This window comes from Protobothrops mucrosquamatus, unplaced genomic scaffold (genome assembly GCF_001527695.2).
Source record: "Protobothrops mucrosquamatus isolate PMUCROS unplaced genomic scaffold, P.Mucros_1.0 scaffold640, whole genome shotgun sequence".
In the NCBI taxonomy this organism is placed as follows: domain Eukaryota; kingdom Metazoa; phylum Chordata; class Lepidosauria; order Squamata; family Viperidae; genus Protobothrops; species Protobothrops mucrosquamatus.
Window position 1 is genome coordinate 515687 of NW_015386932.1, and position 59734 is coordinate 575420.

Sequence of the window (59734 nt, forward strand, 5' to 3'; positions counted from 1 at the left end):
GTGTGTCCTGTTTGATGCCATAACATTTCCCCCTCCCTTGTCCCCTCCTTGCTTGGGCTGGCAAGCACCCGTCTTTTCCTGCGCTGCTGCTGCTGCTGTTAAAGAGTTTCGTCTGTTTTCTTTCTGTGAAGGAGGTTCAGCAGCCCCACCTCAGGGTTGCTGCTGGAGGGCTCTGTAAGGGAGGTGGGGGGCGCTGGGCCAGAAACCCCAGGTTCTGCTGAAGTCTTCACACTAACAGCACGGGAGGCAGGCAACGTGGGGGCTGCGATGCCAGCCTGGGAGAGAAGAGGGGCTGCTGTGCAGAACTGTCCCCGGCGGAGGATGCTCCGGAGACCTTTGTGCATTGAGCCTAGGAGAACGATCTATTGAGTTGGGGGGGTGGTGGTGTTTGTCTCTTCCCTGCCTTCGTGCCCATATTTAGCAAAGAATTGTATTCATATTGGCTGTTGTTTCCAATGCCTGAAGGTCAACCTTAGCCTGTCCTCGGTCCTCAAAGCCAGAGGGCCAGGTATTACAAAGCATGGATATTTCGGAGGCAGGGAGGCTGTTGGGGGGAGCCATTCTCAGCTCTTGGCCCTGTTAAGTCAGGGGTGTCCAATCTTACCCAGTTTAGGACTTTTGCGTGTGTGAAGCAGAACACCTAACGGTGCTTCTCAACCTCGGCTGCATGAAGATGCGTGGACTTCAACTCCCCAAATTCTGGCTGGCTGAGGAATTCTGGGAGTTGAAGTCCACACAACCTCAAGTGGCCGTGGTTGAGAGCATTGTCCTGACATCGCTGGCAGGTCCTGAAATAGCCCGATCAGCAGCTTATAGCCGGTGTAGGATTTGGTATCTCGGAATACGTTCGGCTGTTTCTGCTTTGCTGTTTGCAGAGAGTGGCCAGTTTGGAGTTTTGACTAAGCCAAGACGGGCAGTTCGGCCTTCCGGTGTTTTGAACCTCCCACGGGGGCTTTAACAAAAGTGGCCGTTGTGTGTCTTTGTGCAGCAGGGAATCCCAGGACCTTGAGCAAAAGCAAAATCTCTCCTGAGTTTTTCCTTCCATCTGGGGATGGCTTGCTTGGTGGGAAGGTTGGCTGCACCTGTGTCCCGTTTTTAGTTTTTAGTGTTTGGCTGGAGAGTTTCTCACAGCCAGGGCAAGGTCAGCTGGTGCCAGCCTTTGCTGAGAAAGCAGAAGGAGCCTGTCAGCTAGCCTGCTGCTTTATTTTTATTCGATTTTATTTTATTTATTTCTGCCTCCCCCTGAAGCCTTTCCTGCCAGGAGGGAAAGAAAATGCGTAGGCTGCTTTTCCAAGCATCTGGGGGACTGTGATAGATCCGTGGCCTTATCTGGTTCTTGCACCTGTTTCAGTGCTGGTTGCATCTCTCCGGGAACTGCACCAACACCGGAGTGTCCGACATCTGCGTCCCCCAAGGCTTGGTATTCTTGGAACAGCATGCAGAGAGTTGAACAGGAGAGGGTCTCTACAAATGCTCTTTCCTGTCCCTATAGTTCTCCCCCCCCCTTTGTTGGTGGACTTGGTTGTAAGAGGCAGGCTGATGGTTTAAGGGAACACTCCATTGTGTGAGTTTGGAAGACCTTCGAAGGAGAACCGAAATCCTTGTTTCAGTGCTGTTAGTGTGAGGTTTAAGAGGGGTCTTGCTTAGCCTATCAATCAGACCCAAATTGTTCTGAAACCTGGAATTGGCACAACTGGGGTCTCTCTTCCAGCAGATGAGCTGGCTCAGCTTTTCCCAGGGGTGTTGAAGAATCTGCATCAGGAGGCAAGAGTTTTTATTTGCTTTAAAATGCACCTGGGTTTTCTCTCCTTGCACCACCCATTTCCTTCCAAGCACACACTTTAAAATAACGTTCTGGCTGACTTTTTGTGTTTTTTAAATAAATAAAAAAAAATCTAATTGTTTTGTTACAAATAAAATAAGTGGCAATATTTTTTTCGGTAATTTTTCATAGGAAAAAGTGTGATTTGTAAACAAATTGTACAGTTCTGAAGTTTGGGATACATAAAATAACTGTACTGAGTGGCACGCTGTAAATGGGGTGGGGGGGGAGAGATTATTTTCCGTACAGTGTATATGGGGAGAAATCTTTTAATTCGGGTTGATTTAGGAAGAAATACAGTTCCCTGTCAAGGGTTTGAATTTTTTTTTTCTTGTATAGAATGCTGCATTTAACTAAATAAAAGCTGAAAAGCACCACTTGATTGAGTTCGGGGTTTGGATCAGTGTGTTGTTTTTTTCTTTAAACTTTGTGCAGTGCTAGTTTATGCCTTGTTTATGCCTTGAAAGGTTTAGATGTGTTTCCTATTATTAACTATAATCCTTAATTACAATAGTAAAAAGTAATACAAACTGCGAAAAGGAGAATGGAAAGAAAGAATGAAAAGTGGAAAAAAGAGTATGATAAAGGAAAAGAAATATATATAAGGAAGTGACTTCCAACCTTCATCACAAGAAGTATAAACAAATTTAATAACTCTTTACCTCCTGTAAGGTTAAACAGATATCGCTTCATCCCATATCCTGTCCCTCATCTACAAGCGAATCTGTAAAACAAGTTTTCAATCCTGGAGTCAGCAAAAAGTCCGTAAAGGGTTTCCAAAACATCCTACAAAAAATGTTTTCTTTTAATCTTGATCAAGTAAGCCAATTTTATACTCCTTCCTTTTACTTCTAACAGTTCTCATTCTTTAATTCAATCAAATATTCTTCTAGGACTTGATTTCTCTCTTTTTTTTTCTTGGAGAAGCATAGATCTCTTCAAGGTTTATAACAAGCCTCTTTGTAGATCCGACTAGAACAGTGGTTCTCAACCTTTTTAATGCCGCGACCCCAACCGGTCGTAAGTCGAGGACTAAACCGGTCGTAAGTCGAGGACTACCCAACCGGTCGTAAGTCGAGGACTACCCAACCGGTCGTAAGTCGCGGACTTTCCCTGCCCGGGAGCGCCGCGCATACGTGGTTCCGCCCCCTGCGCCGGCCGAGGCGTAGCTGGCAAGCGGCAGAGACAGAGCAGGCCGACCACCAGCTGGCCCAGCCCAAGGGAGGTAAGGCACCCGCCGGAAAAGGGGGAAAAAAATGGCGGACAAAAAAAATGGCGGACAGCCTTGCTTGGTGACCCCCGTGAAATGGTCGATCGACCCCAAATGGGGTCCCGACCCACAGGTTGAGAACCACTGGACTAGAAGAACATTTTCCAGGGTCATCCTCTTGGCTTATCATATTCCCCCTTTTAAGATTTAAAACTTCAGCCAGTTTCCTTATATATATCTAGTAAAGTGTCCTTCTGAATCCTTCTCTTGGCCTGCCAGTTGAAGTTTCGCTTTCTGTAATTTCTCTGCCGTGTCAAATAAAAACTTCCTAGCCCTCCTGATTTTGCAACGAGCACCAAAGCAGTTTCTCTTTCTTGAAGTCTGGAACCGAACGGCCCATCCGTCTTCCATTTTTGCATTCTTCTCTTAACCCACAAGGTGGTGCAGGATGCCAAGCGAAAGGCTGGAAAGAAAGCCACGAGTGCGGCTGCAACCATATTGGTGCAGATCAAGGAGAGAAGAAATTTAGGGGCATTTTGGCTTTGTACACCCAGCTCTTCACTTACACGTGAAACGTGTAAGGGGGAAAGCAAATGCTTTTTCTCCAATAGTGCCAGACTCTTGGGGAGGGGGAAACCTGGCATCCCACAGTGGCCGAACCAAACAACTGAACGGGGAGCAGATGGGCGTCCTGCCCCTGTGACTAATACAATTCATTCTGCAGGAAAAGTGAAGCCAGTGCTATATTTAACTTGCCAAGGAAAGTTTATTTACATAACTATTTCTCTTCTTTTATGCCTTTGGCCCCCAAACAGACGTCCTTTTTATCTTTATCTCTTGTTTGGTGAGAGTACAGTATACCAATATTTCACAACCCAGTCCCTTCGATGGTGCTGGCAGAAATCATAATAAAAAAAAAAACGGTTTAAAATTTTAATCTGGGCAGGCAAAGCCTGTCCTTAAATTCACAGAGTGCCAGTTTACTGCCTCTGTTCACCCTTTCCTGGCAGACTCTCTGAAAAAAAAGGCAACTCGCTCATGCAGGTGCCTTCCCCACCTGGTCGTCTGCCAACGTGACCTCTCTCCAAATTAGGTCTTGAAGGTGTCTGGCTATTAGGGCTGAGGTGGGTCTCCTTGGAGTAAGGCCACACGTGAATGGAGGGGAGCTGTTCTTTTCAACGGGAGGCCCACTACTTTTCTCAGGCTGGCCCCCCTCTCCCCATTTTGCCCTGCTTACGCCAGGCACCCGGGCCCTAGGGAATCTTTGCCATCCACACCAGAGGAGCACAGAGGGGCGATTGTCACCCAGCATCTCCCAGCTGCAGAGGAACAAACGTCGCTTTGACACGTGCAGCTGAAGCTATCGAGGCAGAGCCAAACAGACTGGACCTGCAAGCCCCCTCGGCGCAGTATCGTTGGGTGGGAGTTTGCCCCCTATGTAAGGGTCCATCTCCCACTGTATCCCTGCAGCCGCCACTTGTGAAGCACAATAAGCCTGCGGTCCCTAGTTCTAATCCAGAGGTGTCTATCCTTGTCAACTTTAAGACCTGTGGACGTTCAAAGTTACAACCGCACTGAAAAAGTGACTTATGGCCGGTCCTCGTACTTACAACCGTCGCAGCATCCTCACCCACACGTCAGAATTTGGGCGCTTGGTAACAGGTCTGGATTTACAGCGGTTGTGGCATCCAGGGGACATCTATCATCATTTGTGATTCTTTTCCCAATTAAGCACATCTTCTGCTCACCAATATCCTCTCTAGTGCTGTTCTCTTTCTTTCTAGCTTGTTTATCTCCTGGTAATGGCTTTACCTCTCTAGAAACGGCTACCCTGAGGTAGACTGCTTGGGGACAGGGAGGCTTCATTCCAGTGCATCAGCTAGCCTTCTACCTCAAGAGGTCTGCAAATTTGCAGCTGGATTCTCTTGCTTTGTGCCAGGAGTCTCAGCTGGGGTTCTTGATGCCTTGATGTGCTCCTAGCAGTGGCACCCCGGTTTTCTCCCGCCACCCCCTCTCCCCAATCTCATCCTCAGTCAAAAGCTATCAGCACCAGCCCTTCACGGCAGGTCACTGTCCTCATGACACACACACTCTGGGCCGTTTGTTCCCCTCTGCGATGACTTCAATGCGGTGTTGACATCCTCCTAACTGTTGGCAGAGAACCACATGGCACTGAATCACATGCAAGAGGCTTGTTTTGTACCCAGAACTGCACATCTGGGTGGGAGGTGGGTTCAAGAAAGAAAAAATAGTCGTAAGCAAACGTTGGCCAGGGAGAAAAGACAAACCTGGGTAACCTTGGTAAGGCCACACTTGGAATACGCATCCAGTTTTGGTCACCACGATGTAAAAAAGATGTTGAGACTCTAGAAAGAGTGCAGAGAAGAGCAACAGAGATGATCAGGGGACTGGAGGCTAAAACATACCAGGAACGGTTGCTGGAATTGGGTATGTCTAGTTTAATGAAGACAAGGATGAGAGGTGACAGGATAGCAGTCTTCCAGTATCTCAGGGGCTGCCCCAAAGAAGAGGGAGTCAAGCTATTCTCCAAGGCGCCTGAAGGCAGGACAAGAAGCAACGGGTGGAAACTGATCAAGGAGAGAAGCAACCTGGAACTAAGGAGAAATTTCCTGACAGTTAGAACAATTAACCAGTGGAACAACCTGCCTCCAGAAGCGGTGAATGCTCCAACACTGGAAGTTTTTAAGAAGAGACTGGACAGCCATTTGTCTGAAATGGTATAAGGTTTCTTGCCTGAGCAGGGGGTTGGACTAGATGACCTCCAAGGTTCCTTCCAACTTTATTATTATCATTATCTAGGCGCTGGAAGCAGACCCAGGCCAGGTGGCAATCTGCCAGTGCTGCAATAGGGTGAAAATCTGGAACAATGCAGGCTTGCTTTGACATCTGTAGCATCTTCTCTGCCTTTTAAATGCACTATTTTAGGGGTGCAGATGTGTTGGCTGCTCGTTCCACCTTTGCCTGACACACACACACCCCAGCAAAGTGGGTTGTATCATTGAGCGAAAAGGGCCAAAGACAGACACACAAACAAACACAACCAGCTTTAAAAACTCCTGCGCTTTCTGCTTCCTTGCCTCGCATCCCCGGTGGTCCCCTCCATCTTTTTCCGAGGCACGGCTTCTGGCTTCTCGCACTCCAGACGAGGGTTCCAAGATGGCCTTGTCTGGTTGCGCAACAGGCAGCCGTCTGGATCTCCAGCTGAAGTATGTTGTTGTTGTCGTCAAACTGGTTGCCTGTAAATCTGGCCGGGTGAATGAATCATCCCTTCCCCAGCTCGTTAGCTGCTCGGTTAATTGCAAACAGCCCTTGTTTTTGATGGGCCTTGGGGAGGGGGATTCGGAAGAGATCCCAGGGAAAAGGGAGCCTTATTTGAGGAGTGGACAACGATGTCAACTTTAGGACCCCGTGGACTTCAACTCCCAGAATTCCTGAGCCAGCCATGCTGGCTCAGGGATTCTGGGAGTTGAAGTCCACAGGTTGTACAGTTGACATTGTTGCTCAACCCTGCCTTATATAGTATCCCAGGTCCCCCGTTTCCCCTGTTAAAATCCTGGGTCTTTGGGTGCAAAAGGGAAGCCCAAGACCAGAACAACAAACCACACCCCACAGCACAAAACCACATATCCACCTCTTCCTTTTCCAGCCTGTCAAATAAAACCAAGCTGGCTTATCTTAAATATCAAATAAACAGCCCAACTCATGTCCTTGGCAAGGCCTCCTTAACCCGGAGGGGACAGAAGGTAACGACTTTAGTGATCCAGATTTTGTGTGTGTGTGTGTGTGTGTTTCCAGGCACCATACACACACAAAAACTGCCCATTAATGAATCCACAACTTGCCAAGCCATTCTTTGACCACAGTTTATTGAACCCAGCACAGTTGGCAGGATTCACACATCCTGCTAAGCCTGAAGTAAACCTGGTTGGAAGTTCAGGGTGTTGTGTGAACCCAGCCCTAAAGGTGGGATGGTTTACTTGGGCTGCTGCAGAAATCAAAGAAGACAAATGATAGTTTGGTGTTTGGTGCTTCCTACTTATTTCATAGTGTTGGTTTGCAGCCAGCCAGCCAGTCTCTCTGCACGTGTGAAAGAGTTCTCCCTAGTTTACGGGCAATCACAGCCTTCCTAGAAAGCCAAGACACTCTCCTGTTCTAGACCTTTGACTACAATAACTTCTACTGCTCACGAAGTGAACCCCAGAAAGAGCATCCCTTTTATTCCTAAGCCTCCCCTGTAATTTACTAGACTTACAAAGAGATGATTTACACCAGGTGTAAATGTGGCCTGTTGGGAAGCAGCAGATGCTCCTTTGTCTGCAAAGGCAAATGTTCCTAATTATACTTTCTCCACTGCAAGGCAATTTAAATTCCTTCCCTTGGAAGGGTAGCTCTGCTGATGCTGAGGTCCTGGAGGAGGAAGCCACAGCAATGTTTGGAAAAGCAGAGACGCATCCTTGGTTTAGTGAATCCAGGATGGAAGGTGGCCAGTAGAAGAGGCTGAAAGAATGTAGAAATATGTTGGGAACAACAAGAAGAAATCTGGTTCGACAGATGTGCAACGTGACAGCATCTGGAAAGTGGTGGCAGATCAGATGAACTTTAACAGGAGTAGATTAAAAGTTTGGAAACCTGAGTAGCGGGTATATTTGCAAATGACCCAATATTCCAGCATTTCACAAATAGATTGTGTGATGTGCTCATCTTATATTCTGGGTCTTATCGAGTTTGGCCAAAGTCTGAAGCTGTGATGGCCACTTGGAAAACCGGTCCTCTAATTTGTTATTTATATTTCATATTTCTAAATGACCCACCTCCCTCAAAGAGGGGCTCTTTAAATTAGGCACTCATATGCCTAATTCCTCCATATTTGCTCCTTTTCAGACCCTTAAAAGCACGAAGAAACAGATGTTTAATAAAACCTGCCACTTGTAATCAGAAAGAAAAAGAAAAAAGGATCATCGGTGTTTGCAATCACAGATCACATGGGAAGGAAATGAAATGCCTACAGGTTTTGTGGGGAAAGAAAATCAGCTGGTGCCAAGGCGTGGGGGATTAATCAAAGGAAATTGCCCCTGGATGAACCTGTTTTCCACTTGTGGCCGAGATCCTTTAAAGGTAAACTCTGGTTTGAAGGAAAACTGGCTTGCCCAGCCAAAAAATGAATCCAGCTAGTTAAATGAAGACAACTATGGACAGCTGCCAATTCATTACGCTGATGTGTTTCCTCTGGAAAGCTAAAGCAGAATTTTTCTGCCATCCATGTTGGCTAATCCAACATGAAATCTGGCCAGCCAGGAATGGCCAATGCCCTCATCCTCCTTTTTCACCCTCCAGAAACAGACTGGATCAGGACCAGTTTAACCCTCAGGCCCGTAAACATCCACGTGTTGGAATAAACGAGGTTGAATCCTGCGGATTTCATTCTGGCTGGGTGTTTTTCGAATGCTTCTCCAGTGAGCAAAACGCCACTCTGACTTGCTCGGTTGACGGAAGACGTGCGCTGTGGGGCCAGAACGAAACCAGCCCATATTATGACTAAGTGCTCTGTGGGAATCGGAGGACGGAGGCTGCAGCCGTGTTTGAGATGCTCTTGGAAGGCCCGGTACATTCTTTGCTCCCACAGAAAAGCGTTTTGCTTTTGCCACATTCCTTTTTTCTTACAGCGGGATGATGCTCGCAGTACTTGTAAATAGGCGCTGGGATCTTCAGCGGGGAGGGAGGGATTACCGGCTGGGAAATAAAAAGGGATTTCAGAACAGCAATGTTTCTCAACTTTGGTGACTTTAAGATAGGTAGAACGCAAATCCCAGAATTCCCCAGCCAGCCATGCATGGGGAATTCTGGTAGTTGAAGTCCACCCTTCTTAAAGTTGTCAAGGTTGGGAAACTCTGTACTAGAGCTTTAATATCTGGGGTGGAGTTACCCCCCCAAAAAGAAATGCATGTCCCATCTTTCACTTAACACACACAAACGTTTGCTCTCTGTGGTCCCTTCCAGCCCTGGGGGTTCTGTGTTCCAAAGGACATGCCTGCCTGAGGAATTCTGGGAGTTGAAGTCCACAAGTCATAAAAGGGCCAAGTTGGAAGACCCCCGGTCTAGCATGATGTTCCCTAGTTGGGGCCATGAAACGTCTGCTAGGCAACCCCCAAGCCCAGAAAGCACCAAGGACCCCACAATCCTCCTCCTCCTCCTCCTCCTCTTCTACTCTGCAAACCCCCCTCCCTTCTAGCACTGATGATGTTCCCTAGTTGGGTCACGAAACGTCTGCAAGCAAACCCCTCCCAAATCGAGAGAGCGTCAAGGGCCCCTCAGTTCAACCCGGCGCTACAACGATTCTCCTTGAAAGACTACATTTCCCGGCAGGCGGCGGGAGGCAGCGCAAGACACAGCTGGAAAGGAGGGGAGGGGCGGGGCGGGAGCACCTCCCCCCTTCCCTCCTCCTCCTCCCCGCCCGTCTGCCTGCTCCGGCGGGGCGCGCGCTCGGNGCCGCCGCCGCCGCCGCTCCTTTTTCTGCGGCTCCCGCGACCGGGGCGCATCTGCGCTCCTGGCCCTGCTGGATGCGGAGGGCGCCGCCGCCGCTGCATGGGGGAAGCGCCGCCGCCCCCCCCGCCTGGCCGCCTCGCCCCTCGCCCGCGCCCCTCGGCAAGATGATGAAGTTTCGCTTCCGCCGCCAGGGCCACGACCCCCAGCGGGAGAAGCTCAAGCAGGACATCTACGCCTTCAACAAGGTGGGGGCCCGGCCCGGGCTAGGACGCCCTACCCCTCATCCCCGGCCCGGGGCCCCTGAGCCGAAGGGGCGCCGCTCCTCGGCCCCAGCATCCCCTGCCGGTCCCGCACATCTGGGGGCGCCTGGTTGAAGCAGGCAGGCAGGCAGGCAGGCAGAGGAAGGGGAACGGGGGAGCGTCTGGGGGGGGCAGGTTCCTTTCGGCTATTGCTCTCTTTTAGGGGTCCTTGTTCTTGAATTGGGGGCGGGGGCGGCGGGAGGTGGGATACGGTCCAGCTCGGGCTGTTTCCCTCGCCCTTCGCGGCTTCGGAAAAATGGGGAGGGGGCGAGAGAAGCCGTGCCTTTTTTTTCTTGGCGGTGGGAATCGCCCTGTTTGGCGCGAGGGGCTTGGACTTGTTCCGAATTGGGGGGGGGGCGAGAGGACAGAGCTGAACTAGCCCCCCCTTCCCAAAAAGGGGGGAGGCCACTTGGAGAAGGAGAGTTAAATTCTGCGTCCCCGGGAAGAAAGGGGTGCTGGGGGGGGGATCCCGAGCTGCCCCGGTTGTATTTGCTTGTCCACCCCACCCCACCCACCCACCCATTTTTCGCCTCTGGGGCCGCCCCTCCCTCTTGCAGGGTTAAGCCCGACGGAGGGGGCGCCGAGACAGGGTCCTTTCAGGGGGGGAGGGGGGATTAAAAGGAAGGGAAAGGAGAGCAGGGCAGGCACCGGACCTCTGGCCGGGGGGGGGGAGAGCAAGAGCCCGAGGCAGTGGCCGCTGCTCCCCTTGTGCAGGAGTAGCTCCCCCAGCCCAGCCGAGGTTGGCTCTGCTCCTGGGTTGCCCCGTCAAAAAGCTTCGGAGCGCCTCCAGTGTGTGCGCGTTATGTGTGTGTGTGCAACCTGCCTTTTTTATTTTCCTTTTCCAATTCCCTCCCTTCCCACGCTCGCTCCCAGCAAAGGTGTCTCTCTCTCTCTCTCCTCCGGGGAGGGGTTGCGAGAAGCTCCCGGGGGTTTTTCACGCCTCCTCGGCGCTCCGTAGGCAACTTTCGCCGGGGATGTTGTTCGTCGGAGCCCCCAGCCGGCTCCCTTTCCCCAAACCTCGGCCTCCATCTGGCTCCGGACTGAGAAAGGAACAGACCCAGCATCTTCCCCACCGCCCCAGCCCCGCCCCCTTCGCGCGTACACACACACACACACACACACACAAACGCCACTCTTGCTCCTTTCCAAGCTGGCTGCTCTGGTGCGTCCCTCCTCCTCCTTGCAGCCCGTTTGGTCCAGAGGGGGGGGAGGCTGGGTGTCCATTGTGAGGCTGTGGAGTTCTCCCCCTGCCTCCCCCCTTTCCTGGGCCATCTGCAGCCCTCCCCCCCTCCCCCCTCCCTCCTTTTCAGCTCCTTCCCCCTTTGAGGGAATGGAAGCAATAAAAAAAAAATCTGCAACTGTAGATCCGGGAAGGCTGGCTGGCCCTGGACAAGAATGAAGAGGGTTCTCCTTTGGGTAAAAAAACGCCCAGCGGGCTGCAAGGGTGTTTGGGCAGGGTGGGGAGAGGCTCCTCTGCCCCCTCAAATAGCTCATTCCTCCTCCAAAGAGTTTTAAGGCATTTTGGGGGGATATGAGATGATGGTGGTGTTTTCCGCTTATTTATATGCAAACCAGCTGGGCTGTTACTGGTGACACTTGGAAATGTTGGAAAAAGTCATATCAAGGAAAGCAGCTCCTGTTCACACACACACACACACACACACACACACACACACACACACACACACACACACTAGTTTGGCCACTTTGTCCAGAATTTAGGAGCAGTTTGGGGGAGGGTGGGCTGGAAAGCATCCCCCTCCTTTCCAACTCCATCCTGTTTGCAGAGTAGCCTCTGTTTTGAATGCTCAAGAGCTGGGTCAAACCTTGCTGGAGGTTTAGGGGAGCCCCCTCCCCTAATTGTGGTGGGCTTCAGAGTCCCTGGAGAGCACCTTGTTGGGGTTGCTGATTTGGGCAGAGCTAGTTCTTATTTTCAGGAGGCTAACAGCCCAGGTCGACACCTTCGGAATCGGCCGGGATTCCTGGTTTGTTTCTTGAGCAGCTCCTCTTGTTTAAAGAGAAAAAGGCAAACTGTCTGGGCCAAGATTTCATTGGGGGGAGGACATTAGATAATAACACTGCCTGGGCTGGGTTCAAACTTGATAGCCAAAAAGATTTATTTCGATTGCTTGCAGGTTTTTTCTCTCTCTCCAGAATAGTTCCACCCCTTTTACAGCCTTTCTTTTTTCATTCTTTACTTTTATGTTCTTTCTTGCTCTGCCTGCTACATTCTGGTAACCTCTTAAATTGAACCCTTGTGTTGCTGGAGGGGGTGGGGGGGGCTGGAGCTAATGAAATCCGAACTGTCTCTTGGATACATCGGCTGCTGTATTTGCTCCAGACAAACAGCTTTGGGTCAAAATCGGGGCTGACCCAAAATATGGACTGCATTAAGCCCAGATCTCCCTGGGACTCGTAGGCTGGCTTTCCTCCTTTCCAGCCCAACCCCAGTAGTGTTGCTTGAGGAATGTTGTGATTTAATCTCTCCTTCCTTTGATAGGGCAGGGACCAAGTTAGGAATAAGCCTGAAATGGCTTGCGTGCAGGGCAGGAAACTCAAAACTGATGATGTTTGTTGGTTACCCACCCGTCTGGGAGCCGGTTCCCTCCTTCCCTCATTTCTCCTGCAATTTCTTTCTTAGAGTCGGTGCAGGATGACACCCTGTGGGTCAGAATTAACTTCAGACAGTTGGGCTTACGCTCAGCTGTGCATTTCATTTCTTCCTCATTGCATTTTAATCCTGTCCTTTTTCCTGCTGTGCGCTGTGGGGTTTGTCTTCTTCCTTTCTCTCCCTCTGTCGGGAATCCTCACAACATCCCTGCGGGGCAGGCTGTGGCAGCAGTTGTTCCAAGATCACCCATCCAGAGTTGCTTCAACAGAGAAATAGGCAGCGTATAAATTTAATAAATAATAAACAATGAATGAGGGGCTTAGGTCTTGACCTTATGTCTTGCCCTGTGTCACCTCACCTGGAATGGATAATTGTGGGGGGGGGGGAGATTCCAGATATATTTGAACCCCAAGACAGCCATGTATGATGCAATCTCAAGGGAAGCTGGGGTGCTTGTGCCCTCCAGGCAAAAAAAATGAACTGCTGGCTGAGTTTTCCACCTTGCAGCCATCCTCTGTCCTCAAGGCCCCCCCCCCATTCGCAAGAACAGCCTCTTCCGCTGTCTCAGCCTGGCGTGTTGCAACACGGAAGGGGTGGAAAGGATTTGCTCCCCGTTCGGGATGAGCTTTGCCCGGGAGCCAGTGCCTGAGAGCAGCACAGCCAGTACCAAGAATTGGGGGGGGGCAGCAGCGGCCTGATTGATCCCCTTTCTTGGTATTCTGGTTTTGAACTTTGCCGAACGGCCTGTTGATCTTGGCCTCGCCGGCTCTGCGTTGCCACCGGTAGCACGTGGGGCTTCAGCAAACACGGCAGGCAGCCGAGGGCCCCTTCCCGGGTCACCAAAGGCCGGCCTTTGGCGCTTTGCTGTGGCCCACTCGCCCGGGACAAGAGTTAGCCAGACATCAAAGAAATGGTGGGACGGAACCGTTAAAGAAAGGATTGCAAAAGGAGGGACAGGGTGAAACGTGATTGACAAAAATTAAGACAATTTTTTATTTGTTTTAAGTCATTGTATTAAATTGTCCCATGGCAAGCTGGCTGTGGTGAGGTGTCCCATTTGGACCAAAGGCTCCTTTGGCGCCTCCAGCATGGCCCCGGATGAGGCCTGGCAAAGGTGAGGGCACTGCTGCCCGCAAACCTGCCCAGGGTGCCTAGTAGACGCATTTCCCTGGTTGGGTTCAGCAACCCATGGTTCCCGGCTGAACCAGGACTGGGCGATTTGGGGTTCAGCAGGGGACGGGAAACCCAGGCAGCCTTAAAGCACTACAGGCAGTCCTTGATTTACGACTCAGGGCCACAATCATTTCGGTTGCTATTCCGCAGAATTGCGCCCCATTTTACAACCTTTTTTTTCCATGGTGTTAAGCAAATTGTTGCCATTGTTAAGCAAATCCAGCTTCCCCTGTTGACTGTTGTTGGTTGGGCGGGAAAGCCGCAAATGGCCATTGCGTGAACCGAGACATCGCAACCAGGGCAAATGAATTGTGATCATGGACGGGAGGCCGTGACGTTATAAGAGCGAGAAAAGATGGCCAGTCACTTTTTTCAGTGCTTTTGTAACCTCAAATGGTTGCTAAACAGATCTTTGTAAGTTGAGGACTACCTGTATAGTGTTTTCTTTTTCTTTTTTAAAGGGCAGTAAGTTGTATAGACTGAGGACTTTGGAGCTGTTGACCTGGGATTAGTTCATTTCACGATGCCAGACATCGGCTAACCGGATTCCCCCGTCGTGAGACGGTCCTGTTTGACTTTATTCAGAAGCCAATTGACCACTTTTAGCAGATCGGTTTTAAAATGATGTTTGTCCCCTCCTTCGGCAGAAAATCCAGACACAGACTTCTGGGGAATCAAGCCCCTAGTCCTCATGGTTATCAAAAAAGCAACGATGGCCCACCAGTTCCCTCTTTCTTTCCTCTCTGAACTTAAAGTTGAAAATTGAGCAACTACTAGACGGCCACAGCGGTGCTGAGCAGATGGCGAACGTGAGACGCCTTCCCTCCGCTGTGCTGTTCTCGTGTATCCATGGAGTTCATAGCAGAAGAGAGACGTCAGACTTTTAATCGCTCGCCGGTTCAGAAGACAATCCAAAGGTTTCTCCTGGATGCAGGAGCGGCTGCCAAGCGTGTGAGGCCTCGGGTAGGATTAGCAAGGAGACGCAGTGCTATTCACAGTCTCCGTGGGAAGATCTGGGAGTAACTTTTTGGGGGGGGGGGTTATTTAAGTCAGGGATACCCAACTGTCCACTGGACGCAGCTAATAAAGTTTGGGACTCCGTGTCTGCTTGAAGAGAGGCTGGAGAAGAACAGAGTCTTTTTCCCCCATTCCAGTTTTCCTTTAAAAAAAGAAAAAAAAGTCTTTGGGAATTAATATTCCAGAATAAGAATGTTCCCCCCTCTCCATTTCTCAATACTTTAAATCAGGGTTTCCCAAACTTGGTGACTTTTAACACAAGAGGATTTCAATTCTCAGAATCCCCTAACCATTTAAGATGGGTGGACTTCAGCTCCCAGAATCCTCTAGCTAGCTGAAATTGAGCGGGGGGGGGGCATTCCGAATGCAAGGTGGTGATGTAGCCCTGGGAGAAAGGGCCAACCTACCTCAGCCTGAGCTTTTGCAGAACCCTCAGGCCTTGCTTTTGGGGAGGTGGAGCAGTGTTATTAGCTAGGTTGCCCCAATATTTGGCCTTCCAGAGATGCAATGAGAGAATCGGTGCCACTGTTTTCTTGCGGTGAATTCCTTCCTTCCTTCCTTCCTTCCTTCCTTCCTTCCTTCCTTCCTTCCTTCCTTCCTTCCTTCCTTCCTTCCTGCAAAGTGTTTTCGGACATGGGTCTGCCCCCCTCCCCCAGCAGATCGACTGAAAAAGCAGGTGTCTGTTTTGCAGGTGGCTGAGTGCGGGCAGCATGCCAGGCAGAGGGCAGATGCATGGCAAGGAGGGGGCAGAGCTCGGCTGCTGTCAATTGTGGGTTTGTGTATGTGCCGGAGGCTGTCTTGAGCTCTCCCGCAGAGCCCTTGGCAAGATGTCTCTCCTCTTTGAGGTTTGAGGATCTCTCTCTGCACTTCGTGGGGAGGATAGAAGCGTTTTGGTCTCCCTGTTGCTTGAGGACCAGATGCTCTTTTCTCTAATGGGTCTTTGATGCTGGACTGGCTGTGTGCGACTTTCCAGATGTTGCTCCATCGCCACTCCCTGCCTTCCTTTCCATGGGGGCTGTTGGTGGGAACTGCAGATCCAGAACATCTGGAGATGTCCAGATTCAGCCGGGGTGGCCCCTTTCTGGCCTTTTCCTGCAGGCTGTGCAAGGGCCGAGGGGCAAATCTCTCCTTTCCTTTGCAAGGGGGGGGGGGCGAGGCCTGGACTCGGGCAAGCTTGGCTTGCGGGGAGCCCAGCAGCAGGAAGTTTATCTGGCTGTTTGGAGATTGGAAGGGCACCACCAGAACACGCCCTCCAAGGGTGGCGGATCCGAGTGTGTCAGAAACTTACAAGGACATCTTTTCTGAAACGAGTCAGCCAGTCAGTCAGGGCAGCATCTCCTTCTGAACTGGGCCAGTCTTACAGGTCAGCACGGAAGTCGCTCGTCACCAGTTCTGGAGGCGGCGAAGGTCCTCCTAAGATCTTATCCACAGAGCCATCTTCCCTGCTCATCTCCAGGGCGGGATCTGGAAGGGAAATATGCACCGGGGTTGACTCTGACTCAACCCACCTTTGACTGGCATGTTCTCGGGGTGCATGGTAGGTAGGCTTATCTCCGGTGGGGCCACGAGAGTGGACATGACTTCTCTAGCTGGCCTTTGCCCTCCATTTGGCTGCCTCTTTGCTAAGGCGGGATCCCAAATTCTGAAGCTGGCTTGGCCCCTGCAGAGACCTGCATGGATGCTTCTCCTGGCGTATTTCCTTGCCTTTCCCCCGTTTTCCATCCATGTTTCCTACAACTGCTCTTCTGCATCCTAGCAAGGACCGTCTCTTTTTCCTGCTGGTGGAGTCTTCTTCCTGGAGCAGAGTCTGTTGGCACAATCTGGACTGCAGGAAGCACCTTAGCCAGCTACGGTCCTCTCCCCACCTTTGCAGGAAATGCAGCGCACCTTTACCTTATCGCAAGGTGATTTAATGTGCGCTGCATTCAATCCCGTCTCCTCGCACTTCTCTCCTGCAGGGACCAAAACACAGATAGGATAAACCTGATATAGAGCAAAGGGTTTTGATTGTCTTCCTAGTAGATCTGCTTCTGAAAAGACCAGGTTGCAAGGACGAGGAAAGAAAGCAGAACTTCTTTCTGGTTGTTGGTGTTTTTTTTTTTTGCGGTTTTTGACAACCATCCCTTGGCTCGGCTCCTTTTTCAAATTCACCTGCACAAGGATCAGAATGCAGCCCATAAGATGGAATTCTTAATTCATTCTCGGTTAGACCTTTGCCTCAGAAGCCTGGAACCAGGCCAGTCTGAGGTTTCTGGAGCCCTCTTGCTACTTCAAGGGCTGGTGTTGTGCACTGGATACAGAATGCCATGGGAAATGTGCCGTTCTTGGAGAAGGGCTGGAAGGAAGGAGCAGGGCTGGTTTGATCAAGGCTTGGAGCAGGAAGAAGAGAGAGGGAGAGAGGGAAGGAAGGAAGGTCCTAGATCTTAGGTGTATACAGAGCAGACTTCCTCAACTGGAAGTCTCACCTCGCCCAGCCTGGATTCCTAAATGTTCCTATTCTCCTTTTAAACTAAGGGATGCTCCAAGACTGGTCCTGGTTCCAGATCTTCTCCTCCTCCTCCTCCTCCTCCTCCTCCTCCTCCTCCTCCTCCTCCTCCTCCTCCTCCTCACAACCATGCACAGCAACCCTGTCATCTGGGGAGGTTGGGCGTGCTTTACTTCCAACCTGCCGGTGATGGGGGTGGGTGGGTTTCCCCGTTCTGCTGCTCCTCCAGGGGGCTGGACCCCTATGTCTACTGTGTGGTCTCCTGAGGTGGGGAGAAACGGGGCTGGGGCTGACCAGGGAGAGGAAGTGGGAAGCTTTTTCTGGAGATCCCTTTAAGGGCTGCCTCTCTTTCACTCGCAGTGACCCTGCTGTGCCTGGGAGAAGCGAAGTTGGAATTGGCTGAAAAGCTTCATTTGTCTGTCCACTCCTGCGGGGCTGGGCTGAATGGATTCTGGGAGGGAGGGGGGAGAGAGAAGGGAGGGATCTTGGAAGTTGCTCTGGGCTGGCTCTTTAGTAATCCTTTCTTTCCGATGGCGTGGGTTGCCTTGGCTTCCTTAACTCAGTAGCAGAGGTGGTGGTCAGTCTGAAAGACCACCAGCGTCTTTGGACCGGTTCAGAGAACATCGGACCGAGTCCGGCCCTTACAGGAGGTGGCAACCCATCCCAGCTCAGCCCCCCTGACCTTTTAGCCAGCTGTGCAGAAATAAAAAAAGATCAAGGTTTTTTTTCCTCCATCGCTTTATTTCCAAGCCCGGAAAAGTTTCAGCAATTGCATTTTTGTCTCTGTGGCTTGATAGAAACTAAGTTATTGGCCTTCTCGATGCCTTTGAGTCAGGAAAACAAAACACTCGGCGACTTGGAAGAGAATGAATCTCTCTTCCAAAGTTCTTCTTCCTCTCTAAAATTGGTACATTCTGCAAACGGTCTAAAAATGGCCCAGGCCTGAGGCTGGTTGTCTGAAAGGGCAAAGAGAACAAAATCGACGTATCTAAACCAGCATTATCCAACCCAAGTTGGGAATAGCAACTCTCTGGCGTCCCTAAATTGCAGCTGCAGGTTCAGAGGAGGGAGAATGAAGCAGCCAAAGTTTCACTGGGGTTTTGGCAGCCTCCTGAAATCCAGGACTGGGAGCCTCTGAGATGTTCCTCCTGCGTGGAGGAAAAGGGCATGCTCCAGATTACGGCCTTCTTTCGCCCTCTGCAAGCCAATAACAACATTGTTATGTTGCAAGCCAACATAACAATCTCTGCTCTGTTGAGTGGCAGCTGGACTGGAGGGTTGGAGAACAAGGGTAAGCTTTGGCTAAGATGGGGAAGGACCAGCAGAGGAAGAGGAAGGGAATTGGAGGGCACAGATTGAGGGTTTCACCAGAGACCCTCCCTGCTTTTTCTCTGGCATGCCCTTGATAACCCTGACGTGTTCTGGAACTCGGGCAGACCAACAATTGGAAACCTGCTTGGCCCAAGGCGACGTGGCTTCCTGGCTTGTGTGATTCTGTAGCTGAGATCTCCTTGACCTGGAGTGAAGTTTGGGGGTGGCTGATCTGAGAACGATCCAGCAGGAATGAAGTTTGAGAAGCTGCTGCTTTTCCTGGGCCCGCCAAATTTGGGGTGCATGCCAGACGACCTCCTGCTTTGATGACCCTCCAACACAATTCTTTCTTCTCTTTCTTCTTCCAGATGGTGGAGCACGGCTTCCCCAATCAGCCCAGCTCCTTGGCCTTTGACCCCCAGCTGTGCATTATGGCCATCGGAACCAAATCGGGAGCAATCAAAATGTATCCTTCTTGCTGCGGCATCAGCTGCCTTTCCGGGCACGGAGTTCTGGCAGAAGGTGAAGCGGAGGGTCCCGTGAAGGCAGCAGCACGGTTTGGGCACCGCCTGGGGGCTGGGAAAGGACCACCAGTCCTTGGGGACAGTCGTGGGGATGGGCTCCTGCGATGTGCATTGGCATCTTCAGGGTGTCTACTGGGAATTACGAGTGCAACACATTCCAAGTCGGGGCGGGGGGGAGTTCCCCAATTTGATAGTCTCCAAAGATGTTGGGATTGCAACTTCCAACGTGGCTGGGAATTAATTGGGGAATTGCATCTGAAGGTGCCAGCTTAGGGTCAGCTGATCTGAGGGTTTGGTTAGAAAATGGGTTGACATTTAGAGGTCTGGTGATAATGGTCCAAACCAAAGTACAGGAAGTCTCGACATACCACCACAAGGGAGCCCAACATTTCTGTGACTAAGCTGGACATTTGTGGATTTTGCCCCAATTTATGACTTTTTTTTGCCACAGCTGTTCAGTGAATCTCACTGCACTTAAGTCATTAAGTTAGCGATCCGGTTGGTCAGTGACTCTGGCTTCCCCCATGGACTTTGCTTGTCGGAAGGTCGCAAAAGGCACAACTGTCATAAATATGAGTCAATTGCCAAGTGTCCGAATTGGGATCAGGTGACTGTGAAAGGATGCTGCAATGGTCGTAAGTGTGAATAATGGTCATAAGTCACCTTTTGAGTAATGGTTTTACTTTTGAATGGTCGCTAAATGAACTGTTATAAGCCGAGGACTCTCCTTTTTGTGAATAGCGATAGCAGAATTTTGCCATGATTTCCGGACGTTCTTGTGCTGATGTTCCCGTCAACCCGAACCCTTCCGCTGTTTCTCCACAATGCCTTTCGAGAAGGGAGCCGCCATAGTTTCAGTCGCCGAGGGAGGAGGATTCAAGAGGCTTAAATAACGAAGACCCAGAGCTTTTTGTGGGCTTCCCTTTTCGTGTCCCGGAGAGGCCGGAGTTGGGAAGTTTTCCCTGGGCCCTTGCCTGGACCACAATCCACCGCGGTTGCGTTGGGGCTGGTGGCGGTCTTTGCGCATGTGTGTGTGTGTGTTGTGGAAAGGGGCATTTGGAAAACCACTCCGAATCTCCACAGCTTCAATGGCCCCTTTTCAAGCTGCAGCCTTGGCATGCCTGCCAGGCGATGCCGCGTCTCCATGGAGTTGGCAGCCTCTGAAGACAATAGGCGGGAGACACGGCAGCTCCCTCTGGCCTCGCCTCCTCTTCCCAGCTCTTCTCTTCCAGGTTGTTCTTGTGTGATCTTTCCTGCCTATCCTCACCTCCCCCTTTCCCGGGGGTGTCTGTAGGCTCAGAGCAGCCTGTGGAAACAGCCCCTCCCCAGTTTTTTTAATCCATTATAGAGTCCTTTCCCCCCTAGCTGGAGTAGGGAGGTCTTAGATTCAATGCAAAACCCCCTCCACATCAGCTGGAGAGTGAGAACTGGAAGGCATTCCCGCTGGGTTGAGTTTTAAATAAATGGCATAAAGAGGCCGGCAGGGATGTCTCTGGAATCATGCTTGGGTAACCCCTGTTTCTTGAACAAGCCAGCATGAGCTGGCTCCATAGATCGGGATCTCTGCTTACAAGGACTTTTCAGCAGGATTCTGGGCTAGTTTAAATGTTAAAGGCAGCTTTTAAAGCGAAGGAGGGCTTTGCTTTGGGGGCTCAGAGGCTACAGCCCATGTCACGGAGCTGGGAATGCCTCTTTGATCTGGAAAAGGAGCTGACAAGGACAGTTTGCCACTTGTCTGCTTGATTTTTAAAACCTTGTTTCTGCCCTAGGAAGACCGTAGTTGGTGTTTGTGTGCGAAAGGACCAGCATCTTTGCAGATCAGCTGAGGTTTTGGGGGTTTTTTTCTGTTGTTTTTGGAGTTTAAAGTTGGCATTTGGGGCATTTATGTTTGGGGAGATTTTTCCAGTCTTTCTGCAATCGATCCCCTCCTTGCCGGCCCAGCCTCTCCTTCCAGCATCTGTGGTGCATTGGGAGACTGGCTTGGCGGCTGGACAGGACATGTGCAGCTTGGCAAGACAATGGAGGAAATGGCTGAAGAACAGAGGATCGAGTTCTTAAGGGGGGGGGGTCTCAGCAGGGCTGGCCGAAAACAGCTGAGGCAGCTAAAAAAAAACCCCTTTGGGTCCAGAGGAGTCTCTGCTTCGGATCTTTCTCCCTGTGGCCCTTTGCCAGAGAGAACCTGGGTGTGTGTGTGTGTGTGTGAATACTGGAGTCACATTCACCCCCTCCAGAAAATGAAATCCCAAACCATGCTGATATTGGCTCCTGGCATTTGGCCGCTTCCTCGGCAAAGACAGATGCACCCGGCTGGGTGGAAGAGCAGTGAGCTTAATTGCCAGAGAGGACTCTTGCAAGGGCATTGGGTGGTTTTTGGGACAGGTAGGGTGGGCAGGCAGAAGGACCCGGAGTACGTGAAAATCCTCACTTGGGTTGTGCAACCTCTCCCCATTTGGGGCAGAAGGGGCGGGAGGCAATGTGCTTTCTGCACTGACCAGCCCAGCCTCCCCCCTCCCCATCGTGCTCTCTCCTCCTGCTGCAATGGGGAAACAGGCAGGGTTGATGCCAGTTCTCCAAACGCAGCCCCCTCCTCCTCCTCCTCCTCCTCCTCCTCCTCCTCCTCCTCCGGGCGAGTGGAGAAGAGGGGGTTAGTTCCGCAGGGGACTGAGTTGCTTCTCTCCACATTTGAATGGCTGAATGAACTTTGGGGGTCACTTCCCAAGAAACTGGGGCAGAAAAATCACGTGCCTGTTTTGCTTTGAGGGGGCTTCCCCCTCAAACAGCGGTGTTTGCTTTGTTCCACTTTGTCTGCCGATCTCTGCTGCCCTCCTCAGAGGGCGGAATGTGAATGAGTTGGTTGTGCTTCTTTCCTCTTCTCCAAAGGGTCACTTCATCGTTTTTTGGGGGTGGGGCAGAAATGCCCTGGGGTCAGCTACGGGGGCAGCCACGGTTTGCATATTGAGGCTTTGCAACAGCTGTCCTAAAAAGCAGAGGGGTCAATTCTCGGAGCTTCTCAAACGGATTGTTTCAAGGGGGGGCAGAAGCCTTGAGGGCCCCCCGATGACTTTCTGGCTGAATTGGGGAAAACTTCTATACGGCATTGCTGGGAGCAGAGATGGTCACCGCCCTGAGTCCCGCAAGGGAGAAGGGCGGTATATAAATCAAATAAATTTGAATTTGAATTTGGTCTCTGCCTGCAGTGTCCCGTTTTTGCCCCTCGGGACATGCAGGGCAGTTCTGAAGGTTCGTTCTTAAAAGTTGCGGGAGGCGCAAGGGGGCCGTTGTCTTTTGCTGCTCCTCGGGGTCGGCCACGGGTGCGGTTCTCCTTCCTGGCTTGGCTGGCCACTGCTGAACTGGGGCGTGGGCTGCTTCTCCGCTGATGCAAAGCTCTTTCCCTCCCAGAGGAAGCTGTGAGGCTGGCTTGGCGCACCAGACCTCTGGCGGACCTCACTCCCGTCCACGGTTTAAGGGGGCCGCTGTCCCCAAGCCCTCCAGCCCCCTGCTGGGGGGGGGAGATGACGCCAAAATCGCTGCGTCCTCCACACCGGGGAGCTTCCAATGACGTGCACAAAAGGCCAGATCTCTGTGGGTTTCCAGGAGTCAAGCGGGCATCACCTTGAAGTTTTATTATGGGATGCAGCTGGTGTGTTTGGGTCAGGGGTCTCCCCTTCAGCCCTCTTTCCTCCTCCTCCTCCCACCAAACATGCCAGCCCTTAACTGGCAGAAGCCTCACTAAAGGAGAATGTTTGTAGCTTGAAATGTGGGGGTCCTGGGTGCTCTCTGAGCTTGCTGGTTCTCTTGCAGACGTTTCATTACCCAAACTAGGTAACACCATCAGAGTGCTAGTAAGAAGTGGGCTTTGCTCTCCGTTTACATTCTAGTGGCTTGCCCTGTCAGTGTGGTTGGAGGTGGCCGTTGAAGTTCTTTGGGAGGCTCTTTGCCTGCTTGCTATGCCAGCCCGGGGTGCCTTAGACACCCTGGTGGGCCAGTCTCACAGATCTCCTTGGCAGGTTTTGTGGACCTGCAGCAAGCTGGGCTTCCAGCAGCCTCAAAGAGCCTCGGTTTGACCAGATGGTGTTTATTCTTAGAACCTGTCTGAAGCTTTCCTGCTCATCTGAGAATACTTCTCAGCAAAGAGCATCCCTGCTCCGCTTGGTGAAGGGGGAAAAGTGTCGAGCTGGCTTGTTTTCGGTCCAGAGCTGCTGGTGACTGTGCCTTTACAACGATGCTGGAGCCAGGGGCCCTGCTTGGCAAGAGCAGGGCATTGGGGGCTTCCTGGTGGAGGCTGGTGAGCCCCAAATGTAAGTGTGGATTAACTCTGTGGGAGGTGCTGAATCCGTACTTCATCTTCCCGGCAATGAGAAGGGCTCTCCTCTAAGAAGGGAGAAGAATTTCGATGTCCTTTAACTGTGGGGGGAAGTGATCCTCTGCAAAATTGCTCTCCTCTCTCCCTTGTGGTGGTGGTGGTGGGACCTTGGGTGAGCTCCTGAGCAGAAGATGGACGAGGGAAGGGCTTTTTTCTCAGGTCTTCCTCCAGCAGCTCCCGTGTCAGGAAGTGGGGTTCTGTTGCAACGTGTCGGGCAGACTTTCGAAAGGAAGGAAGTAAACATTTCTCCGTTCTGCAGAAGACCTTGGGGGGCGGGAAACCTCTGATGAGCCTCTTTCTCTGGGGTTTCTCTGATGTCATTGAGCTTAAAGAAGGGGAACTTGATGGTGACACCGGGGAGGGCTTGTCCAGGGAGGAGAGCCGGTGGGGTGATGCGAGGGTGGTGCTGGTGTCGTCGTTCAGGGCTTGGGGATTGCTGCCGTGGTTGAAAGTCTTGATGTCCGAGGTCTTGGTGGCAGATAAGCTGGGTGAAGGGTGTGGGGAGTCCCCTTCAGCTTCCTGTGTTCCCAGGGCTGTGTTTGAGGGGGCAAATGCCCCCTCTGGGAGCCCCTTCCGAATGCCTTCTGGAGCCTCCAACCCAAGAGGGGCCCTGCTGCCCCTCTGTCTGATCTCCTGTTCTGAAGTTCACCCCTTGTCTTCTCAGGTGGCAACAGCTGCTTGTGATTCACTGCGTGTGTCTCATTCAGTTCTGGGGTAGGGTCTGCCCTTTTTTGGAGGAAGGGGCCATCACCTCTGCAGAAGAAACATTTCTGATGTCCCCCCCTCTCCCCAAATCCACCTGCAGGGAGAACAGTCGGGCCACCCTTTGCAATTCGTCAACCGTTGACCTTCCCCCTTGGAGAATACAGCCCTCCCCTCCCAAAGTTGATAACCCCCCCTCCCCAGTTTCCCCTATAGCCGGCTTGTGGCTTGGACTGTGTGCACCACCACAGCCAAAGCAGAGAGCATCGCCCCCCATTCATCAGCGTGGTAAACTCATCAGCGTGGTAAACAAAGCCCAGCGCGGGAGTTTGTGCTGGGGGGGGGAAGGAGGTGGAAAGGGGGGGGGGCGCTGTGTGCCAAAATCGGATTCCTTTTAAGCCAGCAGTAAGCTGAGAAGTCGACCTTAAGAAAAATCTCCCTTCTTCAGTGACGGGCTCCAGTTCTTAGATAAATAAAGCCAGCTGAGTCCATCAGTTTCTTGGAATAGTTTTTGCCATTTTTTTGTTTTAAGCAAAAATGATTTTGGTTTTGCAAGGCAGAGAGGCATTGGGCAAACATCAAATGATGTGTTTTACTCTCCTCCTCCTCCTCCTCCTCCTCTTTGGCAGCTTTGTCAATTCCCTTCAAAGATGAAGCGATGGTGTCATTTCCTCCCTTCGTGTAAACACGCACGTTTTGGAGAATCCCCAGCCGGGCCAGAAAAGATGCTGAGTCTGTCTTTTAAAAAAATAAAATTTAAAAAAAGCCTGGAAGGCTTTCCGACCGGTAGAATTGCAGTCGAAACACATGCGCCTTGTTGGCGTGGGCGACCCAGTTGGGACATCACTGGGCAAAGCCAGGGGCATCCCACCTTGGCAACTTTAAGACTTGTGGACTTCAACTCCCAGAATGCCCCAGCCAGCCATGTTCCTGGGAATTCTCCCAGAAATCTCCCAGAATTCCCTAGCCAGCCATAACCTGTTTCTGCCACTTTCCTCTTGTGAAATGCAGGCAGTTTTCATTACTTGCAAATGAAGTTGTAAGAAAACTACAGGGTTAGTCCAGTTGAAGCAAAAATGGATAAATTGCCACTGGATGCTCCCCTGAATTAACCCCTGGTTTTTGGGGGTTTGGATAGGGCTATGAGCTGACAATGAATCGAAAGTATTAGGTTTGTATGAACATTAGAGCAAGGCTGCAACTAGCCCCTTGCAGGAGATTGTGTGAATGCAGCCACTGGGTCTTTGGCTGACCTGGGCAAGCTTTTGGAAGAAAGAAGGAACTTGGGGGCCAAGACAGGAGTTGGGGGTCCCTTGCCAGTGGCTTGTCAGGTGCCCATTACTTGGTGATCTTTTCTGGGCAATGTTTAGACAAGCGGAGACAATGACACATAACAGAATAACAGAGTTGAAAGGGACCCTGGAGGTCTTCTAGTCCAACCCCCTCCTCAAGCAGGAAACCCTATACCATTTTAAACAAATGCTTGTCCATTTCAGGTGCTTGACCGTGACTGAAAAGTCAACCAGGGAAGCTTTCTGGGAGGGGGGAGACGGAGGTAGAAGGTGCGTAGTATTGATCAGTAGGTGGGTAAGAGGGTGGCAGAGAGAGAAGAACGGGGGCAGCACCCTGCAGGAGCTTGCTTGTCAGAAGAGCTGATGAACCTTTGGGATCTCCAAAGAGAATCTGATTAACCCCTGGAAGAAAAGCCGATTCTGTTCTCGAGAAAGCTTCCACGCTCAAGAGTAGGCTACCTTACATACCTTTCAGTGCCCTAGAAACAGCGCCTAGGTCTTGTGCATTGCACCCAGGGGCTCTCATCAAGGCCTCCGATTGTCCATGACTGCTAGATAGTTTTCTCGTGGCTGCAGAGATGGTGAAGGCTGGGTTGAAGCTCCTGCTTTTCCGTTGATGAGATTCTTCCTTGACCCTGGACCTCCTTAAGCTACGGTGCTCCCGGGGTGGAGTTCACGGGGCTGCACAAAGAGACAGCAACCGTCACTCAGATGCACTTCCTACCTGGACAGGTAAAAAAAAAAAAAGACTTGGGTTTTGTTTGGTGCATTAGGTTGTGATGACCCCCGAGGGCCTTGTTTGGCTGGCTGCTTAGATTGATCCTCCGACTCAAGAGTTCAGAAAATGGGTGTCATCGTGTTAGCAGCTGTATGAATTATTTAATTTATGAATAATTCAATTCCCATAGCCGCCCAACTAAGTGACTGGGGGTGGCTTACAATTGTAAAAATTATAAAACGATTAAAAACAAAACACAAGGCAGCAGAAACACCCAGGAAACAAACAAACAAATTCATTAATTAAATAGATTATATCACATGTGCGCCAAGGTCAGTCTTAAAACATGGCTGAGACGGTGAGGAAGCAGGTGAGGTTTGGAAGTGCACTTGAGAATGCCTGTAAAAGACCACCTGTCCCCCCCCCCCGATTTCCTGCAGGGTTTCCTGCTTTCCCTTCTGGATGACAACACCCTCCACCTCTGGGACATTTACCAGAAAGACGGCTACTCCCACCTGGAAGAGACCCGGAGTTTTGTCCTCCCCGGACAGCCAGGGTTCGACAACGCTAAGTACTCACGGCTTCTGCCCCCCCTTCCTTCCTTCCTTCCTTCCTTCCTGGTTGAGGGGTGCCAGGCAGCCTGGGCAGAAGTGAGAGGGGGGGGGACAAGGGTGTTCAACCTCCTGGCCATTTTCTTGTCCCTTCTTGGCTCTCTGCGGGAGAGGGAGGGAAGTCCAGCTGGCTGACGAGGCACAGCCCCGAATGGGCAGGAGGGCTGCTGGGGAATCTATGGGGCAAAGCTTCTTTCTGCTCCAGATTTTGCACGGGGGTTGCGGGAAGCACAGTTGAGGGTTGGGCTGCAGGAAGGAGAGAAGACGCCACCTTGGATCTTCCACCATTTGTGCACGGGCATCGCTGGCCCAATGACACACCTTGGTGAGGTGATGTGTTGAGGGAGGCATCTTTTCCTTGCAAATCACCTTTGGGGTGCTGGTTCCCCATCCTTGCAACGAGGATCTAGCAGTTTCACTGGTTTTCTGTGGGGTGCAAATATCCACTTGGGTGTGTATGTGTGCCAAGATCTGGGACGACGGTTTTCAGAATGTGTTCTGGGTTCTGTTTTGAAGGACCAAGTTGCCAGAAGTATCTCAGACCCCTGACTGATCTTTCCCTACAGCGTCTTCAGTGCTGTAGGGAAGTGCCAAGGACATAAAAGTCCATAAATTATGCACCCTCAGCTGCAGCACAGGAACCGATGCACAGCTGCTCTGACACAACTTTCCCCAAAGATTCTGAAAACCGCTGGCCAGATGACCCAGCCGCAGCAGTGCTGGTTACAGGAGGGTTCTCTTTCTTCTGACAGTTCTCCTCCCAGCATCACCCGGGTGACGGTGATCCTCCTGGGGTCCAACTGCAGCATCGCCTACCTTGGCACTGAAGGGGGTGGCATCTACTTCCTGGGACTTCCTGGTCTAACGCTGCTGGAGGGCAGCACCCTGTACCAAGATGAAGTCCTGCAGAGGTGAGCTGCTCTAAGAAAGCCAGGCTTGATGTCAGTGGGCCTGGGTCTACGTGGGTGGGGAGACGGGCAGGCAGGAGAACATGATCAGGAGGTGAAGAACTGGTCAACGGTTGAAAACAGGAGATGCCTTCTGAGGGAAGCACCAAATGCTAGAATAAGAGCTCAGGGCATGCCAGAGATCTCCAAGAAAGCTGCTGGTGGTGTCATGTCAGATCATCTAACTGATGTCCTTTAGAAATGGTGGGGCAGTCGTAGAAAAACATGCCTCTGTGTTTCCTCATTGTTTTGGACACCATAAGTGAGATTGGTCTTAATACTGTGAGGTCCTTTTCGTAGAGTGTTCTTCTGTCCTCATTGCTGATGCACACAAAGAAGTCATGTCTGAAGAAGGGCACCTGGTGTCACTCGAGTTTCATAACTACCTTAATTCACTGGAAAGGGAGATCACAGGTGAAGCCTCCCTCTTTCTCTTATCGTCCTAGCGTGCCTGAGGACTACCGATGCGGGAAGGCCCTTGGGCCGGTAGAATCTCTTCAGGAACATCCTCAAGACTCGGCGAGAATCCTGATTGGATATAGCAGAGGCCTGATGGTCCTGTGGGACAGAAGCTCAAGAGAAGTTCATCATCTTTTCTTGGGCAACCAGGTATGTTACTTGGCTGGGCTGGATGGAGTCTTCCTCACGCAGCATCCCCGCCCTCCTCTTTTTTTTGCAGGAAGTCTCCAAGGTCAGATGGGATGTAGCTAAGGAACATCTCCTGCCACCTGAGACCTTGAGGAGCTGAAACTAGCCACTATGGGAGATTAGCGGGCGGTTAAAGGGAACGGGGAACCGTATTGGAGATCTTCAGAGATTACCCACCCTGATTACCCAGAATTAAAAGCTCATCCCCTCTAGGAACAAGGCTTAAAAGTCTGAAGTGGCTTGAGGGGCCCAGTCGATGCTCTCAAAATGTCTTGTAGCCATTTTGACTGGCAGGTCTCCTTTCAGCCTCTTTTTCTCCTCTGTGCCCAAGGCCTGGTGGCTTAGCTTGGGTCTGCGGCTTTTTTGCAGCAACTGGAGAGCGTCAGCTGGGAGCGGAGTGGCTGGACCCTGGTCAGTTCTCACAGCGATGGGGGCTACGCCTTGTGGTCGATGGCAAACGGTTCACCCAAGACTCTGCAGCCGACAACTTCCACCGTCCCTTATGGTGAGGCTAATACGGAGAAGCTCAGGGAGAATGTGGTGCCTTTGATGAAGGTTGGATCCCAAAGCCCAGAAGATAAACCAACATACGGGTCACCAAGCAGAGGGAGGATTTCCTGCAAGAGAAAGTGAGGGCTAGTCAGCCAATATTTAACCGTTAAGAAAGCAAATGAAGCCCACCTGGACAAAGGTTTCCACTGCTCTTCAAAGCTCTCCCCGTTTCTCCCCTGCTCAGTCGATGAATTTGAGGATTTTGTTGATTTTTCAAGTGGGTCGGCGCTGCTGTTCCACGTGGTGATAGACTCACTGAAACGTCATCCCACTCCACTTCCCACTGATTTAAGCCCAAACTCTTTCAAATAAGGCATCCGTCTCCTTCTCTCCTGGCTGTTAGTTTTGCCCACCTTCCAATCCCCCCTTGCTGGCTGGGGAATTCTGGGAGTTGAAGGCCACACATCTTGAAGTCGCAAAGGTTGAGAAACGCTGAAATAAGGGTTTGTCGTGACGACAGCCACCTTTTAATTGGGCAGGAAGTCTCCCTCTTTCCCCAGACGCTGAGCTCTGCCAAGCTCTCCCTCCTTCTCTTCTAGGTCCGTTCCCCTGCAAAGCCATCAACAAGATCCTGTGGCAGACCTGCGACTCGGGGTGCGTTGCGTTTCTGCGTTTGTCTGAGCTCTGGTCCCAAATTGAGGAATGCCTGTATCCTGCTGATTTCTGCAGCCGTCCTCGGGGGGGGGGGGAGGTACCAAACGAGGAGCCGTTGACCCCTGAATGACTTGCCTCCGCTTTCTTGCCTTCTCCAAAGGGGCCACTTCATCATTTTCAGCGGGGGGATGCCCCGGGCCAGTTACGGGGACAGGCACTGCGTGACCATCCTGCAGGGCCAGGCCTTGGTCACGCTGGACTTCACATCGCGGGTGATCGACTTCTTCACGGTGGGCAGCACGGAGGCCGAGGACGGTACGTGGCATGGCTGCCTGGGGAATTCTGGGAGTTGAAGTCCACAGTTGCCAAGGTTGGACACCCTGATTTAAACTCTGCCCTTGTCACTCTTCATCAAGAGCGTTTTGCCGGTTTCAGAAGCGAGACCTTCTCGTCCTTCCACGCACCTTTTTTTCTCTCCTGGCTGCTGGTTTTGTCAGTTTTTCCCGCTTCCTCTGATCCAACCTGGTCTTTCTGCATTAAAGTATCATTCAGAGGTGGTATGTTTGTCACACCGGTTCCAGAATTCGACAACCCGGCAGCTTTGGTGGTTCTAGTGGAAGAGGAGCTGGTGGTGATCGATCTGCAGACGCCGGGCTGGCCCACGATCCCCGCGCCCTACCTGGCCCCTCTCCATTCCTCGGCCATCACCTGTTCCTACCACATCTCCAACGTCCCCCTCAAGCTGTGGGAGAGGATCATCAGTGCTGGCGAACAGCAGAGCCCTCGCCTGTCCTCGGTGGTGAGTGGGGAAATGGGCGCGTTCATCTCCGGAGTCAAAAGGGCTGCAGTCGGGTGGAAAGGAGCCTCTCTGCCAAACCCAGAGCTTGGAGGATGGGGTCTGTTTGATGGGGGGGGGGGGTCAGAAGCAGCTAGCCCTCCCACTCCATCTTCGGCGTGGAGGACTTTCCACGTAGCAGTCTTAAAGTTTTGTGATGCGTGGACAACATAGATGTCAACCAAAGCAAGCCGTGTGTGTTTGTGCCCTAAACAGCCTTGGCCCATCGATGGAGGGCACCCCCTTGCTCAGGAACCCACCCAGAGGGGGCTGCTCTTGACCGGGTAAGTGGTCATCACCATGGTTGCTAGCTGCGGAAGAACCCTTGCAGGAGAAGTCTTGGGGAGTTGGCCAGGATGCTAGCAAAGACCTTGAAGGTTGGATGGACCATTGTTATGGGGTGAAGCCAAAGATTGGGGGGCAGCTGTTGTGCTAGGAAAGGCCTAGGAGGGAAGGGTATCCTAAAGCCCTGATGGACTCCTCCAGAGAGGAAAACTCACTTAACAGATTGCTCACTTAGCAACATAAAGTTTGGGCTCACAAGTTGAGGACTACCTGCATTGTCCGACCACGTCTGGGAGGTGTCAGATGGAGAGTTTCTGAGCTGGCCAAGCCAGGAGAGGCCAAGTGGGACACAACTGTGGAAGAGTCCTGAGAAGGAAGTAGCTTATAGAGAGGAATGCTACTTCCGAGTGGAGAAGTGGAGATGTTGACCACTGTTGGCCCCGAGCAAGGATTAAATTCCTCCTGCGAGTAATAAAAGAGCACAAACATGTTGTGGTTGTGGTACAGTTGCCAGAATAGCCCCAGCTCCATTCCATTCCCGCCTTTCCTCTCCTCAGGCATGAAGATGGCACGGTGCGTTTCTGGGATGCTTCCGGAGTATCCCTCAAGCCACTATACAAGCTGGGCACAGCCAACATCTTCCAGATGGACTGTGAACACAACGACAGCTTGAATCAATCCTACGAGGAGGAATGGCCCCCCTTTCGGAAGGTGCCAGCAAACTTGGGTTCAGTTGCTTCCCACTTGCCCATGTGGAGGAGGGAAGCCCCCTGGCTGCAAAATCATTGGGGCTGGTTGGTGTTCCAGCTCTGGGCAGGGATTGGGTTGAGATCTCCACGTCTTGCTGAAGCCTATCACCAGTGGGCTCCTGGGAGATGTAGTTTGGCAGCATCTGGAGGCCCACCCATGGCCCAGAGCAACTCAGTTGTTGATGGTGAAATCAGAGCATCTGGTTTCTATGTGCAGAATCTGACTTAGTTTTTTCTTGTACCTCTTTGGGGACAACCCACTCTGTCCATCCAGGTTGGCTGCTTTGACCCTTATAGTGATGATCCCCGGCTGGGTGTCCAGAAGATCGCTTTGTGCAAATACACAGCTAAGATGGTGGTTGCTGGCACGGCAGGGCAGGTAACAATTGTGGTGCATGTGTTGGGGGTTCCTCCAAAATCCAGCTTTTCTCCCCAGAAACCTGCAGCTTCTTGTTCGCCATCTTGTGTGCCATCAGAGGCCTTCTCCAGTCAGATGGGTGGGGAAGACTCTGAAATAATCAAAGATGGAAATCACTAAACTGGGAGGTGGTTGAAGTTTGGGAGAAGATGGAGAAGTGACTTGATGGAGCCTTGTAGGTATTTGGTGGAGGTACTATTAGAAGAAGAGAAGAAAGTGTGATGGAGTCGTGTAAGGGTGAACGAGATCTGTGAGGCCGCAGGAATTAGGGACAAGAAGGGAGAATAGCCGAGTTGCTTGAAGTATTGGCGATCATAAGGAATCTTAAGGATTACAGTCATAAAATCATAGGGCTGGAAGGGACCTCAGAGGTCTTCTAGTCCAACCCTTTTAGTCCTGGAAAGAGAGTTGTGCCAAAGTGTGAATATAATTCTGTTCACGTTTACAGCTCTCAAGTCTACTCGGGGATGAATCAGAGAAGTACCAATGAAGGAGATTATTTGTAGCTCAGGGTTGAAATGAGGAGTCCTTGGTGCTCTTTGAGTTTGCTTGTTTTCTTGCAGACTTTTCATTACCCTAACTAGGTACCATCATCAGTGCTAGAAGGGAGGGGGGTTTGCAGAGAGGAGGAGGGGGAGGAGGAGCTGTGGATTCCTTGGTGCTCTCTGAGTTTGCTTGTTTTCTTGCAGAGGTTTCACCATCAGTGCTGGTGAACCAGAGAAGTGTCCAAGACGTATCTGGGGTTCTTCTCTCTTTGGCAGGTGCTGGTGATGGAGTTTAATGATGAGAAGTCCGAACACATGGTCAACATTGCTGTGGTGGACCTACTCCAGGACCGCGAAGGCTTCACATGGAAGGGGCATGACCGGCTGCCTCCCAAGAATGGTGCCTTCTCCTTTGCCCCCGGCTTCCAGCCCAGCGTCCTCCTGCAGTGCCTGCCCCCCGCAGCTGTCACGGCTGTCACCCTGCACTCAGAGTGGAACTTGGTGGCCTTTGGAACCAGCCACGGCTTTGGCCTGTATGACTATTACCGCCGGAACCCTGTGCTGGCCAGGTAGGCAGACCTCTGCCCTGGGCACATCTTTATGACTTCAGAAATGGAGCTGACGCTCCGTGGATTGGTGTTCATAGTTTAGAGACCCCTGAAGGTCTGCTGGTTGTGATTGTTGGTGATTGATTGTTCCTTTTTGATAGGTGCACTCTGCACCCCAATGATTCTCTCGCAATGGAAGGCCCCCTCTCGCGAGTTAAGTCCCTGAAAAAGTCCCTGCGCCAGTCCTTCCGTAGGATCCGTAAGAGCCGCGTGTCGGGCAAAAAGAGAGTCACGGCCAGTAGCCCCTCAAGCAAGGTAAGCAGAGCGAGAGGGGTGGAGATGCTGGCTGGGAATTCTGGGAGTTGAAGTCTACACATCTCAAAAGCTGATGAGGTTGAGAAACACTGGTCAACAGCCTTTGACTTGAAGAGATTTATTTGAATATCTATTGTGGACCATCTTCTCCCCTCTACTATTTGGAGTGTCTCCATTTAATCTTCCTCATGAAGTTTTGGAGAAGATGAAGTTAAGTATTCCCCAGCTTCTTCTCCCACCCCAAATTCCATGGAGGAAAGAGGGATGAAAAATCTAGCATGTTCAAATGAAGGACAAGCCATCATTTGAAGCAAGAAGGAAATGGAGAAGACCTTTTCATGGGTGGAGAACATGGTCTCCTATCCTAGGGGTTGGATAAGCACCTTTGAGGCTCTGCTGATAAGCAACCCTGGATCTGGGTCTTGCCTCACCTGCTTCTCCCATCCCACCAGGTACAGGAAGCAAATGCCCACCTGGCTGAGCAACCTGGTCCCCATGAGGTGGAGATGGCGCCCGTCCAGCGACGGATTGAACCTCGCTCAGCAGACGATTCACTGTCTGGGGTTGTGCGTTGCCTCTACTTTGCAGATACCTTCCTCCGAGATGGTAAGGGAGGGACCCCGGTGGAAGATAGTGACCCCAAAGGGAAAGCTATCCTCCACGTTATAGTTAGTGTACATGGAGGGAGATGTGGCCTAATGTAGACTCCCAAGAAGAGTCATAGGGATCTTGCCGGTTGTGAATGATGGGAACTGTGGTGCATTGCTCATAGAGGGGCTGGGAGAAGCTGGGAGGGGGGGAGACAGGCAGCCCTTCAGTTTCTCCTCCTGTCTCTCCACAGCTGCACATCATGGACCCACCATGTGGGCCGGCACCAATTCGGGCTCCGTCTTCGCCTACGCCCTGGAAATCCCTTCCCAGGAGAAGTTTTCGGAGCGCTCGGTGGAGGCGGTCTTGGGCAAGGAGATCCAGCTTATGCACCGGGCGCCGGTGGTCTCGATAGCCGTCCTGGATGGCCGAGGGAACCCTCTGCCGGAACCCTACGAGGTCTCTCGGGACCTGGCCAAAGCCCCTGACCTGCAGGGCAGCCACTCGGTCCTCATTGCCTCCGAAGAGCAGTTCAAGGTAATTCCGAGCGAAGGGAGGAGGCCCTCTAGACCAGAGGTCTCCAACCGTGGCCCCTTTAAGACTTGTGGACTTCAACTCCACCCCCCCATGACTATCAGTATCCTAGAATAGTTTCCTTCTCAGCTGCACTGATTGTCCAGATCCAAGGCACCTACTGGTCACTGTGGCTCAACGTCCGAGGAAAGGAGGCCTTCTAAAGCCGTCCTCTTCCTCCCCTCCCCGGCTGCAGGTCTTCACCCTCCCCAAAGTCAGCGCCAAAACCAAGTTCAAGCTGACCGCCCACGAGGGTTGCCGCGTCCGGAAAGTGGGCTTGATGAGCTTTGCCAGCGCCACCTGCGACGACTACGCGGAGAATGGGCTGGCCTGCCTCACCAACCTGGGCGACCTGCACGTCTTCACGGTGCCCAGCCTGAGGCCGCAGGTCCACTACGACTGCATCCGCAAGGAGGACATCAGCGGCATCGCCTCCTGCGTCTTCACCAAGTACGGCCAAGGTGAGCGAGGGGCGGCAGGTGCCCGGAGGGGAGGGGGAGTGGGGGGGCCAAGGGACGAGCCTCTGAAGCCCTCCGAGGCAGCCCGGCAGCCCTGTCCGGCTTCGACAAATTGACAGTGTCTGAAATGATGGGCAGAGCAAGAAGGAGATGCACAGAAGACAAAGAATGACCCACCGGGGAGAGGATTCCCACTGCAAATAATTCAGAGCAGGAAGACTCTGCCTCAAGAGGTGGTGGTGGGTTTAAGCTTACTTATTTATCAAATTTCCTCACCCAAGTGATGCTGAATGGTTGACAAACAGCCATTATAAAGCCACATAGAAACATGACTAAAAGCACAGGTAAAAAATCAAGTGACAAATGAGGCTAAATCTTACAAGGTAAAAGTAAGAATTAAAGTCAGACTTTAACGAATGGAGTTAAAAGACCCGCAAGGCTCCAAGATGAACAGGGCAGTCCTCTTGAGCCACTGGTCATTGAATGAGGACCAGGCAGGCTGCTGAAGGGAGAGAAGTTAATTGGCAGCTAAACTGAGCCTCCTTGGCTGGAAGAAGTTTATCTTTAAGGATCAGGGGCTGCCAGATGCAAAGGGCGCAAGGGTGGGATTGTTCTTTCCATGGGGAACAGACTCTGCTTTTGCACTGCTGTGAATATTGGGGGGGGGGGGGCGCAGAGAGACCTGAAAGTGGATCTCTTTTTATGTTCCCTTTGCAGGCTTCTATTTGATCTCTCCGTCAGAATTCGAACGCTTCTCCTTGAGCACTAGAAACATCACCGAACCGCTGTGTGTGCTGGAGACGAGCCGCACCCATGACAGCATTTCCCCAGGGTGAGAGAACCCCCTTGGCACCGCCGTTGCTTTGCAAGTCCAGCTGATTCTCTCGGGGGGACGTTTTTCCTTTCATTATACGATGGCTTCCTTGAAACCCCAGCCACATTTCCCACTATTTGTGTGATAGACAGGTGCTGCTCACGAGCTGGTGGTACCCCCAAAATAGGTTTGCATTTAATACCCAAAGAATTGTTGTGCTTCAAAGTCAAACTAAGGGGGTGATTCACAAGCTGTAACTGGATGCATTTTGTGGAAGATTAAAAAAACAGGATGGGGGCTGCCCCACTTTGTGATGGCTGCAGTCTGCACCTGGAGGGCAATTCTGCAGGATGTGGGGTGGGAGCCATCCAGGTTAGGACCCTAAAGTGGGAAGAGGCTTAAAGCCTGCTGTGTCCCACCTCACAGCTTAAAGCGGGGAACTTCACAAGAAGTGGTCCAAAAAGTGGAATGGTGGTTGTGATGTGGGGTCCGCGGCCCTGCGTGCTTTGTAGGTGCGTCGCATTCCAGGAAATGCAATTCATAGCTGCTGTGTGCTTAAGATACTTGATGTATCAAGAGGTCATCCTATTTATTTATTGTTTTTATTTTCACCCTGGAATGGAGATGGATGCGGGAGGCATAGAGAGCAGATGGCAATTTAGGTGCCGCTTCCTTTTTATTACAGAAATAACGTCACAGCAACGCCAAAACTAAGCCAGGCCAACGGGACGCACATTTTACAAGGATCAGAGGCTAATCATTCCCCTGCAAGCAACGATCGTAAGGAAAACAGCTTTTCAGCTATTTGGGCAGACTGACAAGTCATCCTGTGTGTGACTTGTGTGCATGACTAAGCGGTGGTTTCAGAGCTGGTTCAGCCTTAGTTGGGCAGTCTGAAGTCTCTGTAAACTCTTGGCTTTATCATAGCTTCCGTTAAAATGAAATCTTGGCCTATTTATTTGTCTCAATAAAAGACACTCTCTGTAGCTGAACTGGGGAGTTCTTGGTACCCTCTTAAAGTTGGGCCGTTTGCGTGCAGATGTTTCATTACCTGACTGGCGGACCTTGCGTATTTGTGTGTCTACCTGAGAAAAATCACTCTGTACAGTGTTGCATGTTTTAAAGATAAGATCAGGAAGTCTTGAAGGAAATTCCAGGGCCCTCTGATAAAATAATTTGTTCTCCCTCCCTCTGTCTCAGAAAAATCCTTCAGTTTGCATCCATTAAATTCAGAAAGTTTGGAGGGAAGTTTTATAATGGATCCAGTCACAAAGAAGTGTTTTAAAGACGGAGAAGGTTAGATTTGAATTCTAGATGTTTATGGCAATATTGCAGACTTCTGCTTTTCTGCCTTCAGGGTCTCCCGAAGACCCCCCAGCATTGTTTGCCTCAACGCCGATCGACTCCCCCGACAGCAGCATCGACACCCCCTTAAATACCACTGGAGATATTACAGTCGAAGAAGTGAAGGATTTCTTGGCGTAAGTCTCTGTTCTTTGGGAGCAACCTGGACGTAAAAACATGCCTGCCACCTCTGCAGAGGCCCCCTCCTAGTCTGGGGGCAACATTTACAGAGTAACAGAGTTGGAAGGGACCTTGGAGGCCTCCTAGTCCAAGCACCTGCTCAGGCAGATTGGATGTCCAATCTCTTCTTTAAAAAGTTCCAGTGTTGGAGCATTCACAACTTCTGGAGGCAAGTTGTTCCACCGGTTCATTGTCCTCACTGTCAGGAAATTTCTCCTTAGTTCCAGGTTGCTTCTCTCCTTGATGAGTTTCCATCTGTTGCTGCTTGTCCTGCCCTCAGGCGCTTTGGAGAGGAGGTGGACCCCTTCTTCTTTGGGGCAGCCCCTCAAATACTGGAAGACTGCTATCATGTTGCCCCGAATCCTTCTTTTCATTAAACTAGACTTGCCAGCAACCGTTCTTTATAGGTTTTAGCCCTAATCATCTTTATTGCTCTTCTCTGTGCTCTTTCTAGAGCCTCAACATTTTTTTTAATATTGGGGTGACCAAAACTGGATGCAGCATTCCAGGTGTGGCCTGACCGAGGCCTCATAAAGTGGTCCTAACCCTTCACGTGATCTGGTTTCCATCCCTGCGTTGGGGCAGCCCAGGATGGCCCGGGCTTTGCCTGAGGGCGGCTTGCAAGTGGGCTCTGCTCTGGCCTGGCTCTTCTTGCTTCCCTTTCTCGTTCCAGGCCCTCCGAGGAAGCCGAGAGGAATCTGCGGAACATCAGTGAGGAGGAGGCCCGATCTCCAGGGATCCTCATTAAATGAGGCAGGTCCAGGGAAAATTGCTACTCCTTTTTTTAAGCAAGCCAGAGGCCTGGCTGGTTCTCAGGGACGCCCGTGCGAGTTCTGAGCCAGGGCAGGAGGCATTTCGGGCAGCCCAGGATGGGAAGCCGGACAGAGGGGTGTCTGTGGCAGCCGAACAAGCATTGCAACCAGGAAGGAAAGAGGAAAGATGGACGCAGGGCGGAGTGTGGCCGGAGAGAGGGACTCGGTGCTCTGTCCAGCCTATTTTAAGGTCTGACCCTTTCCTTTGCAGGGACCCTGCACTGTCCCACGTGATGCTTGGACCTTCGGGACCGAGACTTCTCGCTGTTCTTGCAACAAACTGTTGGTCCTACCTCTCCTCCTCCTCCTCCTCCTTCTCCTCCAGACTGTTCCCTGTGTATTTTTTACAAGGACAAAAAGAGTTGCAATCTTTTTCTAACACGTGGCCGGCCTGGAAGTGGACAGGCAGCATCTCTTCCTCGGTACCTCTCCAAGTTTGCATTTTTGATAGATATATATGTCTATATATGTAAAAAAAAAAAAAAAAAAAAAAGGAAAAGAGAAAAAAAACCCACAAAAATGTGCCAATGTCCCGGAGGAACCACTTTTGGAGCATCTGCTCTTCGATTGCACAGAGACTTGGGGACTTTAAACGTTTTCTTTTGAAGACAAAGCCACTGGGAGGAGGAGGAGGAGGACCAGGCCACCTGGGTTGAGGCCACACACCCCCCCCCCCCCGAAGAAACTATTGGGTTGTTTTGGCCCAGCTGGTCCTTTGATGGAGGAAAGGGGCTTTCGATGGACCAACGGAGGGAGGGATTTTGCTGCGATGCAACGCTGGACAGTTCCTTGGCCTGCCTTTTGCCGTAGGTGGGAATGGCTACCGATGCTCAGATTCTTCTGGTCTTGCTTGAAGCATCTTCTCCCCTCTTCAGAACCCTCCCTATGTCTGGGCTGAGCTCCCCGAGAAAAGGTGTACTGGATCCAGTGAGAAATTATGTATTTTCTGCTCAGAGGACACAAAATGGGAAGTTGGAGGCCAAGAACAGATTTGAAGAAAGGCTTTTTGTGATACTGATGGAAACTGACCTTCCTTTCTCCTCCTCCTCCATTCCTCCTCTTCCTCCTCCTCCTTCTCTTCCTTTTAATTTGGAGGAAACAGTTGAAGATTTTTTTTTCTTTTTTCGTTTCTTTGTTACACAGGATCGGGAATATTTATCCAAGCACAAAGCAAATTTTGTGAAATAGGAAGTCCTAGGGCTGCAAGAAAATTATAGCAGTCCCAAGAAAACACTCTGCAAGAAATACTATCATGCCTTTCCAATATTGTTCACTTTTCCTTCCTCCCCCGTGTTAGTTGATATGTCCAGGATGAGGGGTAAGAAAATCCCTGAGTCATTCTATTCATTTGCCTCTCCAATAATTTAATTTGATGTGTAAACAGATTTCTTCTCCTCCCTAGCTGCCTGTGGGCCCAATTTGATTTTAAACAGATTTGTAGATTTTGGGTTAATTAGCAATGCCAAAGTAGCTTCCTCTTTCCTTTCTGAAATTCCAATTTCCTGGGGGGGGGGGGTTAGGTGTGTGTTGGGGAGGGAAAATTAACTGGGCTTGGTACAGAGTTGATGTACGTCCCTTAATCCCAGGCGATGATAAGATGGTAAATAAGTTTGGCTTACGTTTCTGTGCTTTTTTTCCCTTTCAATCTGAGAAGGGACTCCCCAAGTCTAGGAAGCAAAGAGTTTTTGCTGAGCTGAAGATGGGGTTTTTGGTCCGGTCTGGAGAATGTAGGGTCTCCACTGAATGCCAGCAGCAATGCCAGCTTCAGACCCCCTGGTGGGCTTTTCTTCTTTTTATTTGGCCAACTCTTACGAGTGTCCTCTGACATGCCACTCACCGTTTCCCTGAACCTCCAGCTTCCCACATTTGAAATCCCGGCTTTGGCTGCCTGCGCTGAATTTGGCTGAGCCAGCTTGATTTTTGCCTGGTGATCGGGGAACACAGCTGCAGGCAGCTCTCTGCGGTGGCTGCTGACTCTCACACCACGACAAAGGTCCCCGTGTGTGTGTGGGGAGGGGGTCCTCCCTGCCTTAGAAACTTCTTGCTGGGATTTTTTGCAAGCCACAGACAGACTTTCCAAGAACGAGCTGCGTGTGCAACTGTGCAAAGTTGTGGCAAGGCGTTTTTGTGCACGTTGCTGAGATCTGGTCCCAAGCATGGTTCTTTGGCCCTCCTGTCAGAGCGCCCACCCCTCCCCCACAGCTGCCCGGCATCGTGGACCCCTTTCTCTGGAGTGGAGGTGGGTTCTCTTCTGCTTCACCTCCACCTTGTCCCGTTCAGGTGGGAAAATTTCTTGTGCCAAAAAAAAGAAGAGGCGAGCCCATCACACAGACCTGGAGCTACGCTTTCCTGCTGGGAAGGATTCCTTTTTCTCACGGTTGTTTTTGTGCCAAGAAAACTCCCCTGGGGGGGGGGGGTTGATAAGATGGGGAGGCTAAGAAGTGGGGCAAAACGCTTTTTAAAAGTCCCCCTTTTTGATGTGAGAGTTTGGCTCCCCGGGAAGGAACTTTACAAGTCCGCTTGGGTGGAACGGTACGATTTGATTCTTGCTCTGTGTCCGTGTGAATGCCTGACGGGTGTCTGCGTGAGTGGATGGAGGTGTGACATTGTGAGTCTTTTTTTTTGGTTTTTTTGTGGTAGCCACTGAGGGAGGGTGGGCTAGTTTCCTTGTACTATGACCTCTTCAGATCCCCCTTTTTTTGGTCCAGGGAATGGATTTAGCATTGTTTAGTAATTAATGCAGGTTTTTAATAAAGGAAGAATAAAGCATTTACTATCTAAAGCAGCCTCTCTTGTAGTCTGGTTTCTCAGTGACCCTCTTTGCAAACAGAGGCAGAGAAAAGTACTGAAATACGGAAGTTTTCCTACTACCAGCCAAGGAGGGAAAATGCCACTTATAGGACTGGCACCTAAGATGGGAGGAAAATCACTAAAAACAGTAGTGGGAGTGAACCAGGATTTGCTTATTGCTGTCAGAACAGAAGGACACTACAGTGGCCAACTTTGCAATCTTTATTGAGAAATTAAAAAGGAAGCTTGTGAAGCCCTGGAACGGACACCCCCTTCGCTGTGTTTGCGCTAGGCCAGACGCAACCCTGCACTTTGCTAGTTGAATGCCTGCCTGCGACTGTAGCTGTTTGGAGTTGATGCCCGCCATCCTCTGCCTTTGGCCATGCAATCTGCCGCTGGTAGCAATTGCTCCAGATGTTTGGCGGGCATCAAGTTGATCCAGGCTGGCTTTAAAATGAGTGCCACTTCTCCTGCTTTTTACAAGTTCTTCCAAGTGCTTCCTTTCTGTGGCTTTTCTTCCCACCTTTTCCAAAAGTGGGGATCTAGGAAGGAGCTGACTGCAAAGCAGAAAATTGCAAGAGATCTGCTTTTCATAACCTAGTGCCTCATGAGGACTAGAAGCCAGCAGGGCACCACTTCTTTGTGATTTTTTTTTAAAAAAACTCTGTAATTCAGTGCAAAAAAAGAAGGAAGAACAGATCCAGGCATTCAACTGGAAGGCAATAAAAGACAGTTGTGCTTTTAGCAGCTGTAAAAAACAAACGGATTTTAGCCAGGGGTGGCTTTTAGGAGCACAAAAGCAGCTGCTGAAATCCTTCCTTCCCTGGGATGGAAGATGGGGGGATCTTATGCTCGCTTTCCAGGGCAGGGGCCTCCCTGAGCCTCCCCCACCCCCTCTTGCTAGACCTCTCTGCTCCCGCTCCACGCTTAATTTGGAAAGTGCTAGAATCTCTGCAAACTTTTGCCCGAGACCCCCAGCCGGGGGGGGGAGGTGCGCTCCTGGGGCTCAGCCCACCCTGCACCCCAGAACGAGGCCGGGAGGCTGCGGCACCTGAGCGGGGGGGGGTGGTTGTTGAGAGAGCATTATGGAGGGGGTTTGAGGGGGGGAACCAAGACACCTCTGCTGTAAGAATGGCTAAGAGAGGGCCAGGCGTCTTAATGGCCACTTGGAGATTTGGTTGGCATTGGAAGCGGAAGCAGGAGGTGGATTTGGGGGACGGTGACGGTGGGAGGGGGCAATTCAGCTCCCCCCCACCTCTCTGAGTAACGTTTCCTCCAATCCGCGGCTCGAAGAGAAGCGCGTTGCAGTGAAGGGCGGGGATGGGCCGCCCAGCGCTGGCACAAGACTACAAAGTCCATCCGTCAGGGGATCCCCAGTGGGGCCACTGCGGGCGGCAGAGAGTGAGGTCTGGCGTTGGCTGCCGTTAAGCCAGCGGCTTCCGGAAGGTGCTCCAGGCGTGGAAGCAGCGGGTGAAGGGAAGCGGCTCGTTGCCTTTGCGCACCAGCCGGAGTTTCCGGGGCCGGCTGGCGTCTTTGGACCGCATGTGCTGGATGTAGACCTGAGGAGGGAAGGAATAGAATAGAATAGAGCTGGAAGGGACCTTGGAGGTCTTCTAGTCCAGCCCCCTGCTCACGCAGGAGAACCTGTGCCATCTCAGACAAGTGACTGTCCAGTCTCTTCTTAAAAACCTCCAGTGATGGGGTGTCCACAATTTCTGGTGGCAAGCTGTTCCGCTGGTTAATTGTCCTCACTATCAGGAAGTTTCTCCTTAATTCTAGGTTGGCCCAATCCCAGCAATTCTAGGTTGGCCCAATCCCAGCAATCCCTCAAACGTTTTGAAATTGAGTAAGCGAATTCCAGTTTTCAGCAAAACCCGTTGGAAAACGTGGTGTTGCCGAGCAGTGAAGTGCAGTCATATGACCGGGGGGGGGGGGACTGTCAGAACTTTGAAACTGGGCCGTAACTCCCTGTTTTTCAGGTAGGTCATAACTTCAAACGGTCATAAATGAAGGACTATCTTGATGCCGCTGGAGTGGAGGAGGCCAGGAGATGCGAGATCTTTTCTCCCCGGCCGGCAAAATCCTGCTGAAGCCAAAGCAGGAGAGGAACACGGACCCTCCCTCGGCATCCCCCCAGAATGGCCTCTGTCGACCCTTCCGGATGGTTACCTGACAAGCTTTGAGGCTCAACTTGATCTCGACCTGGCTGGTCTGCGTCCCCACCCACATGTAGACCTGGAAAAGAGGAAGAGGGGACCGGGCGGTGGCTTCTTCTCCAGAGGAGACCCCCCCAGGGCTACCCAGGGAGACGTCTCCTCCCGGTCCCACCAGCTGCTCGAGGCCACAGCCGGCCGAGGGTCCCGTCCGGCTCCTGCCCCAGACTGACCTCACAGCCGTTGTCCAGCAACATGATGTCATCGTCCGCCAGATCGTCCTGGCAGAAATCGGAGCATTTTTCTGACACCGCGAAGTAGCCCTTCTCGTTGGAGCACCTGGGGGGGGGGGGGAAGGAGGAGACAAAACCAGGAAAAAAAAAGTCTCTTGAGATGGACATTAGAGCAGAAGAGGGAATAGCGGACCCCCCCCCACCACTCCCCCAGGAGCAAATTCGGTCTCTTTGAGGGCCGGTCTTGGATTCTGCTACAGACTGAGGGCTTGCTGGGTGATGGCAAATTTGGAAAGAAGGCCGGCTCCTTCTGCTCTCCGGGAATTTATTTTTATGTACTAAATAAGGTGACTCTGGGCGGCTTCCAAACAGTAGAAAGATAAAATACAAAGCAAATAAAGCTAAGAAAAGCTAGGCAAAGAGATGGAGGCGTTTGGTTCTCGCCAGGGAATGAGGACAGCCCTCGTCTTGGGGAAGAAGGGATCCACCCAGGAGACTCGCTGGCTCACCTGAAGAGACGGCAGAAGTTCATGTATTCGGCATCTCCGTCGTAAGGCTTTTGGGTTCCAATCCCGACCCAAAAGAAGTTCTCTGGTTCTTCTCCCTCATTGATCACCTGCAAACCAAGGGGGAGGGGAGAAGGAGGGGGAGGGGAGGGGGAAGTGAGGAAAGATTTGCCGCTGGGTTTTCCCACCCAAGTTGTCTGCAGCTCTGGGGTCCCTGGTGCCCTCTGAGCTCGGCTGCTTTCTTGCAGACGTTTCGTGACCCAACTAGGTAACCTCATCAGTGCTAGAAGGGGTTCTAGCTTCTAGCGCTGATGATGTTCCCTAGTTGGGTCAAGAAACGTCTGCAAGAAAAGCACCAAGCTCAGAGGGCACCGAGGACCCCTCATGTCCACCCTGAGCTACAAGTATTCTCTTCTATTTGTTCTCTTTACCTGCTTACTGTACGAGTCATCGAACATATGGTTCATGATATCTTCAGCCAGCTTGGCTTCATCGGGGTTGGCAGCTCGGCCGACCCAGGTGTACACGATGCCCTGGTTGTCGGAACTCTCAAAGGGAACCTGGAAGGAGAATTCTGGGAGTTGAAGTCCACCAGTCTTAAAGTGGCAAAGGTCAGCCTTCTCCTGCCTGGCTTTCACTGGACGTGTTCAGGCTACGTGAATTCGGAGCCAGCGTGGCCAGGGCTGGTATGGAAGTGTTAGCATTCTGGGGGCACCACTTTTGGGGGATTGGTACCCCAGAAAGAGGCCTCGAATTCCAACTGCCAAGCTGCGTTTCACAAAAGAGCATCAGATTAAAAGAAAGAAAGAAAGCGACTGCCCAGTTTTCATCCATTGGTGGCTTAGATTACCTTCAAAATGAAGCAGAATTCAGAGTTCAGAAGGCTGGAGTCTGTATTGACCTGGATGCACCTGCAGAGGAAGGAGGTGGGGAGACCGTCAGCACCCGCAGGGACAAAGGGGAAGAGCCACAGGTACCTTCCCTTGTCGGGGTTTGGGCTGATAGGTTGATTTGGGTTTGGGTAGTTGGGTTGATGGACTGGCACATGGCCAAAGAAGAGTGACCAAGGGAATTAATTTGGTTCACAAAGAAGGAGCTGGAATGTCAAGGAAGCCAGCTTTGGCCAAAGGGCTTTGGGCTTTGACTCTGGAACAAACCATCTCTGAAGAGGGCGGGAGGAGGTGGGGCTTAGCATTGCCTTTTAGGTGACCGCTCTCCAACTCTGGGTTCCAAGATCCAAACTCTTGTGTAAACCCACTGAGGAGATCTCAAATTGCAAGGAGAGCAGGAATGGGAGAACTTCCCGAGTTCCTCCGCCAGCAGGACCTCAATCCCCTCTGAGGCTTGCAAGGGTCTCAGCAAGTCCAGAGGCCCAGGACCCCAACCGTGCCCAGGGAAGGAAGCTCCTCACCGGGTGCAGAGCGCGCTGCCATTGGTGCGGATGTGGTAGAGGCTGGGCTGGAGATTCTCATCCTTGGCTTTCCTCTTGCCCTTGTGGACGATGAACTTCCTCTTGAAGTGGGAGAGGAACTTGGGGTTCTCTTGCTGCTGCGTCATGCGCACAACCTGGAGGGGTGAGGGGAGGGGCGGGGGTGCAGAAACCTCAGCCATACTTGGCCCCATCTTAAAGGGGGCAAGTTTGAAAACAGCTTTGCTGGCTGAGGAATTCTGGGAGTTGAAGTCCACTAGTCATAAAAGGGCCAAGTTTGAAGACCCCTGGTCTAGAACACTGCCGAGAGGATGGATGCGCCCAGTTCCCCACTCTCCTTCCAAGCACAGGGATGGTCTTCTGGCTCACCTCTAGCTTGCCTGGGAAAAGGTTCTCAAATTTCTTCTGGAGGCTGAAAGTAAAGGTCAGCCACCCCATGTTGGAGGCCTCCCGGCCCTGCCAGAAATAAACCACACATTGGAAGTCTTCTTCTGGCTGCTTCTCTTCTTCTTCCACCTCTTCCTCCTCCTTCTCTGCGTCGTCCTCCCCTTCAGCGCTCCCTTCCTCTCTCTTCTTCTTCTTCTTCTCCTCCTCTTCCTCTGTCTCCACAGGGATCCAGTACCTCTCAGGACAAAACCAGAATTACTCGGTTACGTCTCCCCAAGCAGCCTTGGCAAAAAAAGAGGCAACCTGAAGAACCTCCTTCAGCACAAGGATCATACAAAGCAGCTCTGATAGGTGGAGACCTCGGAGAACGTCTGAGAACATCTCGAGGGAGGCTTGGCGTTGGCCAGGCATCTAAGCCTTGTCCAAAGGGCCCACGTGGGACTCAATAGGAAGGGCATCGCTTAGGGGTTGGGTCTCAGCAAAGAAAAGTGACCATCCATGAACAGAGGGTTGAATTTCAGCCCACCAGGAAGGTCCCAGAGACCCCCACCGGAACGGGAGAGGAGCATTTCTGAAGAAGCACCTGTTCTCAACCCACTTCCCTACTCTGAGGAACACCATGCACTGCACTGATTTGGACAAAGGGAGAAATTAGGACAGAAAGACCTCCCTGGAACCAAGGTTCACGGAGCACCTGGAAAGCTGGCGAGATGACCTACCGGCAGAGAAAGACGTAGCAGTCCTGGGTGTAGAAGTGGCCAAATTCCTCTTCAGGCAGCCGGGTGAACTTCTTGTTCTCCAGGACAAAACCTTCCATGCCGTCCAGATCCTCATTCCATTCTTCCATGAGCTGCTCTGCCTGGGGGAGGGAAAGCAAAGACCCGAGTCACACAGGTGGCCTTCAAGGGAGACAGAGGAAGTGCCAAAATGGAAGAATGTTTTGGGTGGGGAAATGTTCTAGGTGTCTCAAAGCGATGCTAGATCTAGTTCATCATGGTCACATCACCCAATGTTTGGAGGAGGGTTTCTCAATCTTCCGCAAGTTGACGATGGGTGGACTTCAAGCCCAAGAATTCCCCAGCCAACTTTTCTGGCTGGTGGATTCTGAGAGTTGAAGTTCCCCCATCTTCAAGTTGCCCTGGTTGAGAAACGCTAGTTTGGAGAAGGCTTAATCTACTTCCACACAAGGGAGCCAGAGTTGTGGGCCTAGCTTGGTTCTCTCCACCTTGTAGGACCTACCTCGCTCAGAGGCATCGGGGGCTGACGTGGCAGAAACAGGGCAGTCAAGTCAGCCTTGAGCTGGTCCTTCTTCTCAGCATCCTTCTGCACTTTTCCTGAGAGACCTTCAGGTTTATGGACCGCCTCAGCGTTGCGGGTGTAGTCCACCTTCAGCACGTCATCCCAGTTCTTGAATTTCGATTTGAAGACCTGGCAGGGACATGGATCCTCATCAGTGCCATAAAATCCAGACCAAGCAGAAGAAAACTATGCTGGAAGCTTTCACTTTTAAATGTGGAGGTAAACATTTTCGCTCCAGAACACAAAATATTGAAGGTAGTCCTACAGATACAGAGTTCTGAGAATCACGAAGAGCCAGCAAACACGGGACCGACCAAGTCCAGTAAATCTTCAGCCGAGGACTTAAATGACCAGAATCCCCCAGGCATGCAATCGATATACGCTGGCTCTGTTCTCTTGTAGGAACATCCCTTCAGCTGAGACCTTGGTCATCAGAATCTCACATAAGGCTAGAAGAAGCTAGAATGCTTTGCAAATTCTGCCTCCTTACTTTCCGAGTCCTGCAGCCCCCACCCCTATATGTATGCTTCCTCTCCTCCCAAGTGGGCAAACATGGCTTGATCAACCCTTGAAGATGGTTTACAGTCCTTTGGGAACCCCCGTCGTCCCTCCTTGCCAAGCTGCCCTCCTTCCAACCTGGCACTCGGTGCCTTCCAGGTTCCGGATGACCATGGCATGCTTGGGGCGGTGAAGCATGCTGCACAGCTCCTGGCCCAGCTTGAGAGCAGCCGCCCGCACCAGGCGTGGAGACTTCCGGCCAATCCAGATGAAGACGTCTGACCAGCAGTCCAGAATGTAGACCGACTTGGTGTCCAGCAAGCTCTGGAGCTATCAGTGAAGAAGACAAAAGCAGATGGTTGAGACTCAACGGGACCACGTGAAATCTCCTTTCAGGACTCTTGGAAGGTAAGAGAGGTCCAAAAACCAGGTTCTGGACTAGGTTTAATCAGAAACCATCCAGAACTTCTACTCTGCTCCCATCACCACCTTGCAGACATTGTTCCCAGAGTCCTACCAGCCTCATTTCGGGCAACAGGTCCACCGGTGGCCTTTTTTTGTGCTCCACAGACAGCCTGTAGTTGATCTGGGGCAGCTCCAGGTAGCCCAGTCCCAGGCCAACCTGCGCAGGAGGAGGAAAGGAGAAGAAGGAAGAGCAGGTCGCAGGCACAGCCCAGTATGAGCCATCCTGGGTGTGATCCAAGCCAACAGGACATCACTGATTTCCCCAAATCCCGCCTTCTCTTGCTATCAACACCGTTGGGCATAAATGCCTCCAGAGACTAATGTAAGGTCTAGAGCAGGTAGACTTGATTGGGAATAATGGAAGAAGGTAGCACATTTCTGGAAAATCCCTACAGAAATGAGTGGAGAAGCTGAAGCTTAAGATGTATGATTACAGTCCCAACTCTCCCCACTCCTCACCTTGTACAGCTTGGGCCTGGGCGGCTTGAAGTCATCGGGGACGTTAGCGTGGATCTCTTCCACCTGCCCACCCAGGAGGTCCCAGAACTCCGGCGTCTCCTCGGTCTGAGTCAGCAGCAGGATTTCAGCCTTGCCCTTCCGCTCGTTCTTGTTGATCTTCTCGGCGAAGAGCCTGAGAAGAAGAGAGGAGACTCGGTGGGAGATGAGTCTAGGACCAGCCGAATGAAGAGAGAACCTGAGTCTCCTCAGATAAAGCTTCCTGCTTCCAACTGTAGGCCCAACCTCTGTGCCCAACGCTAGCAACCTTCAGAGCTCCATCTCTGGCACCGATGCTTTTACACAGCCAAGACTCTGATTGGTGAAGGAGAGAGACTGGCTGTGATACCACACCTCCCCCTCCCCCCATGGACTGTTGTCCAGATTCCCAGGAGGGAGGGAGCGAATTCCAGAGAAGCAAGAGACAGAGCAGCTTAGATAGTGTGTGAGAAAGGGGGTGAAGACTGTTCCTCCTTAAGGGTTCACAGAGTCTCTGTTTTATGGTCCAAGTAGTCGGCTTCAGTTTGGCAAGATTTTAATCTATAAGTGAGCAACAATAAAGAAATCTGCTTGAAAAATCTCAACGTGTCTTTCTTGGTTTATGGAGCCTGACATCACCACGAAGTTTCTGTTTGAGTCCATTTTTGGGGGTGCTGGCAATAATGGCAAGGTAAAATAGTGACATAGCTAATGTCAATGCACTTCTGCAGAACTCCTCCAGATGTTTCAGAGACCAGCTGTGCCACAACCTTCTTTTGGCACTCACCTGGCTTTGGTGGTACCATTGAGAGTAGCCTGGCTGCCCCTCCAGATGTAAATCTCAAGGCCGTGATCCAACAGGAAGACAAAGCTAGAAGGGATGGAAGAAAAGGGAGAGCAATGTTTTTTTTAAAAAAAAATAGCCAGCAGCATTTTCCCAGCCACCCCACAGAGGTCTTTCCAAAGAAGGCCGTTCTGCGTATTTACCGAGGATCCAAAGCGGTTGCTTTCAGAGGAACTGGTTCCAATTTGATATTCTTCTTTCCATAAACACGGTAAAGCCTGCATTGAGAGTGCAGAAACAGCAGCTTGGTTATATCCATTTGGGAGGAGGGAGGCAGAGAAAGCAAGAAACTAAATGTTGTGAAATTGATCATCAATCTCTCTCTCTCTCCTCTTAAGACATTTGAAGAGGGCATTCGAAAACAAGAGGTTGAAATAACTGCTGCAGCCTCCACAAATGACGGATTAGAGTTTGCAAGTTGCCATCAGAGAACTGGCAGGCTAGAAAAGAATGTAACCTTGACATTTGCAAGCCAGCGAGGATAGAGACAAACCAGGATAGCAGGCAATTCCCGCCCAAATTGCCAAGAGAGACACCAGTTTGGACCCAACCCAAAGACACTCTCTCTCTCCTGAAACTCCCCCATGTCATCCTAACTCCTGGGGGATGCAGATGGAGGAAGAGCAGAAATGGCTAATGAGCCTGGGAAATAGTATTTTTGCACTTTCTCCAACTCCCAAACGTAACCACCAGCTTCATCCTGAGCACCTGGAGCAAAGCCTGATTTTGTGGATGGTTCAGGTTTACCTGGTGATGTAATGGATGTCTTCCACGGTGTAGAATCCGCTCACCGTGCCCCCTTCGATGTAGGAGATCTCATGATCAAATACCTGCCAGAGGATGTAAAAGAAAATATGGTGTTTTCAAAAGCGGAAAGACAGAAATAATATTAAAGCAAACTGGCAACCACCATGGATTAAACACGCAAGCCAGCTCATAACCCTGTTCTCTTCACAACAACATATAAAATGTCTTTTCATGTTGAATCCCATTGCTCTTATTTATCAATTTCTTGGGGCAATTTCCTGCAGTTCTGAAGGCCTGCAAAGGTCTCCGGAACGGAAGCCCGCAGAGAAAGCTGTGTACCTGGCTGAACTCATCGCTCTCGTCCCCCATCTCTTCTCGAATGCTCCGGCACTCGGCCCCCAGGTAGTTGCGCAGGTTGACAGCGTGGATGGCCGAACAGGCCTTCTTGTCCAGGGAGGACTCCTGGCCGATCCAGTAATAGATCTCCCAGTTCAAGGAGCCACTGTCATCAAGAAAGGTCTGGAGAAGAGCCATTATTTGTTAGAGACCATCACAGATGGTCATAGAACACGACCAACCGAATTTTATGACCCTTTTTGGGGTGGTTATTGCCGCCTGGCTGCTTAGTACTCAAGGTTCAGTCACACGATCACCAGAAGTTTGGGTCATAAGGAACCCAAGACAGGTCTGTCATAACTTCAAACAATTGTTAAACAACCAGTCATAAATTGAGGACTACCTCATCTAGCCTCGTTTCATGGGCTGTGGAGAGCAGATCACACAGAGAAGAATCCTCATGGGAAACTTTTTCTAGAGTTGGAAATGAACTCTAGAAAAAGTTTCCCATGAGGATTCTTCTCTGTGTGCTTTGCTCTCCACAACCCATGAAACGAGGCTAGATGTGGGCTGTAGACTAGATATCTTGCCCAACTTTTGTAAAGCGGTTGAAGGACATTGCCATAAATCAGTCTCAGACAGGTAAGTTGAGGCTGTGGATATACCACAGCGACACATACGCACACACTGGCCTTTTGGTTGTTCCCACCTTCAGCACAATGTAGCAATCAGCTTCGTAGAACTTCCCATGGAAAGTCTCATCCACCATCGTGGGCACAAAATTCTCGATCTGCCAGACGGTGACCCCTGGCAGCTGACCCACATCTTCTGTGAAGAACTCCGAATAGTTGAGCTGAGGTTTCTCCAAACTCTTGTCCCAGCGACGGGTCTTCAGGTCCGTGTATTTTAGGTCTCCGTTCTCCTAAAGGTGGAAAGAAGGAAGAGGAAGGGGAGGTGGTCTTCATTTAGCCCCCATTACAGCTTGCCTTTTCCTCCACAGGCATGGGGGTCACTTGGAGATGAATCCAACCTTACCTCCATCTTCTTATTCTTCTCCTCGGCCACATCTGACATGCCTTTCAACACCTGCTTAGCTTGGTCATCTTGGGCTGAGTCTTTGCGTCTTCGCAAGCGCATTTTCCGTGCCAGGGGGTCCTTCGGGCTGCTCCCTGGGAACCACAGGTGGAAGGGGGGGGGAGTTTTAGAAAGCAAGAGATGGAGAAGAGAACGTTGGATGGAGAGGTTCTAGTTCCCATCGAGAAGTAACAAGATTGGGAAGGTGGTCCTAAGAGGACATGATTCAGGGAGAGAGGGGTCGGACGTGTTTCTAGTTTACAAAGCAGAAGGAAGTTCTTGAGATGATCAGGTTGAAGGCAACAGTTTATCCTTCTAGTGTGGCTATTTGCTGGGGAGGACAAGAAAACTACACACCCAAAAGGGCTCCTAACCTACATCCAAAGAGGTCCTAAGCTCACCTCCAGCTGCCGCTGCCACTGTGGCAGGAGATGCCCCAGCCAGCCGCAACTGATTTTGCAAGGAGAAATCAATGTTGTACCACTCTGAAGTTCGGTCCACGGGCTTCGGAGGCATCACCAAATTCGGGTTCTCCCGGACATCCAAGATCTGCAAGCAGGGAAGAGGATCTCAGTCAGGAGCAGAGAAGACAAGAGGTTCTCCAGGGAGAACGTTCAGCTTGTTATCTGGGAACTGAAGACTCTCAATCACCACCCACTTTCGCTCATTGTCCCTGATCTAGAACACAAATTGGAGACTTTCTGAAAAATATTTTTCCCCCTTTTCATATTAGAGCTAGTCCTTGACCCTCGACCGTTGCTCAAGGGGGAGCCAAGATGTCCCCACCCTTCTCCTCCTCCTCCTTGCAGGATTCCTCTGTCCCCAAAACTCTCACCTCGATGTCGGTCAGAAAATGCACCGCTTCCGGCAAGGTCACCAGGCGATTCTTGTTCAAAACCAGCTTCCTGAGCTTCACACACCTGTGGAAAGAGGAGGCTCGGAGGAGAAGTCCAGCTTAAGCTGAAGTCCGGCCTGTCCAGAGAGCGATGACCGCGCTACTTGGGGCGGAGGAGCGAAACGCAACGCACCTGCAGAGGCTTTCGGGGATGAGTTCCAGGTTGTTGTTGGCAGCCATGAATTCCTCCAGGTTGGCCAGCTTCCCGATGCCGGAGGGGATGCCATCGAAGTCCAGCTTGTTGGAATTCAAGTAGAGCTTCTTTAGTTTGGTGAGTTTGCAGATTGCAGACTGGAGGGGGAAGGATGGATGAAAAATTAATTTCAGGAAGGAAAGCAATCCCTGCTTCCTCATTCGGAAGCTGCTTTTCCACAAAACTGGGTGCAAATACATCCCTTGTGGCAAAAACAGTCAGAATTGTTTTTTATAAACATCGAACAAAAGAGTCCATGAATCGCAATGCAAAGGGAGAAAAACGTTGATTTTCGGTTCCATCTATCTCCTGTACTCTACTACTGTATTAGTATTTCTCAAACCTGGCAACTTTAGGACCTGTGGATTTGAACTCCCAGCATGTGGCTGGGGAATTCTGGGAGTTGAAGTCCACACATCATAAAGGTAACTTAAAGGTTCAGAAACCCTGGCCTGCCTCTTTATCCCTGGGAGGTTGCCAGTTCCTCAATATCTCTGTTTTTTCTTGCCTGGAAAAGCAACGGATCCAGCATACCCACCTTCCTCATCTAACTAAGGAAGTTTGGATCCAGGTCGTAAGTCCCCTTTTCAGGTAGATTATAACTTCAAGTGGTTGCTAAGTGATCCGTCATAAGTGGAGGACTGTCTGTGCACGAAGGCCTGGTTGAGGAAACTCTGGTGCCTTGTTCTTAAGAGCAGCTCAGTGGTTTCGTTCAGCCTGCCAGCTTTAATCCAATATGATGGTTTAATAATAAAGCCCTCCCTGGCTCCGCTCCAGTTGCTGGCCTGTCCTTAGCTACTCCTCAAAGAAGCCCAAAGGACGTGGCCTCCGGGAAGGGGCACCCACCGTCAGGGAAGTGAGCTGGTTCCTGGACAGGTTGAGGGTCTCCAGTTCCGTCCACTGGTCGATGCAGAGAGACAGCTCCGAAATCTGGTTGGTGCTCAAGTTCAGACGCCGCAGGTTGGACAGAGTGTAGAGACATTCCGGAATCCGGCTCAGATCGTTGCAAGACAGATCCACATCTGTGCAGGGCGAGGAGAGAAAGATCAAGTTGCACAAGGAAGGGGGTTCACTGGGGGGGGGGAGGGAAGAGGGCCAGCTGGTCTTCCATCACTGCGAGTTCTGGGGTTCACAGTGCCCCGACTTGTGTTGCAGTCACTTCCCCCCCCCACTTCTATCTCTTATCGTAAGTAACCCGCAACGCCCTCCAAGGTTATTCTCTCCCGACGGATGGGAAGGACAGTTCCCACCATCGTCCTCCCAGCTGGAGGCCCAGGGCCTTCGGAGGACGCGGATGGGGGAAAGGCTGGGGAAACGGAGCCTTTGAAGCTCCCCGGTGGGACGGATGCGGCTGGTACCTGCCAGGCTGCTCAGGCCGTCTAAGCTCGTTGGCAGGTTGCTCTGGGTCCGCTGCGTATTCCGGAGATGGAGCGTTTGCAGAGCCGTCATGGCGGGGAGTTGCCTTCAGGCGGAAGGAGAACAGGGGAGAAGGGCTGAGAGGCAGCACTGCCGGGTGCAGGAAAGCCAGGCGGGATTCTGCCTGGCCTTTGCTTGTGCACCGACCCCGCTAGCTGGACTCAGCCCAAACTTTGCCTGTGCACCAAGGTCTCTGCCGATCCCCAGGGACTAGCGCCTTTAAAGTAAGTAAAGGAGACTTCCCTTCTGGCCAATGTCTCCCCTTGCAACTCCCAGGGGAACAAGGATGGAAGAAAACCTGCAGAAGTCCCCCTCCCTCCCTCCCCTTTTACCTGAGCTGGGCATGCATCAGAGGGTTATTATTCAAAATCAAGGTCTGCAGGTGCACCAGGCGCCTCATTTGGGGGGGCAGGCTCTCCAGCTTGTTGTCACTCAAATCCAGGTAAAGCAGGTCTGTCAGGTTGATGAAGAGCTGGTTGGGGATACTATCTATGCTGCAGGGGCAAAGCGGGGTGGGGTGGGGGTGGGGCAGGAGAGAAAAGAGGGGCACGCCTTGTTTACACTGCCAGGTAGGCCCGGCCTGGTGCCAGCGCCTCACCCGCTCGCGAGGGAGACACTTAAGCAGCCAGAGGTTCACACCCCAGGTTTCCTATGCAAGCAGCCGCTCGTTCTCTCTTCCCCCAACGCCCTGGGGCGTCTCCCTCCGCGGAGGGCTGGACCCTGGGCCTGGAAATGCCGCCCGCTCCTTCCAGGCGACGACGTGTCCTGGGTGGAAGCTTCCATTTGCTCAGTGCCCGTTTGGGATGGCAGAAAGGCCGGACGGGCACTCGAGGTGGAAGGAGAGGGAGCGGCAGGATCTGCCAAGAAAACTGTTTTGCATTCTGTTTTGGGCAACCGGTCATTATGGCTTGCTCTGATTTAAGCTTGGATTTGAACCAAGAAAGGAAGGGAACAGAGCGGGCATCCTCACACAGCGGCAGACAATCAGTCCTTGACTTACGGCCGTAATTTGTAAAGCCCTGAATTTTGGTTATAAGTTGTTGTGGTTTCACGTCAAGGCTTCAAGTGACTGGACCCGATTTTTTTTGGCATTTTCGGCAGCCGTTGTTAGGCAAATCCCACGGGAGTCTGCCGTAAGTTCATACAATCACTAAGCAAGTCGAGGTCTGGCTGTACTACCTGTTATGTTTGAGGTTGAGCACAAGGATATTCTTGGCGTTCTCCAGCTCCCGTGGACACTCGGTCAGCTGGTTGTAGCTGAGGTCCTGGGGAAAGAGAAATGCAGGAAGGGGACGTCAGAGACCACCGAGGCCTCACGTGGCCGGCGCTGCTGCCATGGCTGCCAAACAGGCCACGTTTCTCAGAGACCCAAAGAGCAAAAATAAGTGGCGCACCTTGATTTAGATCAAATTTTCTCAAACTTGGTCACTGTAAGATACGTGGACTTCAACTCCCAGAATTCCCCAGCCAGCGTGCTTTAACATACGTGGACTTCAACTCCCAGAATTCCCCAGCCAGCCACCAGCCAGAGCTGCCACTTACCAAGACGGAGAGGTCGTCCAGCTGGAAGATTTCATAAGGAATCCCGGAATTTTTCAGCGCGTTGGCCCGAGCGACGATGGTCTGGGGGAGGGGGCAGCGGGAGAGAGAACAGGCGGTCAGACGCACCTGGCTGCCATGCAGAGGGGGGGCAACAGGGGAGCTCTGGGTGCAGAGGACCTACCCGCAGGCAAGGGAGGCTGGAGAATTCTCCGTGGAGGGTGGTCAAGTTGTTGTGGCTGACAGAGAGGTGCTCCTGTTGGGAAAGGCAAGCAGAAAGGGCCTTGGGTTGGGGGCTGCGTGATATTAAGGAGGGGTTGGCGGGCACCCTCCCCCCCCCCCGGTTGCCTTCACAGGTGTTATACACTGCTGACCAAACTAGCTGAGTTTCTGCACTGAGCCTCAATCTAATCGAGAAGGACCCGGGCTGGGGGTGGGATGTGAGCTGGTCTAGGAAGAAAGCAGGAGGAAGGGGAGAGATCTTGGAAGGGAAATCCTGACACCCCCCCCCCCCAATCCTCCATCCTTCCTCTCTCACTAGTCCTTTTAAGCCTAAAGGATCCCGAGCCCCCCTCTTTGGGCACCTGAGTTCACCCTTAAAAAGGGTAAAGGTAAAAGGGGAAGGTGGCAGGGTGTAATAATAACACTTGCAAAAAATCAATTTTAACAAGGGGGATTAAAAAAAACCCCTCCCCTGTTTCTGTGGCCCATTGTTTTCCCCCCTTTCCCCAGTTCCCATCTCCTCCCCCAAAATTCCCAGCGTCTCAGAGGGAGCAAAAGGAGACCCGGATCTCTCACCAGCTTGTGGAGGGCAGAAAGCTCCTCCGGCAGGTAGCAGAGGCCGGTCCGGTTCAGCTTCAGCCATCGCAAGCTGGTCATGGACTTCACGTGCTCTGGGAAGAAGCCGCCCTGCCGCAGGGAGAGGAGACACCCGGGGGGGGGGGGGTTAGACTCGGAAACCTGCCGGAGACGTTTCTGGCAAGGGACCGTGGGGATGTTGTGACAGTCGTGAGAGGACCACGCATAAGCCATTTTTTCCAGCACCATCATAACTTTGAGTTGTTAAACAAATGGCTGTAAGATGAGGATCTATTCTATTCCATTCTATTCTACTTTCTATTCTATATTTTATTCTATGTTCTATTCTATTTTATATTCTATCCTATTCTGTATTCTATTCTATGTTCTATTCTATTTTTTATTTATTCTGTATTTTATTCTATGTTCTATTCTATTCTTTATTTATTCTGTATTTTATTCTATGTTCTATTTTATACTCCATTCTATATTTTATCTATATTTTATTCTACTCTACTCTCCTTCAAACAGGCCCCTGATTAAAGGGGTCTTTCCAACCAATGCCCATAAAATACAGGATCATTCCAGGACTTTGCACTGCCCCCCCCCTCTACCCTGAGATTCTCGGACCCTCTCATTGAACCTGCACTGAGAAGAATAGAGAAGCACCATTTCAAGCAACCGTTTCTGTCTCAAGAAATTTACAGCCTGAAATGTTATGAAGCCTGATCCGTTCTAGGAAGGAAGGAGTCACGGAGATCGGGTGTCCAAATGCTGGCCCCCATCTGCCCCCTCCCCCTCCCCGAGTGACATCACTATTTATAAGTAGGGTTGCATGTCACTTCAGAAGTATTCCAGACCTCGATTACATCCCAGGGCAAACATGCCTCCCCCCCACTCCAAAAATGTGGCTCACTGCTAATTATAATTCTAATATCGGCCCTGAAACTCTGCAGGAGGAAGTGACTTGCGAGACTGGATAAATGGAAACATTAAGGAAGATGGAAAGGAACCCAGGTTAAGTTTAGCTCTAGGAAACACGAGGAACTTTTTAAGTAAATAAATTGTGCAAGATTTCATAATATTTTCCGGTTGAATGGCAGCAAGCTAGCAAGATGAGACATTTCATATCTTCCATTGCGAACGGGAGAGGGCTACACATTTAATACACGATTATTGTAATGATTAAATACGAGTTTTTCATTTTATGCAACCTTTCCGTGTCACCTTTACAACAATTCACGAATATTTGCTTCCTTTAACAAGAGCGTATATTTTCCCCTCCCCAAATGAAGGTGCGGCTGAGCTGGAAAGAGGAGATGACTGGGCCCCCCCACCCCCCCACCCTGAGGCTCAGCTGACATTTGCAACCCTGAGTCACAGAACGAGCCAAAGACCAGACCTTAAAGTGACCAAGAGTTGACCGGAAATGCAGCCTGACTTCACAGGATCTGAACAAATCAATCCTTTTCTTGTATAACCAAAAATAACCTCTAGGAATAATCGGGGGGGGGGGGGAGATCTGGTCACCCCCTTCCCCCTACAAAAGAGACTCTATTGGGCATTCTGAAAAAAGGATGTGAAGCCTCCAAAGACAGGAGCAGTCTACCGTACAGTGCAAATTAGCTGCAGGACGATGCAGGCAGCCACCCTCCAATCCGGCTCTGGGGCTTTTCAGAGGCCACTTTTCAGAGGGGTGGACTTCAACTCCCAGAATTCCCCAGCCGGCATGAAGGCCACCCTTCGGAAAAGTGGCTGAGGTTGAGAAACGCCGGGTTAGACCGGAAATGTCACTTTCCTCTTTCTAATATATTAAATTTTATTTATTTAATCCATGGGAAGAGCCGGCTCAGCTAGGTTTAACTTCTTACTTTCGAAATTGAATATTTTTATTTGCAAAAGTCCCGCCTCCGGACTTTTCCATAACCCGGGCAGGCTGGGGGTGGGGGGGGGGCGGATGGCCAACTTTTAAGAAAGTTCAGAAGGGGGGCGGGGAGATCCGGGGTTGCCCGGACCAACGGTGGTGGTGGGAGGGGTTTCCTTCCTTCCTTGACGCCCCCTCCCCAGCTCGGTTCTGGCCACCCTGGAAAGAGGCTTCCAAGTTCGGCTGCGGCTGGGAAAGCCGGGCCGGGACTGCGGCGCGGGGGACCCCGACTCCCATAATCCTGGCGGCGGGGGAGGATGGGGGTGGGAGTCGCCCTGCGGAGGAAGGGGGCGGCCACGGAGCCCGGCATTTCCTCCAGGCGGGGCGGCCGCCCAGCCCGATCCAGCCCGGCCGGGAAGGGGCTGAAGCCAGGCGCCCATCCCGGGGGCAGCCTCCCCTTCCCCCGGGGGGCTCGGCCGGCCCGGCTCACCTTGAAGTCGTTGCCGCTGAGATCGACGCCGCGGATGAAGGGCAGCACCCCGGTGGCGGCCATGGCCGGCGGAAGGCAGCGGGGCGGCGGCGGCGGCGGCTGCGGGCGCCGAGCGGGGAAGCGCGGCCGGGGAGGCGGCGGCGGCGGCTCTTTCGGCGGAGGGAGGGGAAGGGAGGGGAGGGAGGCGGGGCCTCGCGGGGCCACGCCCCCTTAACCCCTTCCTCCCCCCCTCTCCTGGGCATTCTTTTTCTCGTTAGCCCAGGGGGTCCTCGACTTACGACCACGGTCGAGCCCAACCTTTCTGCGGCTCAGCCAGACACGTTGGCTAAGTGAGCTTGGCTGCATTTTGCGACCGCCCTTGCCGCCGTTGTTAAGCGAATCCCTGCCGTTCAGTTGGTAACACCGGTGGGTAAGCGAACCCGGCTTCCCCATTGAGTTGGATTGTCGCCGAAGGAGGATCACGTGACCCCGGGGACACCACGGCCTAACTATGATTGATTTGATTTTGATTTTGATTTTGATTTTATTAGATTTATACCCCGCCCTTCTCCTGGCGGACCCAGGGCGGCTTACAGCAAGCTAAAAACAGATAAAAACCCTACAAACACCATTTTAAAATATAATTAAAAGAAATATTAATTTTGCCGTTTCATTTAAAATTTTGTTAACACCCAATATAAAATCAAATTAAAATCCAATCGGTTGCCAAGTGTCTGAATTGTGATCACGTGACCATGGGGGGGGGAAATGCTGCAATGGTCGTAAGTGTGAAAAATGTTCATAAGTCACTTTTTTCAGTCCCCTTGCAACTTTGAACTGTCACTAAGTAAACTGTTGTAAATCAAGGACTGCCTGTAACAATGTTGCTAATATTGTCAGGGGCCAAGATTAGCCTAAGTTCAGTAACTTCAAGGTACATGGACTCCAACTCCCATAATCCCCCACCACCAGAGTTCTGCCCTGGAAAGAGGGAAAATCTCTCCCTTAGGCTTAGCCGGCCAATCCCAGCCGCCACGCTTCCGGGATGGCCTTCGCTCCTCTGGCCGGACTTGGCTGGAGAGGAGCCTCCTCGCTCGGCATCGTCTACCTGCCACCCGCCCGAAAGAAGAAGCGCGCGGCCCCTTTAAGGCGGCGCAGTTCCGGGGAAGCGGAGGCCGCGGAAGAGACTCGGCGTTCGGAGCAGAACGTTGGGAGAGGGCGGCGCGCTGCCATTGGTTGCGCGGGGCGGGGGGCGGAGCTTTCGGTGGCGTTCCGTCTCGGGCCGCGGCCCTGCGCGCTTCGCTGCGGGCGGTTGAGGGTCGGTCGGCGGCGCTCCGGAAGGTTTGTTTTGGGTGGGGGGCTCTGCGGGTGTCTTGGAAGGCAGGGGAAGGGGTCCTAGAGGGGGAGAGGGTCCCGGAGGGGGAGGAGGTCGTGCAAGGTCAGGGGTCTCGGAAAGGGGAGGGGGCCTTGGAAGGAGAAGGCTCTTGCAAGGGCAGGGGCCTGGGGAGGGGGCCTTGGATGGGGAGGGGGCCTTGGAG

At 51.7% G+C, this 59734-nt stretch overlaps 2 protein-coding genes across 3 annotated transcripts; one reads left to right on the plus strand and one right to left on the minus strand.

Annotated features, from left to right (window-relative positions):
* The first annotated feature begins 9700 nt into the window (after positions 1-9700).
* On the plus strand, positions 9701-38251 carry LLGL1 (LLGL scribble cell polarity complex component 1). The gene is made up of 23 exons (XM_015817847.1): positions 9701-9781; positions 18801-18898; positions 25964-26045; positions 26472-26602; positions 27395-27553; positions 28036-28198; positions 28607-28742; positions 29329-29383; positions 29544-29698; positions 29965-30182; positions 30435-30502; positions 31061-31214; positions 31527-31631; positions 32432-32724; positions 32865-33018; positions 33471-33624; positions 33860-34143; positions 34376-34640; positions 35355-35469; positions 36137-36231; positions 36809-36932; positions 37649-37728; positions 37999-38251. The coding sequence occupies exons 1-22, from the start codon at positions 9701-9703 to the stop codon at positions 37725-37727; spliced, it is 3168 nt and encodes a 1055-aa protein (XP_015673333.1). The 3' UTR covers position 37728; positions 37999-38251.
* A 3750-nt stretch (positions 38252-42001) lies between these two features.
* FLII (FLII actin remodeling protein) lies at positions 42002-58280 on the minus strand. 2 transcript variants are annotated; one of them, XM_015817817.1, is made up of 30 exons: positions 58218-58280; positions 55864-55974; positions 55250-55321; positions 55069-55149; positions 54706-54791; positions 53859-54020; positions 53469-53572; positions 52957-53132; positions 52051-52208; positions 51858-51942; positions 51424-51571; positions 50984-51117; positions 50658-50870; positions 49952-50131; positions 49613-49695; positions 49009-49083; positions 48809-48892; positions 48007-48178; positions 47600-47704; positions 47221-47412; positions 46525-46713; positions 46005-46144; positions 45268-45520; positions 44881-45035; positions 44320-44380; positions 43901-44029; positions 43473-43579; positions 42964-43069; positions 42747-42812; positions 42002-42136 (listed from the first exon to the last, which is right to left on the minus strand). In XM_015817817.1, the coding sequence occupies exons 1-30, from the start codon at positions 58278-58280 to the stop codon at positions 42002-42004; spliced, it is 3825 nt and encodes a 1274-aa protein (XP_015673303.1). The 2 variants fall into 2 exon arrangements, with proteins under 2 accessions (XP_015673303.1, XP_015673304.1); XM_015817818.1 differs by lacking the exon at positions 53859-54020.
* Between the last annotated feature and the right edge of the window lie 1454 nt (positions 58281-59734).

Coding starts and splice junctions, on each gene's coding strand:
- FLII (XM_015817817.1), bottom strand. CDS start 58,280: ATGGCCGCCACCGGGGTGCTGCCCTTCATCCGCGGCGTCGATCTCAGC. Junction 42,813..42,963: donor TGCTGGACAACGGCTGTGAG/GTCAGTCTGGGG, acceptor CCTCTTTTCCAG/GTCTACATGTGGGTGGGGAC. Junction 42,137..42,746: donor TGAGCCTCAAAGCTTGTCAG/GTAACCATCCGG, acceptor TTCCCTCCTCAG/GTCTACATCCAGCACATGCG.
- LLGL1 (XM_015817847.1), top strand. CDS start 9,701: ATGATGAAGTTTCGCTTCCGCCGCCAGGGCCACGACCCCCAGCGGGAG. Junction 9,782..18,800: donor ACATCTACGCCTTCAACAAG/GTGGGGGCCCGG, acceptor TTCTTCTTCCAG/ATGGTGGAGCACGGCTTCCC. Junction 33,625..33,859: donor AGATACCTTCCTCCGAGATG/GTAAGGGAGGGA, acceptor GTCTCTCCACAG/CTGCACATCATGGACCCACC.